Source organism: Chlorocebus sabaeus, chromosome 7 (assembly GCF_047675955.1).
Source record: "Chlorocebus sabaeus isolate Y175 chromosome 7, mChlSab1.0.hap1, whole genome shotgun sequence".
Lineage (NCBI taxonomy): Eukaryota > Metazoa > Chordata > Mammalia > Primates > Cercopithecidae > Chlorocebus > Chlorocebus sabaeus.
In genome coordinates this window covers 22,956,066-23,028,154 of record NC_132910.1, presented here as the reverse complement: position 1 = coordinate 23,028,154, position 72,089 = coordinate 22,956,066, and the positions used below count along the sequence as shown (strand labels likewise).

Here is a 72,089-nt window from a genome sequence, read left to right as displayed (position 1 = left end):
CTCACAGCAGCTCAAGGAAACCTGCCTGTCTCTGTAGACTCCACCTCTGGGGACAGGGCACAGTAAACAAAAGCAGCAGAAACCTCTGCAGACGCAAACGACTCTGTCTGACAGCTTTGAAGAGAGCAGTGGATCTCCCAACACGGAGGTTGAGATCTGAGAAGGGACAGATTGCCTGCTCAAGTGGGTCCCTGACCCCTGAGTAGCCTAACTGGGAGACATCCCCCACTAGGGGCAGTCTGACACCCCACACCTCACAGGGTGGAGTACACTCCTGAGAGGAAGCCTCCAAAGCAAGAATCAGACAGGTACACTTGCAGTTCAGCAATATTCTATCTTCTGCAGCCTCTGCTGCTGACACCCAGGCAAACAGGGTCTGGAGTGGACCTCAAGCAATCTCTAACAGACCTACAGCTGAGGGTCCTGACTGTTAGAAGGAAAACTATCAAACAGGAAGGACACCTACACCAAAACCCCATCAGTACGTCACCATCATCATCAAAGACCAGAGACAGATAAAACCACAAAGATGGGGAAAAGCAGGGCAGAAAAGCTGGAAATTCAAAAAATAAGAGCACATCTCCCCCGGTAAAGGAGCGCAGCTCATCGCCAGCAACGGATCAAGCTGGACAGAGAATGATTTTGACAAGATGAGAGAAGAAGGCTTCAGTCCATCAAACTTCTCAGAGCTAAAGGAGGAATTATGTACCCAGCGCAAAGAAACTAAAAATCTTGAAAAAAAAAGTGGAAGAATTGATGACTAGAGTAATTAATGCAGAGAAGGTCATAAACGAAATGAAAGAGATGAAAACCATGACACGAGAAAAACGTGACAAATGCACAAGCTTCAGTAACTGACTCGATCAACTGGAAGAAAGAGTATCAGCGATTGAGGATCAAGTGAACGAAATGAAGCAAGAAGAGAAACCAAAAGAAAAAAGAAGAAAAAGAAATGAACAAAGCCTGCAAGAAGCATGGGATTATGTAAAAAGACCAAATCTACGTCTGATTGGGGTGCCCAAAAGTGAGGGGGAAAATGGAACCAAGTTGGAAAACACTCTTCAGGATATCATCCAGGAGAACTTTCCCAACCTAGTAGGGCAGGCCAACATTCAAATCCAGGAAATACAGAGAACGCCACAAAGATACTCCTCGAGAAGAGCAACTCCAAGACACATAATTGCCAGATTCACCAAAGTTGAAATGAAGGAAAAAATCTTAAGGGCAGCCAGAGAGAAAGGTTGGGTTACCCACAAAGGGAAGCCCATCAGACTAACAGCAGATCTCTTGGCAGAAACTCTACAAGCCAGGAGAGAGTGGGGGCCAATATTCAACATTCTTAAAGAAAAGAATTTTCAACCCAGAATTTCATATCCAGCCAAACTAAGTTTCATAAGTGAAGGAGAAATAAAATCCTTTACAGATAAGCAAATGCTGAGAGATTTTGTCACCACTAGGCCTGCCTTACAAGAGACCCTGAAGGAAGCACTAAACATGGAAAAGAACACCGGTACCAGCCATTGCAAAAACATGCCAAAATGTAAAGACCATCGAGGCTAGGAAGAAACTGCATCAACTAACGTGCAAAATAACCAGTTAATATCATAATGACAGGATCAAGTTCACACATAACAATATTAACCTTAAATGTAAATGGACTAAATGCTCCAATTAAAAGACACAGACTGGCAAACTGGATAAAGAGTCAAAACCCATCAGTCTGCTGTATTCAGGAGACCCATCTCACACGCAGAGACATACATAGGCTCAAAATAAAGGGATGGAGGAAGATTTACCAAGCAAATGGAGAACAAAAAAAAGCAGGGGTTGCAATCCTAGTCTCTGATAAAACAGACTTTAAACCATCAAAGATCAAAAGAGACAAAGAAGGCCATTACATAATGGTAAAAGGATCAATGCAAGAGGAAGAGCTAAATATCCTAAATATATATGCACCCAATACAGGGGCACCCAGATTCATAAAGCAAGTCCTTAGAGATTTATAAAGAGACTTAGACTCCCATACAATAATAATGGGAGACTTCAACACTCCACTGTCAACATTAGACAGATCAACGGGACAGAAAGTTAACAAGGATATCCAGGAATTGAACTCATCTCTGCAGCAAGCAGACCTAATAGACATCTACAGAACTCTCCACCCCAAATCAACAGAATATACATTCTTCTCAGCACCACGTTGCACTTATTCCAAAATTGATCACATAATTGGAAGTAAAGCACTCCTCCGCAAATGTACAAGAACAGAAATTATAACAAACTGTCTCTCTGACCACAGTGCCATCAAACTAGAACTCAGGACTAAGAAACTCAATCAAAACCGCTCAACTACATGGAAACTGAACAACCTGCTCCTGAATGACTACTGGGTACATAACGAAATGAAGGCAGAAATAAAGATGTTCTTTGAAACCAATGAGAACAAAGATACAACATACCAGAATCTCTGGGACACATTTAAAGCAGTGTGTAGAGGGAAATTTATAGCACTAAATGCCCACAAGAGAAAGCAGGAAAGATCTAAAATTGACACTCTAGCATCACAATTGAAAGAACTAGAGAAGCAAGAGCAAACGCATTCAAAAGCTAGCAGAAGGCAAGAAATAACTAAGATCAGAGCAGAACTGAAGGAGATACAGACACAAAAAACCCTGCAAAAAATCAATGAATCCAGGAGTTGGTTTTTTGAAAAGATCAACAAAATTGACAGATCGCTAGCAAGACTAATAAAGAAGAAAAGAGAGAAGAATCAAATAGATGCAATAAAAAATGATAAAGGGGACATCACCACTGACCCCACAGAAATACAAACTACCATCAGAGAATACTATAAACACCTCTATGCAAATAAACTAGAAAATCTAGAAGAAATGGATAATTTCCTGGACACTTACACTCTTCCAAGACTAAACCAGGAAGAAGTTGAATCCCTGAATAGACCAATAGCAGGCTCTGAAATTGAGGCAATTATTAATAGCTTACCAACCAAAAAAAGTCCAGGACCAGATGGATTCACAGCTGAATTCTACCAGAGGTACAAGAAGGAGCTGGTACTATTCCTTCTGAAACTATTCCAATCAATAGAAAAAGAGGAAATCCTCCCTAACTCATTTTATGAGGCCAACATCATCCTGATACCAAAGCCTGGCAGAGACACAACAAAAAAAGAGAATTTTAGACCAATATCCCTGATGAACATCGATGCAAAAATCCTCAATAAAATACTGGCAAACCGGATTCAGCAGCACATAAAAAGCTTATCCACCATGATCAAGTGGGCTTCATCCCTGGGATGCAAGGCTGGTTCAACATTCACAAGTCAATAAACATAATCCAGCATATAAACAGAACCAAAGACAAGAACCACATGATTATCTCAATAGATGCAGAAAAGGCTTTTGACAAAATTCAACAGCAGTTCATGCTAAAAACGCTCAATAAATTCGGTATGGATGGAACGTACCTCAAAATAATAAGAGCTATTTATGACAAACCCACAGCCAATATCATACTGAATGGGCAAAAACTGGAAAAATTCCCTCTGAAAACTGGCACAAGACAGGGATGCTCTCTCTCACCACTCCTATTCAACATAGTGTTGGAAGTTCTGGCTAGGGCAATCAGGCAAGAGAAAGAAATCAAGGGGATTCAGTTAGGAAAAGAAGAAGTCAAATTGTCCCTCTTTGCAGATGACATGATTTTATATTTAGAAAATCCCATTGTCTCAGCCCAAAATCTCCTTAAGCTGATAAGCAACTTCAGCAAATTCTCAGGATACAAAATTAATGTGCAAAAATCACAAGCATTCGTATACACCAGTAACAGACAAACAGAGAGTCAAATCAGGAATGAACTTCCATTCACAGTTGCTTCAAAGAGAATAAAATACCTAGGAATCCAACTTACAAGGGATGTAAAGGACCTCTTCAAGGAGAACTACAAACCACTGCTCAGTGAAATAAAAGAGGACACAAACAAATGGAAGAACATACCATGCTCATAGATAGGAAGAATCAATATCGTGAAAATGGCCATGCTGTCCAAGGTTATTTATAGATTCAATGCCATCCCCATCAAGCTACCAACCACTTTCTTCACAGAATTGGAAAAAACTGCTTTAAAGTTCATATGGAACCAAAAAAAGCCCGCATCTCCAAGACAATCCTAAGTCCAAAGAACAAAGCTGGAGGCATTATGCTACCTGACTTCAAACTATACTACAAGGCTACAGTAACCAAAACAGCATGGTACTGGTACCAAAACAGAGATATAGACCAATGGAACAGAACAGAGTCCTCAGAAATAATACCACACATCTACAGCCATCTGATCTTTGACAAACCTGAGAGAAACAAGAAATGGGGAAAGGATTCCCTATTTAATAAATGGTGCTGGGAAAATTGGCTAGCCATAAGTAGAAAGCTGAAACTGGATCCTTTCCTTACTCCTTATACGAAAATTAATTCAAGATGGATTAGAGACTTAAATGTTAGACCTAATACCATAAAAACCCTAGAGGAAAACCTAGGTAGTACCATTCAGGACATAGGCATGGGCAAAGACTTCATGTCTAAAACACCAAAAGCAATGGCAGCAAAAGCCATAATTGACAAATGGGATCTCATTAAACTAAAGAGCTTCTGCACAGCAAAAGAAACTACCCTCAGAGTGAACAGACAACCTACAGAATGGGAGAAAATTTTTGCAATCTACTCATCTGACAAAGGGCTAATATCCAGAACCTACAAAGAACTCAAACAAATTTACAAGAAAAAAACAAACAACCCCATCAAAAAGTGGGCAAAGGATATGAACAGACATTTCTCAAAAGAAGACATTCATACAGCCAACAGACACATGAAAAAATGCTCATCATCACTGGCCATCAGAGAAATGCAAATCAAAACCACAATGAGATACCATCTCATACCAGTTAGAATGGCAATCATTAAAAAGTCAGGAAACAACAGGTGCTAGAGAGGATGTGGAGTAATAGGAACACTTTTACACTGTTGGTGGGATTGTAAACTAGTTCAACCATTATGGAAAACAGTATGGCGATTCCTCAAGGATCTAGAACTTGATGTACCATATGACCCAGCCATCCCATTACTGGGTATATACCCAAAGGATTATAAATCATGCTGCTATAAAGACACATGCACACGTATGTTCATTGCAGCACTATTCACAACAGCAAAGACTTGGAATCAACCCAAATGTCCATCAGTGACAGACTGGATGAAGAAAATGTGGCACATATACACCATGGAATACTATGCAGCCATAAAAAAGGATGAGTTTGTGTCCTTTGTAGGGACATGGATGCAGCTGGAAACCATCATTCTTAGCAAACTATCACAAGAACAGAAAACCAAACACCGCATGTTCTCACTCATAGGTGGGAACTGAACAATGAGATCACCTGGACTCAGGAAGGGGAACATCACACACCGGGGCCTATCATGGGGAGGGGGGAGGGGGGAGGGATTGCATTGGGAGTTATACCTGATGTAAATGACGAGTTGATGGGTGCTGACGAGTTGATGGGTGCAGCACAGCAAGATGGTACAAGTATACATATGTAACAAACCTGCATGTTATGTACATGTACCCTAGAACTTAAAGTATAATAATAATAATAATAATAATAAATTAAAAAAATAAATAAATGAATGAATAAATAAACTTCTCTTGGAAACCTATTGTAATACCCTAATCCTTTCATTGTCTAGATGTTCTCTCTTGATTAAACAACCTTTCATCACTTCAAAAAAAAAAAAAAAATGGGGTTTTAAAGGCTACAGTAAAGTCAGTTACTTCAAACAATTCAATATTTTGTTCACTTCCACAAAATTAGATAACAATTAACCTGGCATTTTCAAACACTTAGTCTTTCCAGTACTAATACTAATTTTTAATCTAAGCATTGTAATTGACTTCCAGGGCAGTCAATAAAAAAAAAAGAAGAAAGAAATGGGAAAAATAGGAAGGAAGGAAAGAAAGAAAAAAATTACCATGAAGTTTAGAGAAGTTAAGTAGAAATATTTAAAAAGTGAAGTCCAGTTATTTTTCAATTTTAGAATAAAATATGCGAGTTAAATTTACTCTTAGATAATTGCCTCATTATTATTATTCATTTTTATAGGCAAAGTTTAGATATATTTTAGGTATTTTAAAATTGTGTGTATGTGGAGTACTTCCTCTTTTAAGTATGTGCCATACTAGAGTTTCTTCCATAATAAACCATTAAGGCGGTACCTGTTTTCATGTATTGGACAGCAGGTGATGTAAGTTTGAGATTTCTGTGAGCAAGGAACTTCATAAAGTGAGTCCTAAAGTTGCCCTGGCTCTCTATTTGTCAAAATTGTCCTGACTCAGTGTACCAAGCTGAATCCAAGCATAGCACAATGGTCCCACTGAGCTGAGGAGGCAGAGGAGTTTACAGCAGCAAAACCAGTGGAATTTTCAGGGCAGAGTATTAGAGACGTCTGCATGGGAGCAGGAAATGTGCTCAGAAGACTATGGAAGACTTAATTTATGACTTTGAGACTGTAGTCATTCTAGCAGGTGTAAAGCGATATCTCATTTTGGTTTTGCTTTGCATTTCTTTACCTCTAATGAGGTCAGACTCTTCCATGTGCCTATTGGATTTGTGTATCTTCCCTAGAGAAATATCTATTCGGATCCTTTGCACATTTAAAAATTTGGATTATTTGTCTTTTTTATTGTTGGGTTATAAGAGTTCTCTTCTCTGGATATGAGGTGCTTATCATATATATGATTTGCAAATATTTTCTCTCAATCCATCGGTTGTCATTTCACTTTCTTGATAGTATCCTATGAAGCATAAAGTTTTAATTTTGATGAAGGCCATTTTTCTATTTTATTTGCTGTTCATTCTTTTGGTATCATATTTAAAAATCCATTGCCAAATTTGAGGTCATGAGGAGTACCCCTAATCTTCTAGAATTTAGTTTTCTTAATTTGTTCTAAAAATTTAATAGTGAAATAGAAAGTTTAAAGTGTCTGATCATTAGAGGAATGCAAATCAAAATCACAATGAGATACCGTCTCATACCAGTCAGATGGCAATTATTAAAAAGTCAAGAAACAACAGATGCTGGCAAGGCTGTGGAGAAATAGGAACACTTTTACACTGTTGGTAGAAATGTAAATTAGTTCAATCACTATTGAAGACAGTGTGATGATTCCTCAATGATCTAGAACCAGAAATATGATTTGACCCAGCAATCCCATTACTGGGTATATACCCAAAGTAATATAAATCATTCTATTATAAAGATATATGCACACATATATTTACTGCAGCACTATTTACGATAGTAAAGACATGGAACCAACCCAAATACCCATCGGTGATAGACTGTATGAAGAAAAGGTGGTACATTTACACCATGGGATACTATGCAACCATAGAAAGGAATGAGATCATATCCTTTGCAGGGACATGTATGATGCTGGAAGCCATCATCCTCAGAAAACTAACATAGGAACAGAAAACCAAACACTGCATGTTCTCACTGGTAAGTGGGAGCTGAAAAATGAGGACACATGGACGCAGGGAGGGGAACAACACACATCGGGGCCTGCTAGAGAGGGTGAGGGGAGGGAGAGCATCAGGACAAATGGCTAAAGCATGCAGGGCTTAATACCTAGATGACGTGTTGATAGGTGCAGCAAACCACCATGACACACATTTACCTATATAACAAACCTGCATGTTCTGTACATGTATCCCAGACATTAAAGTAAAATTAAAAAAAAGAAAAAAGAAAAAAAGAAAGTGTGGTGTGTCAGCTACAAATCTCCACTAATTGTGTGTTGATTGTTCTATTGTTTTCATCAGTGTCCTGTGACATAAATTGCTTCACACACTGACATAATCAAATTTGGCCTCCTTGGTAGTGATAGCTCCTGAGGCCAGTATCTGAGATTTGTTCTGATCCCAGGAGGGCTCCTCACAGCTGTATCTATCCCTATTCATTTCCAGCGATCTAGCTACACTACACACTATGGCTTAGACTATATCTCCTATGAATCTATCAGCACTCCTCCCCAGTTGGCTTTCACCAAAACCTTCACTGCTTTTTTGTTGTAAATAAGTCAGTTTCTTTGGGGAGAGATTCAGAGCTCTCTATGCTAGAGTATGCTTCTCCTCTCAGGTAAAATCTTCGAGACGTTGGTCTGTTGCTGTCTGCTGTTGGGCATAATGTCATGCTCTCTCTAAGAGACTCCCTCACTTTAGAGCTGAGTACTCAGTAGAGGGAGGAAGCCATCAGCCCCAGGTCCCCTGGGCTTACCTCTCTTGACCTAGGACTCCTGCCCACAAGCCAAAGCAAGAGCAATCAGGATTTAAATATTCTCAGCAGTGTCATGCCCAAAGTTGAACCTACATCCTGTGAGCTAGGGCTGGACAAAAAAAAAAAGAGCACTGACTTCTTGGCCACACTCACCAGGAACTTAGCCTCACCAAAAGTAGGTGAGGGCAGGAGAATAAAGGCTGTCATCCTGCCCATCTTGGGAAGATAGCCCTCCACTGAGGGATGGGGATAAACAGAGTCCTGTTCTCTCAGTTGTATCTGTCTTGCTGAGTTGGGAGGCAAGAAGGGAATGAGTGGATCTTGGTTCAAATATTACAGATTTACTTTTCTTACCAAGCATGGTAGATTTTCTTGAGTAAACTCTTCTTCATTTGCTATATGCCCCTAGAACCATTTCCAGAGACTTGAAGTGATTCTTTCTAAGATAATTTTCACCCATTTCACTATAGAACAAGTCCACGAAGCTCCTCACACTGTCATGCTGAAAGGGGGAACTATGGGGCTTCTTTCTGGGGGTAACGAAAATGTTCTAAAATTAGACATAGTAATGGTTCCCAAATCTGCAAATACACCAAAAGCCATTGAATTTCGTACTTTAAACAAGTGAATGTTTTTGTATTTAAATTATATCTCAGTAATTCTGATTCAAAAAAAAAAAAAAAGATAAATGAGACTTGCCTAAAAGTGGCTACTAAGGTGTTGAGAATAAAAAAAGAGAGACTAGAAGTTAAGTGGTGCTAAAAGACATTGACACTCCCTTCCATCTATAGTGGAAAGACCTCATTATGAGCTTTCTTACACCCAAGTATCCAGCTAAGACGCCGGAGAGACTCGACCTTGGAAGACTATACCTTAATACACTAATAGGGAAAGATTTTGTGTAGACTCACTCTTACAAAATCTAAAATCCAAGTCCTTACAAGAGCCATAGGAGATTGGGTTTGGAGGATGAGTTCCCCCACTTACAGGTGCTTGGGAAACATTTTGTGCCCTCCACACATCCACCCTAAGAAAAGACAAATCTAGCTCACACAGGTTCAGGATGATTAACCAGTAACTGAAGTGCCAATAGAAACAAAAGTCAAAGTTTTACAGTAAAATAACAGAACACAGGAATCTTTGTAATATATCTTTAACAATGTTTATTGTATAGTAAACAAAATTACTGCACTTGTAAAGAAACAAACAAAAAAATGTCACTCATAGTTCAGATAAAAATCAGTCAACAGAAACCAACTCTGAGATGGTACAAACACAGTATGTAGTAGACAAAGATTTAAAGCAGCTTTTATTAATAAAATGAAAAGTTTAAAAGATAATATGTTGGAAGAATTAAAAGCAAATATAGTGTTAAGTGAATACATAGGGAATATCAGCAGCAAAATAGGAACTACAAATTAAAATCAAAAGGGAATTCTGAAACAAAAAATGCTAAAATAGTCTAATGAAATTGGATATATCAGAATAGCAATGAACTTGACACTAATGAATAAGAACTATCCCAACTGAAGAACAGAGACAACAAATGTTGAAGAACCTAAGCAGGCACACATGGGATAACATCAAGCAGTCTAACAAAATATTGCGAATATGTGTAACTGAAATCTTAAAGAGAAGAAAGTGAGAACAGGGCAGGAAAGTCATCTAGAAATAATGGTTGGACATTACATGAATTTGATTTTTAAAAAAACATTGACTTAGGAGAAGCTCAATGAACCCTTATCAAGACAGATACAAAAAGAATCATACGATCTTCGTTCAAGATGGCCAAATAGGAACAGCTCTGGTCTGCAGCTCCCAGCACAATAGATGCAGAAGACAGGTTATTTCTGCATTTCCAGCTGACGTACCTGGTTCATCTCATTGGGACTGGTTGGACAGTGGGTGAAGCCCACAGAGGGCAAGCCAAAGCAGGGAAGGGCATTGTCTCAGCTGAGAAGTGCAAAGGGTCAGGGGATTTCCCTTTCCTAGCCAAAGAAAGCCGTGAAAGAATGTACCTGGAAAAAAGGCATACTTCCACCCAGATACTGCACTTTTCCCACAGTCTTAGCAACCAGCCGACCAGAAGATTCTCTCCCCTGCTTGACTCGGCAGGTCCTATGCCCACAGAGCCTTGCTCACTGCTAGCACAGCAGTCTGAGATCAAATTGCGAGGCTACAGCCGAGCAGGAGGAGGGGCATCTGCCATTGCTGGGGCTTGAGTAGGTAAACAAAGTGGCCGGGAAGACACTAAACTGGGTGGAGCCCACCACAGTTCAGCAAGGCCTACTGCCTCTACAGATGCCACCTCTGTGGGCAGGACATAGCTGAACAAATGGCAGCAGAAACTTCTGCAGACTTAATGTCCCTGTCTGACAGCCCTGAAGACAGTAGTGGTTCTGCCAGCATGGCATTTGAGCTCTGAGAATGGACAAACTGCCTCCTCAAGTGGGTCCCTGACCCCCATGTAGCCTAACTGGGAGACATCTCACAGTAGTGGCTGACAGACACCTCATACAGGCAGGTACCCCTCTGGGACAAAGCTTCCAGAGGAAGGATTACACAGCAATATTTGCTGCTCTGCAGCCTCCACTGGTGACACCCAGGCAAACAGGGTCTGGAGTGGACCTCCAGCAAACTCAAACACACCTGCAGCTGAGGGACCTGACTGTTAGAAGGAAAACTAACAAAAAAGAAAGGAATAGCATCAACATCAACAAAAAGGACATTCACACCAAAACCCCATCTGTAGGTTACCAATATGAAAGAACAAAGGAAGATAAAACCACAAAGATGGGGAGAAACCAGAGCAGAAAAGCTGAAAATTCTAAAAGCCAGAGCACCTCTTCTCCTTCAAAGGAGTGCAGCTCCTCTCCAGCAATGGAAAAAAGTTGGACAGAAAATGACTTTGACAAACTGACAGAAGTAGGCTTCATAAGATCGGTAATAACAAACTTCTCCAAACTAAAAGAGCATGATCTAACCCATCGCAAGGAAGTTAAAACCTTGAAAAAAGATTAGACGAATGGCTAACTAGAAAAAAAAACAGTGTAAAGAAGACCATAAATGACCTGATGGAGCTGAAAACCACAGCAAGAGAACTTCGTGACTCATACACAAGTTTCAATGGCTGATTCGATCAAGAGGAAGAAAGGATATCAGTGAATGAGGATCAAATTAATGAAATAGAGTGAAAAGACAAGTTAAGAGAAAAAAGAGTAAAAAGAAACAAACAAAGCCTCCAAGAAATATGGGACTATGTGAAAAGACCAAATCTATATTTGATTGCTGTACCTGAAAGTGATGGGGAGAATGGAATCAAGCGGGTAAACACTCTTAAAGATATTTCCCGGGAGGACTTACCCAAACCAGCAAGGCAGGCCAACATTCAAATTCAGGAAATACAGAGAATACCACAAAGATACTCCTTGAGAAGAGCAACCCCATGACGCATAATTGTCAGATCCACCAAGGTTGAAATAAAGGAAAAAGTGTTAAGGGCAGCCAGAGGGAAAGGTTGGGTTATCCATAAATGGAAGACCATCACACTAACAGCGGATCTCTCAGAAGAAACCCTACAAGCCAGAAGACAGTGGGGGCCAATATTCGACATGCTTAAAGTAAAGAATTTTCAACACAGCATTTCATATCCAGCCAAACTAAGCTTCATAAGTGAAGGAGAAATAAAATCCCTTATGGACAAGCAAATGCTGAGAGATTTAGGCCTGCCTTACAAGAGCTCCTGAAGGAAGCACTAAACATGGAAAGGAACAACCAGTGCCAGTCACTGCAAAAACATGCCATATTGTAGAGACCATCGATGCTATAAAGAAACTGTATCAACTAACAGGCACAATAACTAGCTAAAATCATAATGACAGGATCAAATTCACACATAACAATATTAACCTAAAATGTAAATGGGCTAAATGCCCTAATTAAAAGACACAGACTGGCAAATTGGATAAATAGTCAAGAGCCATCAGTGTGCTGTATTCAGGAGACCCATCTCACATGCAGAGACACACATGGGCTCAAAATAAAGGGATGGAGGAAGGTCTACAAAGCTAATGGAAAGCAAAAAAAAATGCAGGGGTTGCAATCCTAGTCTCTAATAAAACAGACTTTAAACCAACAAAGATCAAAGAGACAAAGAAGGACACTACATAATGGTAAAGGGATCAACTCAACAAGAAGAGCTAACTATTATATGTATGTATGAACCCAATACAGGAGCACCGAAATTCATAAAGCAAGTCCTTACAGACCTACAAAGAGACTTAGAATCCCACACAGTAATAATGGGAGAATTTAACATGCCACTGTCAATATTTGATAGATCAAAGAGACAGAACATTAGAAAAGATATCCAAGACTTCAACTCAGCTCTGCACCAAGAAGACCTAATAGACATCTACGGAACTCTCCACCCCAAATCAACAGAATATACATTCTTCTCAGCACCACATCACACTTATTCCAAAATTGACCACATCATTGGAAGAAAAGCACTCCTCAGCAAATGTAAAAGAACAGAAATCACAACAAACCATCTTTCAGACCACAGTACAATCAAATTAGAACTAAGGATGAATAAACTCACTCAACATTGCACGACTACATGGAAACTGAACAACCTTCTCCTGAATGACTACTGGGTAAATAACGAAATGAAAGCAGAAATAAAGATGTTCTTTGAAAACAATGAGAACAAAGACACAACGTACCAGAATCTCTGGGACACATTTAAAGCAGGGTGTAGAGGGAAATTTATAGCACTAAATACCCACAAGAGAAAGCAGGAAAGATAAAAAATCGACACCCTAACATCACAGTTGAAAGAACTAGAGAAGTAAGAGCAAACAAATTTAAAAGCTAGCAGAAGGCAAGAAATAACTAAGATCAGAGTAGAACTCAAGGAGATGAAGACACAAAAAATTTATTCAAAAAATCAATGGATCCCAAAGCTAGTGTTTTGAAAAAATCAACAAAATTGATAGACCACTAGCAAGACTAATAAAGAAGAAAAGAGAGAAGAATCAAATATATGCAATAAAATATGATAAAGGGGATATCATCACCAATCCCACAGAAATACAAACTACCTTCAGAGAATACTATAAACCCCTCTACACAAATAAACTAGAAAACCTAGTAGAAATGGATAAATTCATGGACACACACTCTCCCAAGAATAAACCAGGAAGAAATTCAATCCCTGAATAGACCAATAACAGGCTCTGAAATTGAGGCAATAATTAATAGCCTACCACCCAAAAAAAGTCCAGGAACAGACGGATTCACAGCCGAATTCTACCAGATGTACAAAGAGGAGCTGATACCATTCCTTCTGAAACTATTCCAATGAATAGAAAAAGAGGGAATCCTCCCTAACTCATTCTATAAGGCCAGCATCATCCTGATACCAAAGCCTGGCATAGACATAACAAAAAAAAAGAGAATTTTAAACCAATATCTGTGATGAACAATGATGCAAAAATCCTCAATAAAATACTAGCAAACCAAATCCAGAAGCATATCAAAAAGCTTATCCACCATGATCAAGCCAGTTTCATCCCTGGCATGCAAGGCTAGTTCAACATAGGCAAATCAATAAATGTAATCCATCACATAAATAGATCCAATGACAAAGACCACATGATTATCTCAATAGATGCAGAAAAGGCCTTTGACAAAATTCAGCAGCCCTTCATGCTAAAAACTCTCAATAAACTAGGTATTGATGGAACTTATCTCATAATAATAAGATCTATTTATGACAAACCCACAGCCAATATCATACTGAATGGGCAAAAACTGGAAGCATTCCCTTTGAAAACCAGCATAAGAAAAGGATACCCTCTCTCACCACTCCTATTCAACATAGTTTTGGAAGTTCTGGCTGGGGCAATCAGGCAAGAGAAAGACATAAAGGGTATTCAATTAGGAAAAGAGGAAGTCATATTGCCCCTGTTTGCAGACAACATGATTGTATATTTAGAAAACCCCATTGTCTCAGCCCTAAACCTCCTTAAGCTGATAAGCAATTTCAGCAAAGTCTCAGGATACAAAATCAAAGTGCAAAAATCACAAGCATTCCTATACACCAGTAATAAACAGAGAGCCAAATCATGAGTGAACTCCCATTCACAACTGCTACAAAGAGAATAAAATACCTATGAATACAACTGACAAGGGATGCGAAGGACCTCTTCAACGAGAGATACAAACCACTGTTGAACAAAATAAGAGGACACAAACAAATGGAAGAATATTCTATGCTCATGGATAGGAAGAATCAATATTGTGAAAATGGCCATACTGCCCAAGGTAATTTATAGATAGATTCAACGCCATCCTCATCAAGTTACCAATGACTTTCTTCACAGAACTGGAAAAAAAAAACACTTTAAAGTTCATTTGGAACCAAAAAAGAGCCCACATTGCCAAGACAGTCCTAAACCAAAAGAACAAAGCTGGAGGTATCATCCTACCTGACTTCAAACTATACTACAAGGCTACAGTAATCAAAACAGCATAGTACTGGTGCCACAAGAGAGATACACACCAATGGAACAGAACAGAGCCCTCAGAAATAACACCACTCATCTACAACCATCAGATCTTTGAAAAACCTGACAAAAACAAGAAATAGGGAAAGGATTCCCTAGTTAATAAATGGTACTTGGAAACTGGCTAGACATGTGCAGAAAGCTGAAACTGCATCCCTTCCTTACACCTTATACAAAAATTAATTCAAGATGAATTAAAGACTTAAATGTTAGACATAAAACCATAAAATCCCTCGAAGAAAACCTAGACAATATCATTCAGAACATAGGCATGGGCAAGGACTTCATGACTAAAACACCAAAAGCTATGGCAACAGAAGTCAAAATAGACAAATGGGATCTAATTAAACTAAAGAGCTTCTGCACAGCAAAAGAAACTACCATCAGAGTGAACAGACAACCTACAGAATGGGAGAAAATTTTTGTAATCTACCCATCTGACAAAGGGCTAATATCCAGAATCTACAAAGAACTTAAACAAATTTACAAGAAATAAAACAAACAACCCCATCAAAAAGTGGGCAAAGGATATGAACAGACACTTCTCAAAAGAAGACATTTATGCAGCCAACACACAAAAAAATGCTCATCATCACTGGTCATCAGAGAAATGCAAATCAACACTACAATGAGATACCATCTTACACCAGTTTGAATGGCAATCATTAAAAAGTCAGACAACAAAAGATGCTGGAGAGGATATGCAGAAATAGGAATGCTTTTACACTGTTGGTGGGAGTGTAAATTAGTTCAACCATTGTGGAAGACAGTGTGACGATTCCTCTAGGATCTAGACCTAGAAAGACCATTTGACCCAGCAATCCCATTACTGGGTATATACTGAAAAGATTATAAATCATGCTACTATAGAGACACATGCACACATATGTTTATTGCGGCACTATTCACAATAGCAAAGACTTGGAACCATCTCAAATGTCCATCAGTGATAGACTAGTTTAAGAAAATGTGGCACATATACACCATGGAATACTATGTAACCATAAAAAAGGATGAGTTCATGTCCTTTGCAGGGACATGGATGAAGCTGGAAACCATAATTCTGAGCAAACTATCACAAGAACAGAAAACCAAACACCACATGTTCTCACTCATGGGTGGGAAATGAACAATGAGAACACTTGGACACAGGGCAGGGAACATCACACACCGGGGCCTGTCGGGAGTAGGGGTTGGGGAAGGGATAGCATTAGGAGAAACACCTAATGACGAGTTGATGGGTGCAGCAAACCAATATGGCACACATATACCTATGTAACAAACCTGCACGTTGTGCACATGTACCCTAGAACTTAAGGTATTAAAAGAAAAAAGAAATACTTAGTTATAAATCCAATGAAATACATACAAGATCTATGTGAGGGATACTACAACCTCTGATGAAACAAATCAAAGAAGAACTAAAAAAATGGAGAGATATTTTAAGTTCATGGATAGGAAGATTCAGTACTGTCAAGGTTTGCATTCTTTCCAATTTGCTCTATAGATTTAATGCAATCCCTATAAAAATCCCAGCAATTAAAACAAGAGAATCATATGATGCATATCCTAGGATAATCACTGAAAAACAAAGGTAATCATCTTAAAAGCAACCAGAGGAAAAAAAAATACTACATACATGACAGCAATGAAAAGAATGACTGCCAACCCCTTATCAAAAGATAATGAAAAATCATGTTTATAGTGCTAAAAAACTTTTAAGCAAAAAGAATAGCTTTGAAAGAAAAGTTTATGAAGCCTGAACAAACAAAAAGTATTTTAAAAATAGTACAAGCAATGGGATTGGTAAATGATACACTGTTGTAAGCTTTTTAAATGTAGGAAATGTGATATAAAAATATGACATATGAGGTGTGAAAATGTGAAGAAAAAACTGTCAGGTATAAAATAGAAAGTGAAAAGTGTAGGATGAAAAACCAATAAACTTGGACATATTAAAGACAAATTATTAGCCTATTATTAGCCCTAGAGAAACCATTACAATTTAACAAAATTAATAGCTTAAAATCACAAATATTAAAATAATAAAATATTCAACTGAGACAAAAGAGTCAGAAAATGAACAAAAAGGGAACAAAATACAGAAGAAAAAAGTGGAAAGCAAACATGAAAAAATAATAAGAATGTACATTCAAACCCAATCATAGCAATAAGAACATTAAACATAAATGAACTAAACACTCCAAGATTATGTCTTGATAAAACAAGCAAGATGTTTGAATGGTTCTTTTCAAGAGATTCACTTTAAACACAAAGACACAACTAGATTGAAAGTAAAAATATATAAAAAGATGTACCATTTCATTACTAAGCATAAGGAAGTTGTCATGGCTATATTATTACGTTGGTGCAAAAGTTTTTGGTTGGTGAAAAATGGTTTTTACCATTAAAAGTAAAAGTAGAGACAACTACTAAATAAGAACATGACTTTTAATTGCAAAAACCACAATTACTTTTGCACCCACCTAATAATATTAGACAAAATAGATTTCAAGACAAGGTATTATCATAGATAAAGAAGGACATACTGTTAAAAGGAATAACTTATCAGAAAGATAATCATTATAATTCTATATGTGTATAATAACAGAGCTTCAAATTTCAAGAAGCAAAAACACAATAGACTAAAAACTATAAGGGGAAATCCTAAAACTCTCAATGGGAATTGGAGACTTTAACACTCCTTTCCATTTTCTTGCCCTTTCCAGCTTCTAGGGGCTGCCTGCATTTCTCGGCTCACAGATCCCTTCCAGCTTCAAAGTCAGCAATCCCATCCCTCCAACCTCTGTTTTCCTTCTCACATCTCTTTCATTCTGACATTCTGCCTCATTCTTCTACACTTAAAAGACCTTTGCAATAACATTGAGCCTATCCTAATAAGCCAAGAAAGTATTTTAAATTAAACTGATTAATTTTATATGCAACCACAATTCCCCCTTGCCAGGTAACATAACAGAATTACAGGTTGCAGGGATTAGGGTGTGGGCACCTTTGGTCGGCCATTATTCTGCCTTTTCCTGACTTTCTAGATGGCTCTAAAGAGAAACTCCTGAAAACTGAGAAAATTTGTTTCTCCTTCAGTAAAAAAGAATCTATTAGATCATCTAATATTTTAACTTATTTTGCAATATGATCCTGAAAACTTTTTTAAACTCACTCATATAACCCAATTTAATGGTCAGCTTTAATTATTCAAATTGCCAGTCCTTTTCCTCTTTAGAGTCCTGTTCATTACAGAATGTATAGAAAACACTATTATTAGAAACTCTTAACGAAGATTAGCCAGGCTATGAAAATTAACATTTGTTCTATTTTTGAGGACTCCATTCTATTCCTGAAAATATATATATTTAAACTCTAAATGTATATATGTACATTTGGGGATATCTATCAGGGTGGTTCACATATGGATGTTTTAGTGTATATTGGCTTATTTTCTCATTCTATCACATTTTATATTTTATCTTTTCTTCTCTTCTTTTCTCTATTCTTTCATTTTCTCTTTATCACCTTCTGCTTCTCTTTCTCTATATACATAATGTAAAAATATACTACAATTGTCAATACTTGTAAAAGTAATTACATAGTTTTAATATTCAGACCTGTTTCTATGAATTACCTGGCTTCACTGTTGAAACATAGTTCAGTAAAAAATTATTATAAAGCCATTTCTTTTTAATTAACGGAACCTAAATATTTTTCCTTAAAAATACTAAGAATCTAAATATTTAACTTAAGGATACTTGGCGGACAGTTAACTAGTTATGACTATATATTTAACAGTGATTATTATGCCATTCCTCATTCCATTGAACAATAGAGGTGGAAAGAGGTGTAGCTGCCTGTCTGTGATTATCAGCTAAGTCTCATATAAACCTTGCTCCTAGACTATTTTTTAAATTCTATTTTCAACTTCTTTTTTCTTTCTTTCTCTTTCTTTCTTTCTTTCTTTCTTTCTTTCTTTCTTTCTTTCTTTCTTTCTTTCTTTCTTTCTTTCTTTTCTTTCTTTCTTTCCTTTCTTCTTTCTTTCTTTCTTTTTTACCCTCTCTCTGTTTTTTTTCAAGCAGAAGATAAAATCATTTGCATCTAGTCTGAACCATCATTTCTCTTAAATATCTATGTTTCTCCTCAGAGACGTATATTTCTTAATGAAAGTGTTTTTGGGAAAGTTATGGCTATTTGGCAGCTTGGTGTTGTTTTGTTTTGTTTTGTTTTGAGATGAAGTCTCACTCTTGTCCCCCTGCTGGAGTGCAATAGTGTAATCTTGGCTCACTGCAACCTCCACCTCATGGGTTCAAGCGATTCTCCTGCCTCTGCCTCCCAAGTAGCTGGGATTACAGGCACCTGCCACCACGCCCAGCTAATTTTTGTATTTTTAGTAGAGACAGGGTTTCACCATGTTGGCCAGGCTGGTCTCAAACTCCTGACCTCAGTTGATCTATCTGCCTCGGCCTTCCACAGTGCTGGGATTACAGGTGTGAGCCACCACTCCCGACCTATTTGGCAATTTGTTATACAAGACCTCATAAACTACTACAGCCTTAGTAAAGAGAGTCATGGCAGAAGTCAATTTATCTCTAATTGTTCCTCAAATTGTTATTTTAAAATAAATGAAACCATTTGGTGAATAAACTCATTTATATTTAAACTATAAATATAAGTTTATATATAAACTCGTATATATTCAGAATTTTCTGAACTCCTGCACTCTGTGGAATATATTTCTATAACAGCCTCTATTGTTTTAAAATACAAATAAATCATTTGCAGATTTGCATGAAAATCCAAGTAAAATTAAAAATGAATTGACTTGTTTGTGAAAACCATGATTACTCAAATTACACCTGGATTTCAATGAGCATAAACAAATTACAGAATTCCAGCATAGTCTTTAATTTTTAAATCCAGGGTTGATAAATTTCTCTAGGCATTTAAATTCCTTCATTAAACTGATTATGACTGAGGGTTTACCACATTCAGTTTCTATCTGTGCTAGCTGTGCTAACTGTTGGGAATACCAAAATGAAGGTGTCTTAGCTATAGTAGGAGCACTGTGGAAGACCAAAGCACAGAGGAGGTGGATTCAGCACAACCTGGAAATTTGGGGTGTCTTCAAAGCTCCAGAGTCATGGACCCACCTGCCTACTCAAAATTCCACCTGAACACATCTTCCTTGTGTGTCTTCTTCAGTGTCTTCTGTTTCAGAGATTGGCATTAATATCCAACCACTTGCACAAGCTAGAAACCTCGACATAACTTCTGACTCTTCCCCCGACAGCCGAAGTCTAGTCAATTACCACTCCCTGATGAATCTGTCTCTTAAACCATCTCACGCCTCTGCCAGCACCACGGGCCACACTTCTATCATCCCTTACTTGGACTTCTAAAGCAGTCTTCACACTGCTCTCACTGTGTCTGCTCTTACCCCTTCTATTCTCTGCACCCTCACAACTCAGCACACTTGTCATTTAGTCTTCAACATCTGTCTTCCTAGTTAGACTAAGAAGGTCCATGAGGGGAAGAGCCATGTAGATCTTTTGACATGGTAGTACCAACAGCTTGAATGTTACTTGGTACAAAGTGGTATGAATTAAATATATGTTAAATGAATAAATGAAAGGCCAACAGACAAGGGACAACAAACACACAAAATAGAGTACGAGAAAAAAGAAGAATGTGAACAAAGACTGTTCAAAGCTCAATAGCACAATGTGTTCAGTGAACCACAAGCAGTTCAGCTGTACTTAATTTTAATATACATACATGGCAAAGAATCCTTTTTAGAGGTAAGTCGGATGAATTTGTGAACTTTAAGCACAGGCATTGATCTAAATCATTTTAAATAGGGAGGCAGTAACACAGTCTTATTTGCATTTTTGAACAATAATGACAGCAACAGAGGGGAGAATGATTTAAAGGTAGGATAGTTAGAATGCTTTTAATTGCAAATTCAGCTAGAATAAGCTTAAGTAAAAAGACATTTATTACAAGGATACTGGAATTTTTTGTGGAAGTCAATCATAGCTAAATGTCTGGGCTATAAGAATTTTCTGAAACCTGGATTGTGTTCTGTTCCTCTCTGTACATCAACTTTAAGGGTGTTGCTTCGAACCACTGATATCAATTTCACCAGTTCATTTATCAGGAAAAGATACTGATAATGCATTTTAATAGTATAAAGAGAATCTGAATGAAGAGAACACTTGGACAAAATCATTCTGAAGAAGATCATTTCTACACGAGTACAGTAAGAGTTTTTAAGAAGCCTGTTGCAGCATTAAAATGTTAAAGATACTGTTCTGATAAAGAGAAGTATCAGTGTTATCTTTTAGTAACTAAGCCTTACTAAAAGAAGGGACATGGGATAGAGAAAAGAATTAAAGATAGGCTTTATCTACCTCACAATTTTGCCTGGAACTAGCCCTAGTTAGGGAGAGATCTGCGTTTCCTCTGAAGCCAATGGCGAGATGGAAACAGAGGAAAGAGGGAAAGAGGTTACTTCAAATCAGTTTTATACAGGAAAAACAGCTCCTGCAAAATTCTACTGCTTACATAGTCAATAAATCTTGTTAAATATATATTTCAGTAATACATTTCTGAGTTGCTATAACTGCTGCTGTCATGGACAATGTGAGGAGGTTTGATTTGATCTTTTTCACCCATTTTTTCACCATCTGACTTACGAGAGTAATCATTGTCACTTGAGGCCTCTCATTTAGGCCAATTATGATTATTTCTTCCCAGTTTTAGAATCACAGTAAGCAATCAACATTGGAAAGATTAAGAAAAGTTACATAAATAAGACTGAAAAAAAAGGCTCATATATTTAGCTACTAGCCTGTTTTTCCCAATTTCGTTTAGAAAAAATCAGTCAAGAGAATACATTTGGCAGCTTGTATAGAGATTTCTCAAGAGGGCATCTAAATGAGATGTTGCAATTCTTGCTACATGTAGTTTATTATTAAGCAAACATGATAAATGTTATTGCAAAAGCAGAGATAAAGTTTAATTTTTTAAAAAATGAAAGAATGAGCAGATCTTAAACTCTGTATCAAAATTCATGGAAAATAATCTGAGTGTGTCTTTAATGGAACTAATCAGATGACTGAAATACAGTTGAATAAAAGGGATACAGAAGTATAAATACAGTATATTATCTTAAAGAAAAAAGAAAACTGTAGCAATATGGTAATGTGTTACTACCTCTCTGAGTTTTTGGGTTCTGAATACTTTTTAAACTTTTTCACACTCATTTGGAGTTTCATTTCCAAATAATTTGCCATAGGACTAAAATACACTTTGAAATTAACTTGCACAGTAAACTAAGAATTCAGCCAAAGGGAACGGAAAATTTAGATTTACAGTAATCAGGAAGTTGATCCTCGAAGGGATAGAGTTGGCTCTTGGACAAGAAAGCTATCTCCTTGACCATATGGATTTCCACTGGCCTTACAGAGATCCTTGTGCTTTGATCTGGCATAGGTATCTTTTTCCAACTAGCTGCACTCTATTTTCTGAATATAACACCCAAGGATTTTCAATATAGATAGAAACTCTGACTAAACCTGTAACCACCTAAATTGGTTTACTGAAATTTTGACAGACTCTGCCCATGTAGATAATTCTTGGTTACTGAGTTGATAATGAAATTTTAAATCACTTGTCTGTGAGACCCTGGACACAGGACTGGCTATAAACTCTTCCACTGAGTTCCAGTGGCCTCATTAGTTCCATTGACCTTCTCAGATATTACTAATTTGGAATGCCAGGGGGAGACAGTGGCAAGAACTAGAATAAGAGTAATAGGTGACATTAATCCATGTCACTATGTGATGGATGTTACCATGTACCCTGCACCCAGATTACCTTAATTAACCTCATAGCAATGTTGTGTCAAATGTACTGACTTATCACCACGTTGCCTATGAGGAAAATGAAACTTAGAGGGGCAAAATAAATTTCCCAAGGTTACACAGCTATGAAAGCTCAGTAGGGATTTGATTTTAGAGCCTGTGTAACAACCTAAACCTGACCATTTCCTGGAAAGAGGGCTACTGCAAAATCCAGGAGTGGAACTCATCTAATTCCAGTGAATGGTCTACCTGTGACTCTCTAGACAAGTCACAGAATTTACCCAGTGCTCAGTTCACTCTTCTGGAAAATGAAGATATTGGATTTCATGTCTTACAGGGCCTCTCTGAGCTCTCAAATTCCATGCCCATAAAATACACTAGTTGTGAACTATTAGTAGAAGGAGCTTTAAAATCACTGTAGGGAGTCCAAGATTTGCCACTAACTTTTCATAATTGGCAGTGGTGAGCCATTTAACCTCTCCAGTTATTTGCCTCACTTCAAAGGTTATTTTTAATATATATGTCTGTGCTTCAGAAAGTGTAACAGAGCATAGAAATACAAAGTACTATGCCATCATCTCAAATAAAATTACTTCATAGCATCAGAATTATGGATTTAAAACATTATGTTGAATTGGCTTTAACTCTTTTTTCCCCTTATTGCTTAGAACATCTGATCTGCAATATTTTAAGGTAATGCTTATTTGTAGTGGATTTAAACAAAGAGAAGAAGAGAGGTAAAGAGAGAGTTTCCAATTTTCTACTTACATATGAGAAAGATGGGGTGTCCAAAGAAGACACATAGCCCTATACGGGGGGAGAAGGTGTCCATTACTAACATATTAAGTAAACTTTAGTGAGGAACAGCAGTGGAAAATAATCTATATACCTTGGCTCTTTTGCAGTTTGACAAAGTTAATGATTAAAATCTCCTAGATTTTCCACTACAGTATCCCCAAGGTGTCTATTTACCTTGATTGATATTATTTTATCTCTTTTGAGCCAAAGATAACAGCCCCTTACTTCTGTGTAGAGATTAATAATTGATTAATTCACAGTCAGGAATCTTCGTAAAAAGGAAACCAATTACTTTTGGCTGCCACCATTTACACGGTCACCTACAGGAGACAGGAGGTGCTGCAAGATTCTCTGGTAGAAAAATGAAGAGGGTCCTGGTATTACTGCTTGCTGTGGCCTTTGGACATGCTTTAGAGAGAGGTAAGATTTCTTTTGTTGTGACCATTTACAGGAACTCTTACTAGTTTAATTTTATATTATCACTTTAAAAATGAAATAAAATGTAAGAAACAGAAGAACTGGTGAATATGTTGGGGAGAGGGATAAGGACCAGAGAGGCATTAATCAGAGCTCCACAATGCCATGTAATGGTGAACTGGAATCGACAAAAAAATCAACACAAGAATCTTGTCAAAGAAAGTAAATGTAGTTATATAATTTGTCAATTATCCATCCCTCCTTTGTTGATAAGCAAGACCTAAAGAGATTGATTTAAAATTAGACATTTGCTAATTGTTATAAGATAATGCAAATAAAGACTGTGATCCACCATTAAGCATTTACTAAGACTTCAAATATTTATTACCATTGAGAGTGTAATATGCCATGCCAATGATGCATGATGTCAACTTAGAGATTCCTTTGATCCCCTTAAACGAATCCTATACATGCAATATTTGAAAATGCACGGTATTTTTTTAAAATACCCCTCACATAAAATTTTTCTATAGCTATGAAACACAACCACAAATAATATAATTGAGATACATTTTTCATTAAAAGTATTCTTCAGATGGTGTCTTCATCTTTGGGCAATGTTTAAAAACTTTTTTACATGATAGAAACTAAGATTACATGAAGTATACAACTTTATGAATTCTACAGCTGGGAAACTTTTCATAATTAGTTCAATTTACTTTTCTGGCTGATTCTTTAATGTTCACAAGGGAAATTGGCATTTATCCTGCTTTGTAAAATTAAGTTTTTCATTTAGTGCTGTCGGTTAACAGCCTCACCTAATTGATACACTATTATTCATATTAGTAATGTATTTTACCAGTGGAATAAAGTGTGTGTTCTCAGGAATTATCAGTTATTAACTGTGACATGCATAACCTTGCTCTTGACTTTTTATTATTCTTCTTACATTTACTTTTCCTTGATCTTACTTTGATCATTCACATTATTTTAACTCTTGTCTTACCCATCAATTCTTAAGTAAGCTATGCGTCCTTAGGTAAGACTACAAAGTCTTTCCCAGACAGTGTAGGGTATAAAAAAGCAACATAAATTGTGTCCCTTATAAGACCTCTGAATAGGCCATGTTCCAAGAAATCCCTTTAAGTCTTATTCTTTTGGCCAAGGATTTGCTGGGGCAGATCTGATCCTGAAAAATCCTACTGAAGCAGGTTCAGATCAGGATCTTCAAACACAGAAGGTCCAATAATGGCTAAGAATTGGAATTATATATGGAGGCCATAACCAGGAGCATGAATCACGATCTTAGACTGCTGACTCAATAGGTGTGCACTGGCTTCACCTCAAAGAATGATACTGTCCTTTGGAGAATAACAGAGCATTCTGCAATCTCTATTTCAACATTCTCAGCAGTGCTCAGATTCTGATGAAATGGATGCTAAAAACCCAATCAGTCCCCTTGAAGATCTAAGCTTCATTCTTATAACCAATGTGCCATATTCCAGATGATATCTTGAGACATACATAATACACTTGTAAGCATTAACATTCAATATTTGGGGGGAGTAGTCCTGATCTATCAATTCTCTATTCTCTAATACCTGAGCATGACCCAAAGACCAAGTCAGCAGTTTACTGAGAAGCTAGCTGTGTTCTCTCCTGGCAGGAAGTTACAAAGTGTACAGATTAAGGGAGTTTTGAGAACTCTTAGGTTCTGAATATCCTTGTTTTGTGGAGGATTGGTTTGGATTGCAGTTTTCTCTAGCTATTATAGTTCTAGAGAGTTGACCACCCACAGCATTTATTTAAGCACCTGTTTAAAAATACATTACATTCAAGACTTATCTTGAAAAGAAGTTTCTGTGGCCAAAAATATTTAAGAAATGAGCCATACTTTATTCCTCCTTACTGGTTTCACGATCAATGCCTTTGTTTTCCTGAAAGTTCTGAGAAACACTACAGGAAAGAAATGTTATCTAACTCTGAGTGTCTCAACATATTGACTTTTTTCTACAATGTCTATACCTATGGAACTATTCTTTGGAAACCTTGGGTCTAACATAGACACTGTTACGGATGAACCTTTACTGGACAGGCTCCAGTTAAGCCAGCCCTCTCCTATCAAACAGCATTGGGAATCATGTTCCCAAGCCACTGGGTACATCTTGGAGAAAAGAGCTTACCAAATCTGCTAAATCTGGATAGTGTCATAAGAAAATGTCCACTTTTGCTACCCTATGAGAAGCAACAAGGCAGTCTTTGCCAGTTGCCTACAAGAGGCTTCTTCCCCTAGGACTGAAGTGGATGGAATATTAATATACAATATATCTTTCCCTCTTCCCTTCCAAAGGAACCAAGTAACAAAGACTGGTGACACAGCTACAAAATTGTTTTTTTTAAACTTGTAGATAGAGAAGTTACCTTTAATGATCAGGAAACATTTATAAAAATTGATTTTTAAAATTATACTACACCAAAAAAAATCTGTTTTCAGTTACACTCTGTTAACAGAGCACTAAAAATAATTTTTTTTTTTTTTGCATTTTCTTCTTTTCCTTTTTTTTCATTCAAGTTTTCTTTTTATTTTTTATTATACTTTAAGTTCTAGGGTACATGTGCACAATGTGCAGGTTTGATACATAGGTATACATGTGCCATGTTGGTTTGCTGCATCCATTAACTTCACATTTACATTAGTTATTTCTCCTAATGCTATCCCTCCCCCTGCCCCCCACCCCATGACAGGCCCAGGCCAGGATGTTCCCCACCCTGTGTCCAAGTGTTCTCATTGTTCAACTCCCACCTATGAGTGAGAACTTGTGGTGTTTGGTTTTCTGTCCTTGTGATAGTTTGCTCAGAATTATGGTTTCCAGCTGCATCCATGTCCCTGCAAAGGACATGAACTCATCCTTTTTTATGACTGCATAGTATTCCATGGTGTATATATGCCACATTTTCTTAATCCAGTCTATCATTGATGGACATTTGGGTTGGTTCCAAGTCCTTGCTATTGTGAATAGTGTCACAATAAACATATGTATGCTTGTGTCTTTATAATAGCATGATTTATAATCCTTTGGGTATATCCGCAGTAATGGGATAGCTGGGTCAATTGGTATTTCTAGTTCTAGATCCTCGAGGAATCGCCACACTGTCTTCCACAATGGTTGAACTAGTTTATACTACCACTAACAGTGTAAAAGTGTTCCTATTTCTGCATATCCTCTCCAGCATCTGTTGTTTCCTGACTTTTTAATAATTGCCATCCCAACTGGTATGAGATAGTATCTCACTGTGGTTTTGACTTGCATTTCTCTGATGGTCAGTGATGATGAGCATTTTTTCATGTGTCTGTTTGCTGCATAAATGTGTTCTTTTGAGAAGTGTCTGTTCATATTCTTTGCCCACTTTTTGATGGGGTTGTTTTTCTTTCTTGTAAAATTGTTTAAGTTCTTTGTAGATTCTGGATATTAGGCCTTTGTCAGATGGGTAGATTACAAAAATTTTCTCCCATTCTGTAGGTTGCCTGTTCACTCTGATGGTAGTTTCTTTTGCTGTGCAGAAGTTCTTTAGTTTAATTAGATCCCATTTGTCTGTTTTGTCTTTTGTTGCCATTGCTTTTGGTGTTTTGGTCATGAAGTCTTTGACCACGCCTATGTCCTGAACGATAATGCCTGGCTTTTCTTCTGTGGTTTTTATGGTTTTAGGTCTAACATTTAAGTCTTTAATCCACCTTGAATTAATTTTTTGTATAAAGTGTAAGGAAGGGATCCAGTTTCAGCTTTCTACATACGACTAGCCAGTTTTCCCAGCACCATTTATTAAATAGGGAATCCTTTCCCCATTTCTTGTTTTTGTCAGGTTTGTCAAAGATCAGATGCTTGTGACATAGCTAGAAAATTATTAAGGTAATCATGCCAACAGGAAATAAACCACTGCAGTTGATAAGAACTGTTGACAAAAACAGGTTTCTATTATGAACATTTTCCTTTTTGCTTTAAGCATTTCATTCACAGCATTTTTTTTATTAAATATGATATAAAACTGCAAGAAGAAAGTTCCCTTTGGGCTAGTGGGTGAGCTACACTTTTCCTTCTCTTCCTTCCCTGTCAAAACAGCCCTACACAAGGGCTGAAGTCATACAGCTCTCATTGAGAGCAATGTTAACCTCCCTGAAAATCAATAGCAATGTTTCATCTTATTGATATCAGGTGCAATGCCACATATGCAGTCACCATTATGTATTATAAGGATAAGTGTGTGCACTCTCTAAAATGTCATCAGCTTAACCTATTTAGGAGAAGAGAAGATGAAGAAACCTCTAAAAGGAATTGATGATGCCCTTCCCCAATATTTTTGGTCACCTAACTTCTTCATTCTACCCATTGCTTCCTCTCTCTCTCTCTCTCTGTCTCTCTCTCTCACTCTCTCTCACTCTCTTTCCTATTTTTCTCATTCATTCTGATCTGACCACACTGGCCTCCACGTTATCTCACACTCTAAGTCCTTTGTACCCCAGGGCTTTGCATTACCTCTTCTCTATTCCTGGAACATTAATTGTCCAGATATTCTCATAGCTCCCTTCCTCACCTTCTTGAGGCATCTACTCCAAGTCTATTTACATAGGGGGCTTCCCTAGCCAACCTACCACAAATAACACCTACCACTCCATTATCTTCTATCCCCTTACTTGGTTTTATTTTTTCTTCTTAGCACCTAGTACCTTACCTTATCCCTGGTTGTTCATTTGCTTATTGTAACAAATGTAGAATGTAAGCTTTGTGAAATTAAGAATTTTTGTTATTTCCTGTACTTCCCAGTTATAGAACACTACTTGGCATTTAGTAGGTGTTCAATAAATTTTTGTGTAATATTACAAAATTGGGATTTCGTATACTTAGGTCTACCATCAGACTCAAGTTCCTTAAAGATTGGTGACTTTAGAGTTTTCTTTCACATGATGCCACGTTCCCAGTAGGTAACTGATGTGTCGGTGTGTGTTTGTGTGTGTGTGTGTGTGTGTGTGTGTGTAGATAGCTATGTACATATATATACACACATATATTACACTCATGTGTATAACAATGATCACAAACGAACTGGATTTAGCTAATAATAATAATAATAACTAACAGCAATATTCTGTTTCCTGAGGATACGATCATCTTCATTTTACAAATGAAAAAACTGAGGAAGAACAGAGAGGATAAGCAACTTGCCAGTGGTCTCATATTACCCAGGGAAGAAGGAATTCAAATCCAAGTGGTCTGTATCCAAAGTCTCTATCTTAAATCATGATAAAATACAGACTCCTATGGATGTTTTCTTTTGCCCTCATGGTTTGGGCCAACAAAGTTTATCTAAGTCTGTCTTTAAAGTCTCATTTAACTTGTCAACATTTTAAAACCTGGAGATTCCACATAAAAATCTAGATTTCTAGCTTCTCTGGAAACACAGGAATATGTGGTAATAAGGGTCGAATTTTCACATGGCAATGATGAAATGGAGCTGAATTGCCACTCCTCCTTTTGGACTAAACACTCAGTTCTCACCATTGGGCATTTAATGCTTTCTTCCCTTGGATCAAATGTAACTTGTATGGTTCCTAGATCCTACAAGCATTTGGACTTGCTAACCTGGGTGTCATGTTCAAATAGTACCTTGAGGTGTAACACTACCTAAAGAAAATAATATTAACAAATGATTGTATCTTTACATTTAAAATAGGCAAAATAATTAGTTACTGGCCATTTTTATTCTCTGTAAATGAAATCACATATGAATTATTTAAATGTGTTTACATTTAACCAATTGTGTTTTTCATCCTAGAGAAGTGAAACTTACATAACTTTTTTCTGAAAGCTGATTTAGAAAGATTTATTGGAATATACAAGGAGTGTTACATAGTTACACATGTCCTTCACATTCATATCTGCTGATGCAGCTGCATTCCTGCGTGAGTTACATATATGTGTGTGTGTGTGTATATATAAAGTATGCATATACATATATATACTTTAAGTTCTGGGATATATGTGCAGAACCTGCAGGTTTGTTACATAGGTACACACGTGTCATGGTGGTTTGCTGCACCCATCAGCCTGTCATCTACAGTAGGTATTTCTCCTAATGCTATCCCTCCCCTAACCCCCAACCCCCCGATAGGCTCCACTGTGTGATGTTCCCCTCCTTGTGTCCATGTGTTCTCATTGTTCAACTCCCACTTATGAGTGAGAATATTTTTATATGAAAATAACTGTGATTTTTTTATATATTAAAAAATACAATAGCAAGAGCACAATCTTAGAATAACACATTTCAGTCTTCAAATTTGACTGCATATGAAAGTAAATTTGTTATTTTGATATTTTTCAGTTCTGCTGCAAATGTTAGGTAATAATTGGTTTTAAAATGAGCATACGTTTATTTGACAAACTCATACTAGATTTTTAAAAATATAAATAACAAAATACATGGTTGGATTGTTGACTAGGCTAACATTGAAGTGAGTACTCCTTTTAAGTTTTCTTAGCAAGTATGTCTAAGGAATTATATCCTGTTGACAACTGGAATGTAATATCTAGAATTAATATCCTGTAGAAAACATTGGCATTCCATTTTCCATCTACATGATACTGCAAAGCTCATTATTAATTCCTTTGTTTAAAAGGTTCTCTTTAGCCTTACTAAGACAAATGAAGTGCTATAAAGCACTTAAAGCAATGTATATCACAATAGGTAACACAAAATAGTATTGAGTACTTGATAGTAAAATTTCCCATTTAAATTATAGCTCTTACAACTGTCCAATAATAAGCCTTCAGTTTCTCACTGAGATTTAATAAGAAAATTAGAAAATTACATTCCATTCATAAAAAGAAATCTTGCTAACACAACACTGTAGCAGACAAGCACTATAAAACTGTTTTGGCCATACTAAAAATTAATATACAAATACCTACTTCTTATAATTTTAAAAAGATAAATTACTAATCTTTGAAATAGAAATTTTCCTATACAAGATAATGCTATCTGTTGGACTTAACATGCATTTAAATGGCTCAGGGGATCTGTTTGACAAAAACATGTGTGATGACAGAGACATAAATAATGATACATGTACAATATATCCTCTCCATTAGATTGCATAATTTGATTTCAGTTTATACAGTTATAACTTCAGTAGTCATTGAGATGTGTATATTGATAGAAACAGTGAAAGGAAATCACCCATGTACAGTGTTTTCTGGTTTAAAATGTATTGTTTTTTAATTGGCAAATTATAATTATATACGTTTCTGGGGCACAATGGAATAGTTTGATATCTATATGTAATAGGGAATGATAAAATCATCAATGAACTCCTCTATCATCTCACTGCTTATCATTTTTTGTGAGGCATTTGAAATTTACTCAGGTTATTTTGAAATATAAAGTACATGATTAACTATAGTCACCCTGATGCACAATCGATCTCAAAACACTCCTCCTGTCTAACTGAAATTTTGTACTATTTTCCCCGCAGTTCCTCATTCCCTCCCTCCTCTTCTCCCTGCAGTCGCTAGTAACCATCAATTCACTCTTCTGTGAGTTCAACTTTTTCAGATTCCACATATAATGTAATGCAGTGTTTTTCTTTTTGTACCTGGCTTATTTTACTTAACATAATGTTCTCTAGGATCATCCTTGTTGTCACAAATGACACGATTCCCTTCCTTCTCTTTTTAAGGCTGAATAGTATTCAATTGTGTAAATACATCACATTTTCTTTATCCATTAATCTGTTGATGGACACTTAGGTTGTTTCAGTATCTTTTTAGCTGTGAATAATGCTATAGTATACATGGGAGAGCAGACATTCCTTCAACCCATTAATACCCAGAAGTGGTATTGCTAAATCCTATGGTAATTCTATTTTTAGTTTCTTGAGAAACATCCATACTGTTTTCCATAATGGCTATACTAATGTATATTTCCACCAACAGTGGAAAAGAGTTCCCTTTTCTCCACATACTTGCCAATGCTTATCTTTCAATCTTTCTGGCAATAGCCATTCTAACAGGTGTGAGGTGATACCTCATTGTGGTTTTAATTTGCATCTCTTTAATGATTCCTGATGCTGAACATTTTTTATAAACCTGTTGGCCATTTGTATGTTTTCTTCTGAGAAATGTCTGTTTGGGTTTTTTGCCAATGTTTTAAATGGGTTATTCATTTTCTTGTTATTGAGTTGTTTGAGTTCCTTACATATTTTGTATATTAACCTGTTATCAGACATGTGGTTTGCAAATATTATCTCCCACTCTGTGGGTTGTCTCTTCACTTTGTTAATTTTTCCTTTGCTGTGCAGTAGCCTTTTAGTATGATGCAACCCCATTTGCCTATTTTTGCTTTTGTTGACTGTGATTTCAGGGTCATGTCCAAAAAACTCATTGCCTAGACCAACATCATGAAGTTTTTCCCTTATGTTTTCTTGTATTCATTTAACAGTGTCAGGTCTTACATTTAAGCCTTTAATCCATTTTGAGTTGATGTTTTCTCAAGTTTTAATTGAGATATATCATATGCAGCTAGCCAGGGAGGCAGAATCACCACCACTTACTGTTTATATCACCTTATCAAAGGAGTGCCATGTGGAACTATGACTGTGCCATCCCTTGATGAATGATACTTTCTTCAGATTTTATAATACTTGCTTAATGAAGTGACTTTTATGGGAATGTCCAGAATTGTGCCAAGCATCCAGGACCTAAAAATTTAGACATGAGCTTTTCCCTGAAAGAACTTTCATGGAAAATAAGGACAATTTTGCTTAAAGGAAATATTAGTGTATGCCTCCTTTGTAAGATCTATCAGCAAACGTCTAGTGAGTATTACTTCAAGTCTCTGTCACTACTAAGACCAAAGCGCCTGAGTCTTTCAACCAACCTGCTTACCTTTCTGTTTTCCTCTGCCAAACCCTGCACACTTTTTTTTTTTTTAAAGAGAGAAAATGAAGAATAAGAATGACTTCCAGGACTGATAGTCTGAGATTAAGATTTTAGACAGGCATGAATAACAATGAATCTTTCGATACCATAAAAAGAAGAGCACTAAATTTCAATAGAGTAATTATCTAACTCACAGACAAAATGTGCTCAAAAAGTTATATGTTATTTAGAAGTTAAAGTACAATTTTCATAGAAATAATTTAAATACAGAAATGAAGTTCTTAAAATGATGCATAAAAATAGGTAGTAAACATGGGATGTAAACTGTGATAACCACAAACCTCGTAGAATTTTTGTGAGGATTAAAGCATGTAATATATGTCAAATATTTAAAACCGTACCACCAAATTGTTGGCACTCAAATTTTAATTGTTATCATGATGTTATTATTATGTATTCCGATATTGCTTTAGAACTTAAGTGCTTCAATGTATTCTAAGTTTCCAAGTTAAATGCAGGGGATATCATCTTTATCCATCCCAAAAGTGGAAAAGGGAAACCTCCTCCTCTATCTTTACTCTTACAAAACCAATTATAGATGAGGAGGTAACCAACCCACAAAAGGGAAGAGAGGTGGGATAAGATGCATGGGGAAAAAAAAAAAAAAAATACTCCCTCTGGGACTTTGGTGAGTGTCACAAAGAACAGGCAACCACCCGAGGTGAACCCAAGGACATTACTTTGAGTGAGTCTGTGATGCTGCCTCCTATTGCAGTTGCAGTTTCTGAGTAATTAACCCGATGATTATATATCTTTTGCTGTTTTCATTTGTGTTTGAATTTTCAAAGTCTGAAAGGATGCTCAGTTTGTTACACTGATATCATCCTACGAGGTGCCATTAACTTCTAGATTAGTTTATCTATTGATGTCATGTGGGTCTCTGGGTTTAGTATTAAAAGGGTTGAATTTCTTTCCATTGACTCAAGCTCACACTTTTTCATTGGCAATATTTCTAGTGATATAGAAATCTCTTATAACCAGATCAGCTTCCTAAACCAACTCAATAATGTTTACTATTTAAGTAAATTCACTACTGTGAAATCAACAATATCATGCCTGACTAGTTTGAATAAACACTGCAAACCATATTCTTAAAAGGTAAATTTATTTTAAAAAATACTAACAAATACACTGAGCTTTTGTGTCAGTACAGAATAGAAATAAAAATGTCAAAGAAATGAAATTGTGAAAATATAAAATGCCCAACAGAGCTGTTAAAGCCCATGATTCTCCAGAACACAATAGGAAAACAGCAACTTGAGACAGTTCCTAGCATCCTATATGAGCACTTATTTATGTCATTGTTATTTAGGATCCATTTATGTTCCTGGTATACAAATAACTGTTCTAGGGAACCAAATTAGGTTTTAGTGAAAGACTAGTAATAGTGAAGGCATGCAAATACCTACTATAATAAACTTTGTAACAAGACAGTATCTTATTAGCTATCCCCATTGGAACGAAAGTTACATGAGGGCAAGGATGTGTCTATTTTGGGCTCCACTGTATGTTCAGATTCAATATTGAACCCAATGCCTGGCACAAAGTAAGCCTCACAAAATATCTGTTACATGTATGAATGAATATTGTCAACTCTGTTGGCAGAGGTAAGGTGCCTGAAGCAGCAAAGATTTCCTGAAAATAAATCACACTGGCTTTCAAAAGTTCAGAATTAAACAAGACTTACCAGAATGTTTCACAATATAGATAAAAAGTGGTACATGCTATCACAAAAGGCAAAAATTCTGTTGGTGAAATTAGTAAACACTTAGTACTGTGGGGGTCACTTGATGTGAAAGTGATTTCATCAGAGTCACTAAGATTATGCCAATATTTACTAGGGCCATATCAAAGTCCAAATCACTTTCTTTATAACCAAATGGTACATTTGAAAACAGAGCATATAATTTACAGTTCATTTGAGACAGGATTGAACTGTATGAATTGGAGTGGGCTCAACTGGTTTTACACTAAAAACATTTATTAAGCAGTATTCCATGGAATGGAGAATCAATTTGTAGTAATCACATTGCAAATTAACTTTAGTATTTATTTGCTGTATTTGCAAATTGAGACAATGATTAACATACATTGGCTTTCTCTTGTAAGCTAGATATCTTCTCTTTGGACAAATACATTTATAAAATTATTTTATCAGAAGTACATTTTGGGTAGTTCACCTGAAAGATCATGGTGCAACGGCTTCCTCTACAGGTTATTTTTATATTCTAATTCTGAGCTTTCTCAATATCCCTCTTGAGCTTCCTCCATTGCTTCCTGTTATGCCCAAGGCTGAATGTTCCAGCAAAAATAGTTTCAAAACCACTTTAAGCTTTATGCAGTCCATCTAGTTTCCAACTTTTCTCTCATCAGTTTGTATTCTAACTAAAGCAGTATATAATGCCCATGAATTCTAAAGTGCTGTGTGCAAACACAAATAGTTAATTCAATTCAAATAATTTAATGAGATAACATGCAATGCCCATTTACACTACCTTCACATGCACACTCACATTCCCATAATATATGAAATGAAATGTTACATTTTTAGTGAAATGAGAAATCGGAATCTGGAAGGTTAGAAACAAAATATTTCTCAAAATGTTCATTGGGGGTACCCCATATTCAAATATACAGGATTTCACTTTGCATGTTATTGAATGGTCACAAGAGAAGTACTAATAAAAATAACCTCTTTCATTTTGTAGGGTGAATTTAAACAAACTTAGCTCCTATTTATTATAAGGAAAAGAAGTTCTTATTAGAGCTATTTTGTGTGTGTCTTAAAACACAGTAAGCTATGGGAAAAAATATTCCTTATAATCTCTCACTATTTTTAAAAGAGACGAGTTTATAATCCCCAGCAAGTGATCTTATAGATGATGAGGATACATTGTACTAAATTCAGGGATCTTTACAATATGTGGTTGTTTAAATCTATTTTGATATTTACAATGATAAAACAAACTCACCTCTTCAAAAGGCTGCTTTCATTTCAGTTATAAAATAGCCACAGTTGGAATAAAGATTCAAAAGGCTGCTTTCATTTCAGTTATAAAATAGCCACAGTTGGAATAAAGATTGCTTACACTGAACTAAAATCTACTGCCATATAACTGCCAGCCATTTTTCCTAGCTCTGCTTTAGGAGCAAACTAAAACAACTATTGACCTCGTAAGTAGTCATCACCACATGAGGACAGTTCCAGCCCCAATTCTTTTTGTCTGTGTTCTAGTCTTCAATTCCATAGAATACCATTAATGAATAATGGAAGTTTTCTGCCTTGCTTAACCTTTGGAACATGTCACAATATCCAACCTTGTAAACTAATCAATACATTTCAGAAAATGTACTTGATGTGAAGGTTCTCAGACAAAACAGAGGTTTGTTGCAAGTGGCTGTTTTGGTTCCACTGACAATTAGCTTTATCAACCCTACGGCCTTGTCCCAGTTGCCAGAATAACATCAGACTCAGGATTCAGGTATGCATGTTCTTTTCCACCTTCCAGGTGGTTTTGAGGGTGATTGAGTAAGTCTCTTGTTAAAAAGTGCTACTGAAGAATATCTTTTTCTCACAATTATCAAATCTGACTTTTCTAACCTCAAAAATATTTTGGGGGACATCCATCCAAAAAAATACATGCTGCAACTGCTTCCTTTACAGGCAATCTGACATTAAACGGGTGACATTAATCTGAAGAGTCTTAAAGAGAATCTTAAAAAAAAAAAAAAAAAAAATTCAACCCTTTTAAGTCTGTATACAATCACCATCACCTCTGCTGCAAGCCATCAAATAGAAATTTCTACCCAGGCATATGTTTACACAGTCTTCCATAGAATTGTAACTGTTAGAGAGGAGAGGACATCTTTGGGATTAACGCCTGACAGCAGTTACCATCATGTCACCTGAGATAGCTTTCCCAACATTTAAAGTGAGAAGAACAAACCACTAAAAGTTAAAGCCACTTAAAACAGAGAGTAGGCCATTTATATACTTCCTACATTTTTCCAGAAGATATAACATCACAGAAGGGAAATTTCCTGGGCTTATTTGCATAAATGATGAGTCAGGTTAGGAGAACACTGACTGATGCGTTCTCACATATGTGATGGACATGCTGAACAAGAAGGTCTCATGATTAGTGAAGAACTCATCTCCCTCTGCAGTAACTAGCTCTTCCCCATAGCGTGAATGATCTCAAGAGTAGGTCCTGTGATTTTTCTGTTCCCTCTCAAATACCAATGTCATTTCATCGTGAGAGTGCCTAGTTGTATTTAATAGTCAAAAATGTTTTAATTCATTGAAAGTTGAAGTTACTCCCGCATTCAGGACTCTTTCAGTCCTGTTGCCTGTGGTGGGAAAGGGGGACACAGATACCTGCCTCTCGTCTTCTTTGCCTATTCTCTTTTCCTGCTTCCTCCTACTCTCTAGGTTGCTTCTAGCTCCTCAAGGGATAACACAGGAAAAGAGAAGCTAGTAAGAGAGATAGCAGCAGGAAAAACTCAATTCAATGGACAAAAATTTCAGTGGGCAGCATGGTGAGCCAAGGTTGTCTCCTCTGGTTATGAAGGTGTGTGAAGCTACCATTTTCTCTTACTGTGTTCTTTGGTGATCTCTCTCCCTCGTTATTCCTGGAGATCTTGAATATGCAGCTGGCACCTTAAGCCTCTCCTCTGGGCCCCTGGTTTTCAGATTGTCTACCTCCATACAGAGACCCAACTGTTGGCAGTCCACTGCTCTGTAGATAGCACTTTTTGGGGGATGGAGCTGGGACTGGGGGAAATACATTTAAGACAACTCCTGGCCAGCTCACTCTCCTGCTTGAGCTACATCAGATCTGCAGGTCACACGACAGCTTCCCACCCAGTCCTCTGCCTTGTTCTCCAGGCCACTTAGCAAGCCCATCGCCCTCTAGAATTCTCCAGCCTGAATCAGACATCTGTCCATTACACCCCAAACTCCAAGAGTCCCCTGTCAAGCGCTGAGTGGTGTCTTGAAGCCCTTGTCACTACATGAAAGTGAAAGGAAACACTCCCCACCATCCCCCAGACTCACCACACTAACTTTGTCCAAAATATTCTTTACCTGATTTCTACCTTGTCCCCAGCTGAATTTCTAGCTTTCCCTTAGACAGCCAGGAGCCGAGTCGCAGAGCACAGGTGGCAGCACTAACTCTCTTGTACCTCCTTTAAAGTCCTGCATTAGTGGCGCCAGCCCCTCACCTTGGAGTGGAGACACTCTCCACTTATTTGTTGTTCTTTTTTTCTTTTCAGGACTTAGGTAAAACTGAGACAATAAAAGAAAGAAGGGAGGAAGCAGGGTGGGAAGGAGGGAGGCAAGGAAAAAAATTCTCATTTAGGTATCATTATAAAGATAGGACCTAACAGTTGCCATATCAATAGCTTACGACTCACTAGTTGACATGTATCATTTGACTCACCTACGTTCAGTATTAGTTTACTCTCTCCTTTGGTTCTGCTGGTGACTAAAATATAACAGAATGCCATAACATTGTGGCCCAATGTGAGAGAAGAGCTAGAAAGACCCCCAAAATATGAAATTGCATATTAACATTGAGAAAATGAGACTTTCACCGTAGGCCACGTGGAAGATCACTTTATACAAGTACATGTAACATAATAGTCATCAAAAGGGGAAACACAAATTTTTCTATTTCTGCCTCCTAGGCCGGGATTATGAAAAGAATAAAGTCTGCAAGGAATTCACCCATCTGGGAAAGGAGGACTTCACATCTTTGTAAGTGTGCAGTAGCCACTCCCTCTCTTGGTGATTTGATCTTGGACAAAACTGAGTGTGAGGTAACTTTGACTCAGCATGGAGGTTAATCCTTAATCCTTGCCAAGAGTAAGAGGACAGAGCCCCAGGCCCAATGTAGGCACAGGAGTCAAGCAAATTAAGGACAGCCAGAGATTGCAGTTGACCTTTTGTTACCACGGTCTAAGAATTTGTCACCAGTAAGTTTATGAATGAGTTCAAAGATAATACGTAAAGCATAGCTTTCTAATTTCAATTAAAATGCAAGAGTACATTCCAGGAATCTGGGAAACCAAGGCAATGAGGTGCAGAGCAAGTACATTTGGGGAGGCTTAAGAAGGACAACACCAGACCAGTTTGATGGAAGCCCTAAGTTCAATTTCTACTACTTTCCAAGATAAATTTGCCTAGAACAAAAACTGCTTTTTAAATTAAACCTCATTTTTTTCAGTAGTCAAACAAAGAAGTAAATGTGTACAATATTTCATTTAAACATTGAACAGGTTTCGTATTTATGTGCCAAAATGTAAAAAAAAGTTTCAGTTCTGGCGGGGCACAGTGGCTCACGCCTGTAATCCCAGCAGTTTGGGAGGCCGAGGAGGGCAGATCACGAGGTCAAGAGATGTAGACCATCCTGGCCAACATGGTGAAACCCTGTCTCTACTAAAAATACAAAAATTAGCCAGGTGTGGTGGTGCGCACTTGTTGTCTCAGCTACTCGGGAGGCTGAGGCAGGTGAAACGCTTGAACCCAGGAGGCGGAGATTGCAACGAGCTGAGATCACACCACTGTTCTCCACCCTGGGCAACAGAGTAAGACTCTGTCTCAAAAAAAAAAAAGTTTCAGTTCTAATTGATATATTGTCTTATTTCCCCCTCAGGTCACTAGTTCTGTACAGTAGAAAATTTCCCAGTGGCACGTTTGAACAGGTCAGCCAGCTTGTGAAGGAAGTTGTCTCCTTGACCGAAGCCTGCTGTGCGGAAGGGGCTGACCCTGACTGCTATGACACCAGGGTAGGTTTCTGTGGTTGGCCGTCTCTGTGGCAGCCCAGAGAAGTAAGCCAAAATAGGCCTTTATACCATGTGTTGAAAAAATTTTAGACAGCAATTCCACTTACTCCTAGTTTGGGGGAAATATGAAGCCTGTTGTCTTTAGAGCCCAGTTTATTCTAACATAAAGAGTCAATATTACCCATTATTCCTACAAGGTTCAAATGAGAAAACTGGGTCATAGAGTAATTTAGTAATTTATTAAATATACATTGCTAGCAAGAAGCAGTTACAAAATATAAATTCAGATATGACTCTAAAACCTAAGGTTTTATCACCATACATTTGATGTTCTCAAATATCAGCCCATGGATCATTATTCTAAGTGAAGTAACTCAGGAATGAAAACCCAAATAGCGTATGTTGTCACTTATAAGTGGGAGCTAAGCTATGAGTATGCAAAGGCATAAGAAGGCTACAATGGACTTTGGGAACTTGCAGGGAAGGGTGAAGGGGGCAAGGGATAAAAAACTATACATTGGGTACAGTGTATACTGCATTCACAATAGGTGCACCAAAATCTCAGAAATCACCCTGAAAGAGCTTAGCCATATACCCAAAAACAAAATAGTTCTGTTCCCTCAAAACTATTGAAATTAAATATATATGTGTATACATATTTTTAAATATATTGTTAGATAATTAAATATATGCATATTATATATATCAGTTCATGAACCTCTTGAAATAATCCTAAAATATTATGTATAGCTTAAAAACCTGATCATAGCTTTATCCTCTTTTATTATCATGCCAGGACTAGTATCAAGTGCTCCAGAATAATTTAGTGTTGGTTTCACATTTGGGAGCAGGATTCAAAAGTTGCCCTGTATGCACAAAACTAAATACTAAGTTTCTCCCCTATAGCACTTATGCAAAAGTTAAAATGCTGAAATGAAAAGGATTAAATCTAAGGAGCTTCAGCAATTTATTAATGCAGTCATCAGGCCTGATGCAAATGACATTTAGATGCATTTTGATAAAGGTTTTTACAGACAGATTTGTCTCACTGTTCAAGCCTTCAGCAGATATCATACAGAAACAATGCTCCAAAGATCTGATTAGAATAGATTCTACACAATGAATATTCTTACTCATTAATTGCTTTGCCTGTCCCTTATTATTTTTTTCAGAATTTTATAATCCTTTTCTTCCACCAACAAGTTCATATATATTTTTTATTTCAACCTGAGCTTCTGTACCACCTTAAACTACAAAAGCATCAAATCATCAACCATGGTCAACATAACAGAGCACATTTTTATCTTATGTATTTCCTAATGCATATTTGCTAATGTATTTGCTAATACATCCCTTGATCAGAGATATGATCTGTCTCTACAATCCTAGAGTGTAAGAGAACAGATATGACATTGATATTTTTTGCATGATATTTTTCTCTTTCTCCTGCTTGTTCAAAACATTTTTGAAAAGTGTTTTGAAATTTTGTCAGCCTTTTTTTACTTGAAAGAAGATAACTTTAAAAAGGCAAAAAGAAGGGTTGCCAGGGAAGTGAATGGAAAGGAAAAAGATGGAATGAAAAGAGAGGATGAAAACAAGAGAAAGAGTCTAATTTTTAACTTCTCCAAATCTGATGAAAGGATGGTATGGAAGATGGTGAGAAGTTAGTTTACACAAGCAATTTATCACGTTGCCATCCTTCACTGGTAGAAAAGATTTTTTGAAATTTTACCTTCAAAAGATGACTAACTTATAAATTAAGTATAAGAATGTCAAAGTACTGTTTCCCATATAAATCCCAAAGTAATTTTTTCCATGATGACTATTTCTATTCTTTTTTCCTCTATGGTGACTCTATTTTAGATTTTAATTTCAAATATGAAATTCTTTCCAAAAAGAACATTTTGATGCTACGATTGCTTTGATGGTGCTTAGTCTGCTCACAGGGATCAGTGTAGCATTGCTGAAGCAGTAAATGCAGGTGCATCAGTGGTTTTCAACCTACACTGCACCCGCACGTGAATCTTGGAGCTTTGGGAAAAACAGATTTTCCGGCCCTATTTTTGACCTACTGAAAGAGAATTTTTGTGTTGTGCAACCAAAGCATTTTTTATTTTATGCACTCTATGAGTAATTCTGATGCAAAAGCAGGTTCAAGAATCATTAAGTAAGAGAATGCAAATGATGTAGAAAGTTATAGGAGCCAGCAATGAAGAGTCTGCTCATTTCATAAAGGGAGGGGAGGACAGCTCATTTAATAAACAAAGGGAGGTCCTCCTCACTCTTAATGGGGTATTTGCAGCAGAAAGCAGGTGGGAGATGATGACAGAATCACCAGTGGAGCTTTTTCAAATGACCCTCTCACTCTTAGAGATGTTAATATCCCTATGGAGGAACACTGGGCTAGAGAATACAATTCTAATGCCTCTAATCAGATAAACACTGTCCATTTATTATTCAAAGTTATATTTTTGTTCTACTCTGAGGAGTCATTTATTAATATAAATAAGATCCTATATTTGACAATAATCATACAACTTGTCATGTTAAAAAAAATCACCTCATGGAGCCCTTGGCATGAATACATAGTTACAAATGAGAATTTTCTAATTATAGGCTAAGATATTATATTAAATGGAAGTCTAGGAGCCTGGAAATTTACATATATATATGAGTTTCCTTTTTTCTTCTCTTCCAGACCTCAGCACTGTCTGCCAAGTCCTGTGAAAGTAACTCTCCATTCCCTGTTCACCCAGGCACTGCTGAGTGCTGCACCAGAGAGGGCCTGGAACGAAAGCTCTGTATGGCTGCTCTGAAACACCAGCCACAAGAATTCCCTACCTACGTGGAACCCACAAATGATGAAATCTGTGAGGCGTTCAGGAAAGATCCAAAGGAATTTGCTGATAAGTGAGCGCTTTCATCATAAATAGAACTTTAGGGCCTAAAATATCAGACATGACTCTAATCTAACCCCCAACTCTGTGGAAACACCTCTTCTACAGCAATCTGAACAAATTATGGTAACTTGACTGTCATCTAAGGCAGCTCATATTCCCTTTGGTGTTGAGTTTAGAGAATGCCTTTCTCAGAGATAAAATCAATTTTCCCAAACTCTTACTAACCCTAATCCTATTATCTTAATCAGAATCACTTGATTCTCCTGTCCACAGGATATATTTTCAAATATTTGACAGCCCCTGTGGTGATTTTCCTGATGCTAAGGATCATTGCGTATGTCACATGATAGAAGCAATTCTATTGCTGTACACATTTTAAATACTTACTGTCCAGTAAAGCATAAAAAATAAACAGCTTCTCTCTTCACTCCTATACATCCCAGAAACAGGTGACGTGGACATGTGAATATGACACATCTACTACATCAAGTAAACATGTAACCTGGACATTTTTATTGTTTAACATGCATAAAGGACCAGATTATACACTGATTCTTTCTGTTAGTCTTGGAAGATCACAAAAATGAACAAAACTGGGGGAAAATACATTTATTAAAATAAGAAATATATACATATTCAAAAACCAGAAGCAATGTCATTCAAAGTGGTCACAAATTGTAAAAATTAGTAGGATTGCTCATTCCTGTCAATTTTCAAAGAGGACGTTGCCCAGAATTTCCGAGTCCCTTATAGATCTGTAAGGACATCTATTCTCAGAAACAGAAATTATTTATTCCAACAAATAAGTAATCTATGCATAATAATTATCTAAAATAATAAACTGAGATCAATAAGGAAAAATAAATCTAGTAATTACACTCATTTTAATTAATTCAATTAGCAGCTTAATTAACAAGCAGCTACCATGGGTGATTCACCTGACTAGACATGAAGTGAAGAAAGGGACGAATGGCCCCTCCTTTCACACAAACCACATAGAAATTTGTAAATCTATTTTTAATGAATATACTGATTAATAGTGGCCAGTATTACAATCTTTTCTCTAAATTTTTAGTGTTTTTTGATATTAAAACTATAAATTAATGTAACATATATCTTTTCTCCATCAAAATACTTCCTAAAAAGCAGGTTTTTGGGGCCAAGCATGGTGGTTCACATCTGTAATCCTAGCACTTTGAGAGGCTGAAGTGGGAGGATCACTTGAGCCCAGGAGTTCGAGACCATCCTCGGCCAATTAGTGAGACCTAATTTCTACAAGAAATTTAAAAATTAGATGAGCATGGTGGCATACACCTGTAGTCCCAGCTACTCAGGCAGCTGAAGCAGGAGGATCACTTGAGCCCAGGACGTTGAGTGAGCTATGATTATACCAGTGTACTCCAGCCTGGATGACAGGGCAAGACACTGTCTCAAATAACAAAGTAGATTTTGTTTATTCACAAATTTTTTGACCAATTCTATTTTTTCCTCCACAGATTTATGTGGGAATATTCCACTAATTATGGACAAGCTCCTCTGTCGCTTTTAGTCAGTTACACCAAGAATTATCTTTCTATGGTAGGGTCCTGCTGTACCTCTGAAAGCCCAACCGTATGCTTTTTGAAGGAGGTATGTCCCATTTTACTTATTACATGTTTACGTTTTTTTCTTCTAATAGCATTCCTCTTAGATAATGGTAGGAATTGAGATTTTACAATCAGTAAAAGTTCCTAAAATGCCCCCTGCATCTTCTTAATTGGAAAATAAAAGTAATACCTCTGGAAAAGTAATATCAATAAGTTCTTTTCGTCAGTGTTCAGTTTCCTAGTCATTAAAAAATCATGAAATTAATAGTCCCTATTTTTGCCATTTATACAATATTCAATGAATCTTGACCATCTAATGAGATTCTTTCACTTGTTTTCTAGAGACTCCAGCTTAAATATTTATCACTTCTCACCACTCTGTCAAACAGAGTCTGTTCACAATATGCTGCTTATGGGGAGAAGAAATCAAGGCTCAGGTAAAGATTAAGTGCTATTGTCATATTTAGATGTTTGGTTCTGCGCTATCTATCCATAATTTTTGGGTTTTTTAAGATGTCTATATTGAAAGGTATAACATAGACTTTTCAGCTCCAATAATCTTCAAACGTCTGGCCAAATTCTTCTTTTCTTTTCCCTATACAGGTTATGAACAACAAGGAAAAAGTTTATGTCATAAAACATGAGATTTGCTTTTAATCAATCTTTTCCATATAGTTGACCACTAGAAAATATTTTTTCAGTGTTCATATTAGCATATGTTACAAACAAAAAAGCAAAAAAACCAAAAACGAACAAACAAACAAAACCACAACTTTTTTGTTTATTGCCTATTATTTGCCTTGCACAATTTATCTTGGAATGAAACATCTGAATTCTTACTTGTTGTATGAAGACTTGTGCTACACAGTATATATCTCTTGCCCTTCATTAATTTATTCTCATTAGTTATTTACCGTTGTATTAGTCTATTTTCACTCTGCTGATAAAGACACACCTGAAACTGGGAAATTTACAAAAGAAAGAGGTTTAACTGGACTAACAGTTCCACATGGCTGGGGAGGCCACACAATCATGGTGGAAAGCAAGGAGGAGCAAGTCACATCTTACATGGATGGCAGCAGGCAAAGAGGGAGCTTGTGCAGATAAACTCCTGTTTTTAAAACCATCAGATCTCATGAGACTCATTCACTATCATGAGAACAGCACAGGAAAGGCCCATCCCAATAAATCAGTCACCTCCCACTGGATTCCTCCCATGACATGTGGATATTGTGGGAGTTATAATTCAAGATGAGGTTTGTGTGGGGACATAGCCAAACCATATCATCTCACCCCTGTCACCTTCCAAATTTCATGTCCTCACATTTCAAAACCAATCATGCCTTTCCAACAGTCTCCCAAAGTCTTAACTCACTTCAGCATTAACTCAAAAGTCCACAGTACAATGTCTCATCCAAGACAAGGCAAATTCCTTCTGCCTATGAGCCTATAAAATCAAAAGCAAGCTAGCTACTTTCTAGATACAATGGGGGTATAGGCACTGGGTAAATGCAGTCATTACAAATGGGAGAAATTGGCCAAAACAAAGGGGCTACAGACCCCATGCAAGTTCAGAATCCAGTGAGGCAGTCAAATCTTAAAGGTCCAAAATGATCTCCTTTGACTCCATGTCTCATATCCAGGTCATGCTGATGCAACAGGTGGATTCCCATGGTCTTGGGCAGCTCCACCTCTGTGACTTTGTAGGAGACAGCCTCACTCCCAACTGCTTTCAAAGGCTGGCATTGAGCAACTGTGGCTTTTCCAGGTGCATAGTGCAAGCTGTCAGTAGATCTACCATTCTGGGGTCTGGAGAATGGTGGCCCTCTTCTCACAGATCCACAAGGCAGTGCCCCAGTAGGGACTCTATTTGGAGGCTCCACACCCACATTTCCCTTCTGCACTGCCATAGCAGAAGTTCTCCATGAGAACCCTGCCCCTGCAGCAAACCTCTGCCTGGACATCCAAGTGTTTCCATACATCCTCTGAAATCTAGGCGGAAGTTCCCAAACCCTAGCTGTTGACTTCTGTGCACCCGCAGGTTCAACACCACATGGAAGCTGCCAAGGCTTGAGGCTTGCACCCTCTGAAGCCATGGCCTGAGCTCTACATTGGCCCCTTTCAGTCATGGCTGGAGCAGCTGGGACACAGGGCATGAAATCCCTAGATTGCACACAGCATGGGAACCCCGAGCCTGGTCCACAAAACCACTTTTTCCTCCTAGGTCTCCAGGCCTGTGATAGGATCAGCTGCTGTGAAGACTTCTGACATGCCTTGAATACATTTTCCCTATTGTCCTGGGGATTAACATTCAGCTCCTTGTTACTTATGCAAATTTCTGCAGCCAGCTTGAATTTCTCCTCATAAAATGGGCTTTTCTTTTCTATCGCATTGTCTGCCTGCAAGTTTTCCGAACTTGTATGCTCTGCTTACCTTTTGAAACTGAATGCCTTTAACAGCACTCAAATCACCTCTTGAATGTTTTGCTGCTTGGAAATTTCTTCTGCCAGATACCCTAAATCATTTTCCTCAAGTTCAAAGTTCCACAGATCTCTAGGGCAGGAGCAAAATGTCACCAATCTCTTTGCTAATACATAACAAGAGTCACCTTTGCTCCAGTTCCCAAAAAGTTCCTCATTTCCATTGGCGACCACCTTAGCCTGGACCTTATTGTCCATGTTGCTATTAGCATTTTGGGCAAAGTCATTCAACAAGTCTCTAGGAAGTTTCTAACTTTCCCACATCTTCCTGTCTTCTTTTGAACCCTCCAAACTGTTCCAACCTCTTCCTGTTACCCAGTTCCAAAGTCACTTCCACATTTTCCAGTATCTTATCAGCAGCACCCCACTCCTGGTACCAATTTACTGTATTAGTCTGTTTTCATGCTGCTGATAAAGACATACCTGAGACTGGGCAATTTACAAAAGAAAGAGATTTAATTACTCACAGTTTCACATGGCTGGGGAGGCCTCACAATCATGGTGGAAGGCAAGGAGGAGCAAATCATATCTTACATGGATGGTGGCAGCCAAAGAGAGAGTTTGTGCAGAGAAACTGTTTTCAAAACCATCAGATCTTGTGAGACTCATTCACTATCATGAGAACAGCTCAGGAAAGACCGCCCCCATAATTCAATCACCTCCCACCGAGTTTCTCCCACCACATGTGGGAATTGTGGAAGTTACAATTAAAGATGAAATTTGTGTGGGGACACAGTCAAACCATTCCAACCTTATATTTGCAAACTTCACTTTGATTTTTGTATGACTACTGTTAACTCATATTTTAATTTTGATAGTTTTTGTGTTGCACTTCTCTCATACCTTCTCAAACATCTAGATTTACCAACTTTTTTCCCTCAGTACTTACAGTCTCTTTAACTCCTTCTACTATGCCCTAAAAGCTTTTTTCCTCTAATGGTAATCAAAGAACTTCTTGCCAGCAATGCATAATAAGCTTCTGTAATGGGAATAGAAACTACTTTCTTGAGTTCTTCAAATATGAAATTATCTCAGAACTACTTGAATACTCAATGACAGTTTCTCTAGTCCTTTCTTTAACTTTCCTTTTACATAGAGATAGCATGTTTGACAGGTAGAACAGAGGGAATTTATAATATAAAGCCACCATATATATTACTTAGTCATTAAATGATACTTGTCTTTATGTCTAGAAATGTACTTAAAGGAAATAGCATTTGCTATGAACAGATTTAGCTACAAAATGTTACTACCACTTTTTTACATTAAAAAATTAGAGATTTTCTAAATGTTCCAAGTTAATGATGACATATACATATTCTTTTTAAAGGCTACATAATCACTGTATGTGTATACCATATTTTCTTTATTTATTCATCTGTCAATGGACAATTGGATGGCTTCTGTCTCTTGGTTATTACATAATATATTGCTAAAATTATATAATAAAGAAATATTTAATGAAAACTATAAAACATTGCTAAAAGAAATCTAAAAAGAGCCGGGCGTGGTGGCTCATGCCTGTAATCCCAGCACTTTGGGAGGCCGAGGTGGGTGGATCACAAGGGCAGGAGTTCGAGACCAGCCTGGCTAATGTGGTGAAACCCCGTCTCTACTAAAAATACAAAACTAAGCCAGGCGAGTGGTGGCGCCTATAGTCCCAGCTACTCAGGAGGCTGAGGCAGGAGAATCACTGGAACCCAAGAGGCAGAGGTTGTAGTGAGCCGAGATCATGCCATTGCACTCCAGCCTGGGCGACAGAGTGAGATTCCGTCTCAAAAAAAAAAAAAAAAAAAGAAAAAAGAAATCTAAAAAGATGGAAATAAATGGAAAGATATCACATGCTTGTGGTTTGGAAGACCTAACACTGTTTAAATGAGAGCAATCTAGAGACTCGATGCAATCCCTATCAAAATCTTAATGCCATTTTCTGCAGAAATAGAAGAAAACATCCTAAAATACTCAAGAGTTCCCAAGTAGCCAAAATAATCTTGAAAACAGAACAAACTTGAAGGTCTAACACTTTTGATTTTAAAACATTCCACAAAGCAACAGTAATTAAGACAGTGTGATGCTGGCATGAAGACAGATATATAGGCCAGTGGAACAGACTAGAGAGTCCAGAAATAAACTTTTGCATATATGGCCAAATGATTTTCAGCAAGGGTGCCAAGATTACACAATGGGGTTAAAAGATAGTCTCTTCAAAAAATGGTGCTGGGGAAATCACATATCTCCATGCAAAAGAATGAGATTGGAACTTTATATAATGTATAAAAATTAATTCAAAAATGGATTGAAGACCCAAATGTTAAGACCTAAAACTATAAAACTCCTAGAAGAAAACATAGGAGAAAAGCTTTCAGGATTTTGGATTTGGCAATGATTTCTTGAATATGACACCCAAGTACAGGCAACAAAAGCATAAACAAACAAATAGAACTACAACAAACTTTAAAACTTCTACATATCAAATGACACATTTAACAGGGCAAAAAGGCAACCTACAGAATGGAGGAAATATTTGCAAATCATGTATTTGATAAGGGTTTAACATTCGGAATATACAAGAAACTTCTATAACTCAACAACAGAAACCAAGTAACTTAATTAAAATAGGGATAAAAGGCTTGAATAAACAATTATTGAAAGAAAATATACTATTGTCCAATAAACATACGAAAAGATGCTCAACGTCACTAACCTTAAGATACATGCAAATCAAGTCTACCACCATACCACTCTGAAGACACTCAATCTCATCTGATCTCAGATGCTAAATAGGGTCGGGCCTGGTTTGTATAATAATTGGATGGGAGAAATGCAAACCATAACCACAGTGAGGTATCACCTTACACCCATTAGGATAATCACCATCAAAAGAACAGAAATTGGCTAATGTTAGCAAAGATGCATAGAAATTGGATACATAGAAATGCATACAAGCAAAAATGCTTGTACACTGTTGGTAGGAATGTAAAATGGTGCAATCATTATGGAAAACAGTATGGAAGTCCCTCAAAACATTAAAAATAGAATTAACTTGTAAACCATCAATTCCACTTCTGGGTATATATCTTGAAAATTCAAAGCAGGATCTCAAAGAGATTTGCACTTCCCTGTTCACTGCAAAATTATTCACAATAGCCAAGAGGTGGAAGCAACCCATATGTCCATCAATAGATGAATGGATAAAGACAATGTGGTATATACATACAATGGAATATTATGTAGCCTGAAAAAAGAAGAAAATCCTGTCACATGCTACAAGGATGAACCTTGAGGACTTTCATTATGCTAAGTGAAATATGCCAGTCTCAAAAGGATAAATACTCTATAATTCCACTCATATGAAGTATTTAAAGTAATCAAAATCATAAAGACAGAAAATAAAAAGGTGGTTGCCAAGGGACTGGAGGATGATGGAGGGGAAGTGGGAGCACAGCAAATCAGTGTTTAATGAGTATAGTTTTAGTTTTACATGAGCAAAATTTCTAGAGATCTGTTGCAAAGCAATGTAAATATACTTAAACACTGAATGTATACCTTAAAAATGGTTAAGACAGTAAATTTAATGTCATTTTCACCTCAATTTTTAAAAATAATATTTAATCATATTCATGATATATTAGGAATATTAATATAGAAAAAATACTTAATGATATTCCCGGTATATTAAGTGAAAAAGACAAATATGAGAATAGTATAGCGTATCATTCACAAATAAAATATTTAAAGGTTACACATCCAAAATATGAACATTTATTAACTCTGTGGTGTAAAGCTACATGTCTCTATAGTTTCTAAAAGAATTTATAAAACACACTTTTTACAATTCTGTGAGAGGCCACAACAATACAACCTTGGCCTTATGAATAGAGAGAAAGAGACATTTGTGATTTCTTCATTGACGCTTTGGATCTAACATTTTAAAGACGTGCTTTCACTATGTAGATCTGGCAAGAAGGGAAGCTGCAATTGAGAACTGAAAATTTGAAAAGATTCATTAGGGATCTCTTGATCTTGAGTCTGTGGCTTGGGTACATAAGATCTATTGCATAGCAGATGTGCTCCCATGCATCTCTTGAGGTCAAGGAGTTGAAACTGTGATATTATTTCTCCAAATAGTGTGTTCATCATGAAACCAAGAAAACTGAGAATGTTGATAAGCTAACAGATTTACTTTTAACTGTTTAGCAATCTCATAAAGTTAGCCCAAAAAGTGCCTACTGCTGATCTGGAGCATGTTTTGCCACTAGCTGAAGATGTTACTAATATCCTCTCCAAATGCTGTGAGTCTGCCTCTGAAGATTGTATGGCCAAAGAGGTAAGACAATCTTTATTATCATTATCACCATGTGCCAGGTATTGAGTGCCAAGTACTGAGTGGCAGGTACTCTTCTAAGCTCTATTTCATATGCATTATCCTAATGGATGCTCACATGTATCCTGTGAAATATAAATAATTCTTCACATCACTGTACAGGTGAGAAAACAGAAGATTAGCAACGGTCAATAATTTGAGACCACACAACTAGTAAGTGGCAAAGTCCATATGCAAAGATAAGATTATCTGATTCTCAAGACCTTATACTACTTGCACTGTATGGTATTCATTACCACATATGGTCATTTAAATTTAATTGTAATTAAAGTTAAACATATATATTTAAGTTGAATATGATTTAAAATTCAATTCTTCAGTTATACTAACTGCATTTCAAATGGACAATGGTAGAAGCTACTACTGTTTTTATTATACTTTTTATAATTTGATGCCCATCTCAAATTTTTTTTTACCATTTTTCATTTTCATAATCCTTTAAAATGATTTATATTTGAATAATTGCTTTACCTGAAGATCAGTCTCCAAGGTCTTGTCAATCTCTGTAGTAATATATACATTGTGTCACCTTGTCTTTTTCCATTAAAAACGCATGTCTGTGTTAATAGATGTTTTTCTATAAGGATTTATAACAGCTAAATAGAATTCTGTTGCCTATGTCCATGTCATGTATTACATCTATCTACCTAGACATACCATATTTTTATTTTACTAATCCTCTATTGTATTTAGGTTGTGTTGATTTTTTTAAACATTTTAATAAAATGCAATGTTGCACTTAATAGCCTTATAGTTGTTGTCCTTTTATCCATAATTATTTTCTAAGTATAAATTCTTAAAAATAGAATTGTACATTTTTAAGACTTTTAGTACATACTGACAAATTACCTTTCCAAATATTGTACCAATTTTCTTTCCGAGAGTATTCATGCCGACTTTCATAAATGTGATGCCAAAGCTTGTAAGCCTACGTAATTCTTATTTTTAATTAGACTATCAGGAAACTAACAATGCACAAACTAACCATTCGTTTTGTAGCTGCCTGAACACACAGTAAAACTCTGTGACAATTTATCCAAAAAGAATTCTAAGTTTGAAGAGTGTTGTCAAGAAAAAACAGCCATGGACATTTTTGTGTGCACTTACTTCATGCCAGCTGCACAACCCCCCGAGCTTCCAGAGGTGGAGCTGCCCACAAACAAAGATGTGTGTGATCAAGGAAGCACCAAAGTCATGGATAAGTAAGTAGAGGTGATGTGAAAACATGTTCCCATTTTAAGTTCATCTGGACAAAAAGTGGGGGCCAGCCAGACGGAGGGAAGGTATGCTATCACTCATTTCAAACACAGGCAAAGTACTACTTTTATGCTTTTCATGGACTTTAAGTATTTGTTAATTGATTGTAAATAACTAAAATTTGTAAAACACCATAATCAATTGAGTGTGATAGAAAGATTTTGGGTAGGGAGAAAGAAGCTTAGAGTTCCTAATTCTGCCTTCTCTGATTCTTGTGCACGGCCAAAAGAAGTGACTTGACAATTCTGAACTTCAGCCTATTGTTAATTAATTTGAAAATGTTAATACTTGCCTTATTTAGCACACAGATTGCTAATGAGAAATGCATGTAGAAATGTCAGTGAAAGTAAATGTGAAAACACATATTTGTATACAATGCTGAACACATGTAAAATATATCACTCAACCAGAAATGTTTTTAATATTATTAACTAGTTTTATCATATTACTTCTGGCTCAAAATCACAAATCAAAAGCCTAAAGTACATTAAACTTTTGGACAGTAAGCATTTGATACAAATAAAAGAGATAGCAAGCACAGAATATTTTTTTCTTAGCATTATCGATATTCATTTTCATTAAATTTAAAAAGAGATTTAATGCAAAGAAATGGTAAACTTTTATCTTGTTTCATCCAACTAAAAAAAGAAGTAAGACAAATATACCATGGTTTGAATAGATGTGTATGCATCATCATGGCATAAAAATATTTCACAAATAGTTGGAAGCCACAGGTTGAAATATCAATTAGCAATATCAGATGGCAGAAGTTATATAGGACTGAAACTTTAATTTACATTTTTCTAAACGTTTATTGTTTTTATAAGTGCATAGACAGCAGTGGGATAAGACATAATGAAATAATTTACACAAACCTATTCTCACAGAAAAGACTTTTGAAGTACCCACTTGATGTTTTATATGGGGTCAAATGTATTATGCTTGCACAAAGACAGTTCCATATGCATTTGAAGTAAATATGTTTACATATAATAAATTTAAATGTATATTATAAGCAAAGCTTTAGTTCAATATTGACTAGTCATGATAGCAAGTATTAATAGCTTGTATCTCAATGAAAGTATTTTATAATCCAAAGCCTGTTGATTTAGAGTCAGTCTGAGCTAAATCTCTTCTTTTTAATTAAGATGCAGAAACCAAGTGCTCTGCCTTTATGACAGATATTTCACATTTTAAAATGTAGGCCGGGCATGGTGGCTCATCCCCACAATCCCAGCACTTTGGGAAGCTGACTCAGGCAGATCACTTGAGGTCAAAAGTTCCAGACCACCCTGGCCAACATGGTGAAACCCCATCTCCACTGAAAATACAAAAATTAGTTGAGCATGGTGGCAGGCACCTATAATCCCAGCTACTTGGGAGGCTGAGGCATGAGAATCACTTGAACCCGGGAGGCAGAGGTTGCAGTGAGCCAAGATGGTGCCACTTCACTCCAAACTGGGTGACAGAGGGAGACTCCGCCACAAAATAAATAAATAAATAAATAAATAAATAAATAAATAAATAAATTGTAAATATATAACACATATCTCCTTTTCTCGCGCATGCTAGGTATACATTTGAACTAAGCAGAAGAACTCATCTTCCAGAAGTATTCCTCGTTAAAGTACTTGAGCCAACCCTAAAAAGTCTTGGTGAATGCTGTGATGTTGAAGACTCAACTACCTGTTTTAATACTAAGGTATATTTGCTAGATTTTCTTTATCAAGCACATAGATCAAGGGTTGGAAAATTATAGTTCATGAACCAAAACTTGCTCACTGCCTACTTTTATATGGCCTACAAACTAAGAATAGAAGAATGGTTTTACATTTTTACATTGCTGGGAAAAAAGCAAGGGAACATCAGTATCTCATGACCCATGAAAATTATACAAAGTTCAAATTTCAGTGTTCATACATTAACTTCCACTGGGACACAGTCATCCTCATTGTTTCTGCAAAGCTTACAACTGCTTCTGTAGAGAGTTGAGTAGTTGCAACAAAGACCATATATGGCCTGCAAACCCTAAAATATTTATTATCCTGCCTTCTGTAGAAAATGTTTGCCAATGCTTAATGTATATAATACTCATACTGATACAATATTTGGAATTTTGATTTAATAGCCAGATGGGACAACATTTCAAGACAAATAATTTTGTTATGCAATTATTGTTTTCTTACAGGGCCCGCTACTAAAGAAGGAACTATCTTCTTTCATTGACAAGGGACAAAAACTATGTGCAGATTATTCAGAAAATACATTTACTGAGTACAAGAAAAAGTAAGAAACTTGTTCTGGCTGTATCCTCCAAATTTATCAGTAATATTTTCTTAGTACTATGAATTGAAAGCATAGCTGAACACTTAAGCTTGTCTTCAGTGAACAACAAAAAATAGGAGGTTCAATTAGGAGTTTTTTAAAGTAGTCAGAATCTCATAGAGTGGAATAATAGACATTGGAGACCCCAAAAGGTGGGAGGGTAGGAGAGGGGTGAAGGATAAGGAACTCCCTATTGGATACAGTGTACATTATTTGGGTGATGGTTACACTAAAAACCTAGACTTCACTATGCAATACATCCATGTAACAAAAATGCCCTTGTACCCCCTAAATCGTTTTATTTTTTAAAAAGTAGTTCAAATCTAACATCTGTATAGGAATAAGCTAAGTTTTTCTGGGGGAAAAATGTCATGTTTATCAAGTGAGCCGCCGGTTAAAACAGCCACAAAAATATAGATTACAAAATCTATCTGCAGGAACTTGATTCAAAATGGCAAAATGAGCACATAGCTTAGCAATATTCTTACCCCAGAAATTTTTGTAGATATTGCTGTACAAAATTGAGGACCTATAAAACTGCTAAAAGTATTATCTAACTTCATGGCATATTGCCTGGCAAGAAGACCCAAACTTTCAAACAAGCATACTGTCAGCCATCAACAACATATATACCCTATAAATTAGAAATAGAAATGTTAACTACCAATAATGTTATATGATAGTCATTTTTCTCAATTAAGACAAGGAAAAAGCATTTTCTATAAATAGGCATTAACCGTAAAATAATAGGCCATAATAAGGAAAGAAGTAGTACTGGGTTCTTGGGGAAAGTCTCCATTGAGAAGACCATGTCATTTTTCCTAACTTTAGTAAATTTCTCAGATACTATTCCCTACCCCTAAACCTTTTTTTTTTTTTTTTTTTTTTTTTTTTGCATCCTCTGAGTCTCTTCTAGCCTCATTTGCACCCCCCCAGCAGCTCAAACCTACTTGTTTCAACAATGCCTTTATGAACTAACTGGTCACCCTTACCCTTTTGTCCCTTCTCAGCATCCATTCTTGCCAAGCCTAACTCTAGATTAGCTTGGGTCTCCTTATCTCCAATTACCCAACGCTGGGCTGGCGAGCATTTCCTGAAGAAAGTCATAAAACCAAGCTGAGTTGTTCACTGTGGGAGTGGAGAGATGCCGAGATCTTCGATTGTTCAAACTGAAAGAATCAGGACATATCAAGTCCTATCACCATCCTGAGAGATGGAGAGTTCATTTCTAGGAGAGCTAAAAATAAGAGCCAAAGTTTCCTTACTCCCATATCAGTGTTTTCCAATATAGTGAGTTGAGAAGTAGGTAAATTGAGGGTGAAATTATATAAATTATGAGAGAAAAAGAGGCATTAAGGTGGTATGAGGTCTTGTAAAAGAAATATTCTATAAGGAATTTGAAATCTAAAACTGAAGAGAAGGTGAAAGGTTAGGAAAAAATAGAAAAGGGACTCTTCTATGTTGAAATAATGAGGAAATGAAAGAAGACTGGAATTCCAATTCAGCAGCGATTTGTATGTTTACTTTTATGACCTCGAAGAGGCATATGTTTCACTTTCTGATCTCAAATTGACTATTCTATACCACAGGTATAGAATTTTCTTCAGACAGGCAAGTATTTCATCTGAAATGGCTATTATTTTGCATTAGAAATTTGTATAAAATAAATACATGTAGTAAGACCTTACATTTAAATGGTTTTTTCAGACTGGCAGAGCAACTAAGAGCAAAATTGCCCGATGCCACACCCACAGAACTGGCAGAGCTGGTTAACAAGCGCTCAAAATTTGCCTCCAACTGCTGTTTCACAAACTCACCTCCTCTTTACTGTGATTCAGAGGTAGGAAAATGTAACCCTCTACCTAATACGGCAGAATCTTTTAAGAACATATGCACTCAGATCTACTCATTTCTTTCCTGTTATTGAGATGTCATTATGTGACAGGCTTTTCCTGGTGTTATTATAACTTGGCTGTCTTTGCAATGAAAGTAAAAAACGTAACTGCTTTCATGTTATGCTCATTTAAAAGCAAGTTGAGGCAGTTGTAAAACTTAGGAAATTTCGTACTTTTTTTAAGAAACAAAAAAGTCTGTGAATACAGGCAACAAAATATGTGTAGTGTTTTATGATTTGTGAGTTGGAACCTAATAACAGCCTTTTTAAATGAAAAAGAGACGAATAAGAATACAGTGAAAACATCAGAGTTCATTACCTTCACATAGTGAAGGTAAACTGCATTTCATATATCTGTATGTGTGTTTATATGGATATATACATATGCATATATAGGTAGGTACATTGATAAAAAGAAATACTTTAGAAAAATGGGGTCACATCATACTTTCTATTAATATGTCAATTATAAAAATATTGCATTTAATTTTGTTTTAATATGACAGAAAAATGCAACTGAAGAATTTCTAAAGGTCACAAATGTTTCATTACTATAAGAGTTATTTTCTAAAAACTAAAAATGATTTTAAAGAATACTAAAATTTTAGTCATTTTTTTATTACAAATTTCTTTTTTAGACACTATCAGTTGGCTCCAAACTCTGAAAGCTAAAGGTATTAGAAGTCCTATATATCTTCCAGTTTCCCTCCCTACTCCCCCCAATTTTGGATAGTTCTTGGATTAATCTTTCCTTAAGTGTCCCTTCCCCTCATCCCTGTCTCCCCTTTTTCTTCCTTCCCCTCCCGCTTCCTGGTTCAGGTCCAATATTGTTAACAGTAAAATAACCCCTTCCCCAATCCCCTCCTCTTTTCTCTCTTTCCCCTTCTCTCCCGTAAATGTATTTCCATAGTTGCCAGATCATTTATTTTTTAATTTGTGCAAAACACGGGCAGTTCTGGCCAGACCTTTTTGTTTTCTCTGATAGTATTAATAGATGAATTAGTGTTTATTTAATCACCGCATCTGAGGCCTATTGGTTTTCTCCTATAAACCACAGTCATCCTCCATTTTACCTGTTACTCTCCAGCAAGCATTTCATTTTTTTAGAAGAGTCAAAAGACAAAAACAATACTTCATTTCACTTTACTGCTTATTTGGAGACATTAGTAATAACTCCAAGAATTGTGTTGTCTTGCCCACCCTATTTCTCAAATATAGAGGCAGGGTTAGGAATAATTGTATGCCATACCAAATGCTACTTAGGTTAAATGATTTCATGCCAATTAGAAGCCCTTAAACCCTTGTTTTGCTTGCTTGCTTGTGTGTTTGCTTGTTTGTTTGTTTGTTTGTTTGTTTGTTTGTTTTGAGATGAAGTTTCATTCTGTAACTCAGGCTGGAGTGCAGTGGTGAGATCTCGGCTCACTGCTCTCCACCTCCTGGGCTCAAATGATTCTCCTGCCTCAGCCTCCTGAGTAGCTGGGATTATAGGTGTGCACCACCACGCCCAGCTAATTTTTGTATTTTTAGTAGAGATGAGGTTTCACCATGTTGGCCAGGCTGGTCTGGAACTCCTGCCCTCAAGTGATCCACCCACCTAGGCCTCCCAAAGTGCTAGGATTACAGGAGTGAGCCACCCACCGTGCCCGGCCAGAAGCCCCTTTCTATAAATTAATTTAAGAATTTACCTGAAGTTTTGTTCATCTATCAGCCGCGAAAGCAATAAAGTCTAGCATCTGTTAGACTGAATTTAAAAATATCCAAGAACTTAATTTTTAAAAAAGCAGGTCACAGAAGTATAAATGCTCAAAGAAGACTATAAAGATCATCTAGAGTAATTTCTCACTCAGTTAATACCTTCCAGAGGTGCATTCAGCCTCCATTTAGATATAGTCAATTTATCTACTCCTAGGAGTCAAAACAGAAATGACCGATTTCATTGCCAGATAGCTGCATTATGAGAACATTCTTCTGTAAATTAAGCGGTGATATTCCCTTTGTAATTTCTCCTGCAATCACCCTGGCTTTCTCTATCAACTAGAAAATGTCTATTCTCTCTTCGCAATAGCAACTTTTTTATACTTGAAGTGGCTTTTTAAAAATTAAGCTGTGTAAAGTATTTTTTTAAAGTATTGGGCTATGCATTCCAAATTTCTTAATATTCATATTGTAGTAAAGTTTTATTTGTTTTGTTATGTTTTGTTTTGTTTTATTTTATTGTGCAGTGCCTAAGAAAAAAGTCTTAGTTTGACAAATGGAGCTACATCTTTTTCTAATGTCCTCCTTATAGCCTTAGGGATTCTGGTTTCTTTTCTAATTTCCATATTTACACTCTGGTCCGAAACCTATCTGCTAATCTTGTTTGTATCAATTTATAAAGTCAGAATTCCAGATGGCGAGAGTACAGTAGAATAAAAGTCTTTTCTTTATATTCTACTGACAAATATGCCATCTTAATTGTTCATTAAAATTCAAACTAAGATTCTCAACATAAAAACAGAAGCAGCTAGATTGTCAGAATATTTTGGTCATTGTGGGCATTAAAACATTTTTAGCATAAAATAATTAATTAATCTGAACAGTTCCTTCCTTTCATACCAAGTTGCTTTTGGTAACTTAAATATAGTATCAATTTAGGTGGCCTTAACCTAGAAAAATAAAATCACCTTACATAGAAGTTGTTTGCTACCAGAAAAATTTGCTCTGAGAGTCTGTTATTATGACAGAAGAAGAAAACAGTCTAAATGTCTTTTAGATTCTATAAGAAATGTCACTTTTGAAACCCTTCCCTGTGCCTTTGTTATCTGTCTATACAGATATGCACTCTCCTGCCTGACATCATACAAGACAAACTGAACTTTAAGCGCAAATTCATGCTTCCTAAAAGCCCCTGGTTTTTCATTTCTTTGAGTTGGTTTTCAATATATTTTTCATGATAACATATTGCCATTCAAATCACTACAATGATGAGAAGGCAGGTTTATAGCTCTCTCTCTTCTTGCTTTATCGCTAGTAAATTTATAGCAGCTGAGTAGCCTATCTTTCAGTAATTGCTAAAGTAGGGTGAGATGAATGGAGTTGTTGAGATACTTGTGCACATTTGATTATTCAGAGCACTCAGAGATTAAATCCTCTAGTATTTCCATTAGCCTTCTAATTGCCTTTGTAAATTCATCTCGTAGCTAGGTAGGCAAGTTCACCCCTCCTTTCTGACTTCACGTTAGTGCAACATCCATTTGAACAGCATTCTCTTTAATTTCCAATGCCTAATGTGAATGTCCCACTTGTCCTATAATATTTGGATCCTAATTTGTGAGATCTCTTTGTCATATATTCGCTTGAAAAAGTTTTCCTTAAAAGAAATATCCATCTACTCCTTTCACTCCAAGTCACTTATATCCAGGGATCAGTCTCTACTTGTCATTCCAAATACACTTGGCACAACTACTGGAAGACTGGCAAAAGGGGCTTCTGAACCATACTAATTTAGTGTTTCGTTACATGGAAATTTAATGTTTCCTCACCCCAATCTTGAAATGACCAGGACATAGAACAACCAATGTCATTTTCTTTTGGCTTTGGTACTCGTAGAGCTGGTTCATTTGTTTATGCCAAAAAAGGCCCATTTGCCTGCAGAAAAACCCTATAGTTACAAAATTAGACTTACAATCTTTTTTTCTCGTTCTACCATCATTCAGGCAGAGCATTATTTCCTTTAAAATGTTTCAACAGACTGCTAGTGAGCATCAGATATGATTTCCCAAAATATTCCAAAAGTCTTTGTAATATTCTGGAAATGATCACTAAAATTTTGAAAACATAGAGACAAATACAAATAGGCAAGTGGAAGCCGGGCAAAGAGGAGACCGACAAGTAGAGTGATATACTGTCTACCCCCATGCTCCCCTCTGTCTTTCTTATATCAGGAAAAACTAGTATATTCACTGTAGTTTGTTTTATCTCTCGGTATAACTCTATTTTATAATCCTCAGTGTCATAACTATCGTTGATTAAGCCACTGCTGTATGTTAAGCAGAAATATTAATAGCCTGGCATATATGTATTTATAGAATAACCCAAAACAATTCTAGATATTATTATTTTAATTCCCCCTTTTACAGATGGGTTGAATAAAACTTACAGAGGTTATATGATGTTAGGAAAATCTAAGTTTATTCTGTATTAGTCTGTTACTCCTCCTCAATGTCCTTGTCATAGACTTCAGCCCTAACTTAGCTAATCATGACAAAAGCAAAGTATTGATAGAAGACTATTGACTGAAAATCCAAAATTATTGTTAAGTAGCAAAAATGATACTGGGTTGGTAATATCACCCTGAATTCTATCCATCTCACTTCCTTGGACTCTTCCTCCATTAGATATACTCTCTTCTTTTGCATCAACATTTTTACCAGCTCTGTCCAATTTGTATTAAAGTTACTCTTCTTATCTCAAAAAATAATAAATAAGGCACTTTAGATGCCTCCCTAGCTATATTTCTTTCTCCTCCCTTACAACCAGGATTCTTGCAAGAATACCATATACTCCAGCTCCTCACACTTATTAACTCCTAAACCCTTTGCAGTCTGGCTTTTGATGGTACCATATGACTATCAACAAAGGCATGCCAACAGTATCCTTCCTGCTAAATCTAATAAACATTTTTCAGTTCTTACCAGGTTTCTCCTTAAAACACTTGATACCCATAAGTATTCCTTTCTTCTTGAGCTAATTTACTTAGCATCTGTATTATTATTTTCTACTTTTTGTCTTTCTATGATTCCTGTCTTCTTGTTCTATTTCATATTGTCCTCTTCCTTTACCTATCTCTTAAATTTGTTTACAGAGTTTTTTCCTTGCTCTTCATTTCCATAGTACTACATTTTCTCAACTGTTTTCATCAGTGCTTATGCTTTTAATCTCCAAATCTCTACCTCCAACCAAGATCTCTCCTTCAGCCTCAGGCTTTTTATCCAACTGCCTATAGGACTCTCTTCTCCCCCAGTATCTTGTCCCATAAGAAATTTAAAATCAACACAGCCAAAATATTTTTCCTATAACCTGCTCTATGGTTTTTGCGTTTATGAATACTATCATCATTTACCCATTGTCCCACGATGAAAATTTAGTGAGTCCTTTTATTTCTCCTTCTCTTTTTCCACACGCACCAAATAAAATTCCAAATCTCATCAATTCTAACTCTGCAGCATCTCTCAATCTCCCACCCACATTCTTCTACATTCTTGGTATTTAGTTTCAGGCAATCTTTCACCTGAATTACAGCCTGTCCATTGGTCTCCCACCTCCAGTCTGCCCACAGTGCCACACATCCAATCCCATCTCTATACTGAGGTCAAATCAACTTTTTAAAACACAAAAATGGTTAATACTCTTCTCTAATAGTTCTCATTGCTTCCAAATTAAAGTACTTTTTTAAAAAAACCAAAATACAGATATTTTTGACCTTGATTTCTTCTCCAAGTAGTGACTTGCTGTCATCACTTCTTGTGCCTCCTACTCGGGTTCTCCTGAGCTACTTGCAGTTTTCCAAACACGTGAAACTTGCTCTTACCTCAAGGCCTTTGCATGTAATGACTCCACCCACTTGCCCTATTTCTCATCAGACTTGCCTTGGCTGAATCGTTCATCAGGCTTTAGGGTTCAAGTTAGAAGACATCTCCTCCTCTGAGAATTCTTCCCTGGCACTCAGACTTCTCTGTTGTCTAATAACATTCTGTGTGCACCCAATAATTAGCACTTATTAAACTCTACTGCCATTTTTTCTTGTCTACTTTTCCCAGCAGACTGTAAGCCCTTCAACGGCAGAAATGATGTAAAGCTAAATAAATGTGAAGGGTGGCTAATAAAAACTGCATTGAAACATTGCATCTTGGCAAGAATCCTTTCCTCTAACCAAAGTTTCAAGATTTTGTATACCTTCTGCATAATCTAGTAGGCTACAAATGAAATACTTCATAAGTTATATAACATTCTTTTTTCATTATCAGATTGATGCTGAATTGAAGGATATCCTGTAGTCCTGAAGCATGTGTACTAACTTTGGTAAGTATATTTTTTAAATGCAGGACCAAAGAATCCAGCATTGTATGATATATTTTAAATATCAAAGAATTGGAAGGAGACTTTAATAAATTTATTCTTATCTGCTCAAACTCATTTTACAGATGAGAACATTAAGCACTGAGAAAAGTTAAAGAGCTTACACTTTCACAAGAGCAGTCAACTTCTGATATATTTAAGACTAGAATCCAGGTTTACTGGTCCCCTGCCTTGTGCTTCATCCATCATAATCTCACATGTAACATAATGACAGCATAAAGAACATTTAAAGGATTCTGCCCATCTCTACTAAAAAATACAAAAAAAAACTAGCCGGGCGAGGTGACGGGCGCCTGTAGTCCCAGCTACTCGGGAGGCTGAGGCAGGAGAATGGCATAAACCAGGGAGGTGGAGCTTGCAGTGAGCTGAGAATCCGGCCACTGCACTCCAGCCTGGGTGACAGAGCGAGACTCCATCTCAAAAAAAAAAAAAAAAAAAAAAGACAAAAGTTTCCGATGTACTTCAATAGGAAGAACTCTGAGTTTAAAGACAGGGCTCATCAAGTCTTAAAAATGACACAGCAAGGACCTTAGGAGGAAAGGGACATTCTTATTCAAATTAAAACACTACTGTTGAAATAGTGTTACTTGCTTTTTTCAGTTACTATATTTTCAACTATTAAAAAATGCCAGATGTAAATATTAAGAACATAAAAGAGTTTATTCCTACATAAGTTTACATCTTAAACTGAAGTTGACCTGAACTCTGCACATTTCAACAAAAATATTTTCTCTCCAGATTCAACTGTATTTATGCTAAAGATATTATGCCTAAGACTTTTGATGCAAACTTGTTTGGATCTCAGTTCTTAGCTGAACTGAGGCTTTTTAATAATGTCAATTTTTATTTTGCTGACTTACTGACAACCCTGCCCAAAATAATGTGGAAACAAAAGCCTTCCAATCCATTGACTAATAACATTAAATCATTTCGCCATGTTCAGCTTTTCAACTATTATTTAAGTCTTCTGAAGCAGTAAAAAAGAAAATTAACACTCTGAGAAACCAGTGCAAGGGGGATGGTCAAGAAAACTCGTATTTGAAATCACCCAACCTGGATTAGAATCCCCACTGTATCTGTGAATTTGAGCAAGTTATCTAACCTGTCTAAAGATGAGTTTCCTTTCATGTACAATGAAATTTTCAATATCTCCCTCACAGTGTCATTATAATGATTGAGATGGTGTATATAAAATATCTAAAAAGTAGTAAAAATGAATATTAGCAGTAATACTAGCAAAGTTGTTGCACTGATGCTCCTACTACTACTGATATGAATCTAAACTAAAAAGTTTTCCTGCCCATATATTTTTGTGCTTTGGTATACAAATATCATATCCTAAAGATAAAGTAAGTTCTCTAAATAATTTTCCAAGGAATAAAAATCAAAATGCAAGTTACTTGAAGTGTAAATATTCTAGAGTTAAAATAATTTCTGATCTCTGTTGCTGCTAAATTATTACATCTTCCCACCATTTCAATGAATCTACTTTCTCTTTATCTCAATCCACATGTAATAATCTCCAAAGTTAAAATTGCAATATGCAACAGTGACCTCATCTCTCATCCTTCAAGATTTGTTAAGCTTTGATTAAAAGTCAGGGTTATTTGGAAAGCTATATAACTTTGATTTTGAATATGTTTTTCACTGGACTATGTTATTATTCAGAACTCAGAGTGCATTTCCTTAGTGTTGTATGTTTTCAGGCTTTGGGAAAACTAATTAAAATAGGAGAAGATATCCTAAAATAAGTAAGGAGGAAGTAATAATTTGATGGATTTCAAGAGATTTCTTTTCAGAACAAATTTCAGAAGTATGTTTAATGCTAACAAAATCAAGAGATAAACTCAGTTTGTCAGTGATAAATTAATGAAGATTCTAATATACTGATTCTTCTGGTTCATGGTCATTATCTTCATCTGATAAGATGAAGAAATGAAATTTCTTATTCCTCCTGTATTAGTCTACATTTTTCTCTGGCCTTTAATTAATTCTTTGATTTCTATGCTACTCAATTGTTTGGCTACCCAAATACATTTTGATCATCAGGATGGATTATTCACATATTCACATATTCCTTCCTAAAATTATTCACATATTCCTTCCATGGATTTTGGTAACATGCATCGACTGTTTTGAGCTCAATTTTATCCACTGCTTGTTTATCACCATTGCATTCTGCAATGATGAAGGCCTACCAAAGTTCAATTATTTCAGGAATAGTTACATGGCTTTGAAAATGCAAATTATAGCTTGTTCATAAGGTTATAGGTCTGAGGTACTTGATATCCAGAAATAATGGGACCACAACTTTACCACTTATCTTAGGTTTCCAGAACACAACCAACTCATTGCAGTTCCTGGGTTCCAGGGGGAATTTTGTAGCTGTATTGGACAACTGTGAAGTCATTCAACTATCAGTAGCATTACCCCCAAAATAACACAATCCTAGTCATGAGCTGCTCTAAATCCATGTCTTAACGTAATGACTTCAGAGTAAGTGCTGAGTACTTTCCCTCAGATAGATCAGTCTTTTCATCATATATTAAACTATTCAAGTAGAAAATATCCATTTTCTTCAATGATTTTTCCCTTTTCTATAACAGGTGATCCGCATAAGTGGCACATTGTTTAGAGTGAAGCAGTTCCTAAAACCATTAAGCCAACTTCGGTTGACCATGTGTTTCATTTCCATTTAAGCCTACCCATCTCTAGTTAGGGATTTGAATCACTCATAGAAATTGAAGCCTTTTGTCTCAAGGTATTCCGATCCCTAGTAATACCTCTGATTCATGTCTTCCGGTCAACAGTTTCACACTATTTCACTCTCAATTAGAGTCTTATTAAAAACTTCAAATTCTCATCTTGACAGTTACTGGTCTCCTTGATCAATCTTTTTCTTCAAGCCTTCAAGCTCCAAATTGATTGTGGCCACACTTGCATGCACTTTTGGAGACAGAATCTCTGTCTCTCTTTCCCCTCACTCCCGCCCCCGAGACGGAGTCTCACTCTGTTGCCCAGTCTGGAGTGCAGTGGCATGATCTCAGCTCACTGCAAGCTACCCGTCCTGGGTTCACGCCATTCTCCTGCCTCAGTCTCCCGAGTAGCTGGGACTATAGGCACCCGCCACCACACCCGGCTAATTTTTTATATTTTTAATAGAGACGGAGTTTCACTGCGTTAGCCAGGATGGTCTTGATCTCCTGACCTCATGATTCGCCCACCTTGGCCTCCCAAAGTGCTAGGATTACACGCGTGAGCTACCATGCCCGGCAAATCTCTGTCTCTTAATAAATCTCACAAAGCCTAATATTTTTTGTTGTTAGCTTTGGAAGCAAGTAGTAGTCCCACTGGGTTGCCAAAAACATAAATGAGTTGGTACACAATGTAGAATCAAATTGGGTGAAAATATTTTAGATACCAGAATCACACCCAGCACAGAGAGTCGCTCACACTATGAGAGAAACATAGGAACTGAGGCTGTGAGGGAACAGATTTGTGTCTCTCATTGCATCCTCACTCCAAAGTATAAACTCGTTGAAGACAATGAAATATGGAATTTTTTATACGGTGCAGATAGAACTATGACATAACTATATGATATTGTCTTGGAAGGGGGGAAAAATTAAGGGAGACTATTTGGCCCTAATACAAAGTAGAAGACAATTTGATAAAAATTCATGCTCAGTGTTTTGCTAAAATTAAAATTACTGAACTATTGTCTCAATTCCATGATTGGGGGACTCATTATGCCACTGGATGACAGCTTTGCCCTGTCCATAATTGTTATTACCATAGAGCAGAAAGTTGCATTCATCACCAGTTAAAAATGTAATTAAAAAACACTGCACAGGCCAGGCACGGTGGCTCATGCCTGTAATCCCAGCACTTTGGGAGGCCGAGGAGGGTGGATCACAAGGTCAGGAGTTCGAGACCAGCCTGGCCAATGTGGTGAAACCCTGTCTCTACTAAAAACACAAAACGAAGCCAGGCGGGTGCTGGCGCCTGTGGTCCCAGCTACTCGGGAGGCTGAGGCAGGAGAATGGCGTGAACCCGAGAGGCAGAGCTTGTAGTGAGCTGAGATCATGCCACTGCACTCCAGCCTGGGGGACAGGGCAAGACTCTGTCTCAAAAAAAAAAAAAAAGAAAAAAAAAAAGAAACACTGCACAATATGCAATGTGCCCTGGTGTATGACATATAAAACCATCACTACCGGTACTGGGACTGTCTTACATTTTGTTCTTATTCTGGACCTGTGAGATGGGCCATAGTGGATATATGGGTCATCCTAGACAGAGTCATTTTTGGTATAAATATTAAAATAGCATGAGGTTATATGTGTCTATTGAGCAGTATTATGGTTGTTGCCCATTAGCTCTGTTTTTCTAACATAAAATTCATTTCATTATTCTCATAGACCTAGAGTTGGAGCCACCCAGGGGAATGACCTCTGATGACCTAACCTAAGCAAAACCACTGAGCTTCTGGGAAGACAACTAGGATACTTTCTACTTTTTCTAGCTACAATGTCTTCATACAATGATAAGGATGATGATTTGCTATCAAAATAAATTGAAATATAATGCAAACCATAAATATGGCTGAGAATTATGTGGCTCTGCACAATGTTGATCTTCAGAACTATTCCTGTGTCTTTCACAAAAATGCTGCAGTAGGCTGTCTCATAAGGCCTGTTTTTGTCTAGATCTCTGCTGTTTCCTTCTAAAAGACTCAACATTAAGCATGCACTTTACAATTCCCAATACACTAAACTCCATTCCTTGATTGATTCTCAGGCTTAGTAGGCACCATTAAGAAAAAGGTAGACTGGGCACAGAGACTCATGCCTGTAATCCCAGCACTTTGGAAGGCCAAGGCGGGCAGATCACAAGATCAGGAGTTCGAGAGCAGCCTGGCCAATATGGTGAAATCCTGTCTCTACTAAAATTACAAAAATTATCCGGATGTGGTGGCATGAGCCTGTAGTCCCAGCTACTCGGGAGGCTGAAGCAGGATAATTGCTTGAACCTGGGAGGTAGAGGTTATAGTGAGGGAGATGATGCTACTGCACTCCAGCCTAGGCAACAGAGCAAGACTCTGTCTGAAAAAAAGAAAAGAAAAAGTTACACAGTCTTCCACCATAAAGCCTAGAATGTCTCACTTTTTAAAAACTAACAGCCGAAAACCAACAATAGTAACAAAAATACTCCTGAAACTACCTTCTTGCTTCCAGCTACAAGTTGCTTGAAATTAATTAAGTAGTATCTGTCTTGCAAAAAGAAAATCTTTATAGCTTGAACAAGCTTACTTTTACCAAAAACTGAGAGAAATTTATAGAGACAAAGTTCTAAAAACATGATTTTTCTGCTTAATTCAATATGTCACATATAAAAATATATACAACATTCTATGTGCCCTCTTTGCCCAGGGAAAATGAAAGCGTTCTCTCTATTCTGCTTTAAAGGAAAGTTCATATTTTCAGAATAAATACCTCTTGGAAACTACTAAAAACCATGCAGCCTTCCATATGTAGAGTTAATTGCATCAGGGAATTTGAATTCATCTCATGTTAGATGTAGAGTTATACAATAGATGAAGCAATTTTATGGCATATATAATTTGAGTGAAATTAACTAATATACCTGTCACTCCTCAAAATGCTAAGTCCCATGAAGGAGGATTTCATTAAGTGAGCCAAAGTCAAGTGACCATGCCTGTAGCTGCCAGGAACTGGGAAATAAAATGCCTGCCCCTTGCAGCTTCTACGTAGAAGGTGCAGCCCTACCTTTCACAAAGATTTCAAAATGAGAAATAAACCTCAAACAGAAGTTCTTTGGATGACAGAAAGTCAAAAAGCAACAAACTACCTGCTAATATTTAGGTAGCATTTTAGGTTTTTAAAAAAATTCTCTTTCGAATATGACCTTACTGAAGCTTCAAACAACTCTGAGAAGTAGGTATCATTGCACTGATAAGACACAAGGAGACTGAGACTCCAAAAATATGAATCAGTGGCTCTAGGTCACAGAGTTAGCAAAGAACAAAACAAGGCCTTAGTTTTCCATTGCAGTATTCCATGGAAGGCAAATGGACATACCTGATGAAAGTGTTCCCTGATCAAATTAGTTTTACCATCAGTATAGCATATCTCTCCTTTGAAGAGTCACAGAGTCACTGTATATAATTCAGTGCTTCCAGATTTATTTGCTAACCCCTTTTCCTTTGACTATTTCCCAGAATTATTCTCTATAAAATTAATTTTGGAAAATTCTTTTCTTATTTGAGAAGTTACATTTATAAATCATTCATTAACTGCTGCAAACTGGTCCATTTTGGTAAAGTATTTTCATGCTTGACATGATAGAACTGGGTGTTTTTTTGTCACAAAGTAGTCAATAAATATACAATTCACTGAAGTAGGGTTTTCATAGTTCCTATGGATATATTTTCCAGCACACTCTAAACACATTTCACAATTTTTTCTTATATTAAGAATCGCTGACAGAAATATTGTAATTTTAGTAAAAGAGTTTTAATGTTAGATCTTATATGCATAATGATGTCATTTGTTCCATTTCCTAGGAAACAGAGCTCTGTTGATAATATATTGCCAAATTTTATGCCTGCTTCCTAAGTGCTGCTTAGCATTAAACAGATGCTTTTGAATTTCCATCTACTGTCAACCGTAGCTGATCTCACTAGCTAATTTCTCTTATATAAGAAGTCCTCAATTTTTTACACCTTACATATCACCTTCATGCAAACACCTGGGTCCTCACCATGATTGAAAACAAACAAACACACACGCTGTAATTTTGTATTAGTCCGTTTTCACACTGCTGAATAAGACATACCCAAGATGGGGCAAATTACAAAGGAAAGAGGTTTAATGGAGAACTCAGTTCCACGTGGCTGGGGAGGCCTCACAATCATGGCAGAAGGCAAACAGGAGCAACTCACATCTTATGTGGATGGCAGCAGGCAAAGAGAGCTTGTGCAGGAAAATTGTCCTGTATAATAACCATCACATCTCATGAGAAAGAGAGCTTGTGCAGGAAAATTCTCCTGTATGATAACCATCACATCTCGTGAGACGTACCCACTATCATGAGAACAGCACAGGAAAGACTTGCCCCCAAGATTCAATTACCTCCCACTGGGTCCCTCCCACAACATGTGGGAATTCAAGATGAGATTTGAGTGGGGACACAGAGCTGAACCAGATCATTCCACCCCTGGGCTCTCCCAAAACTCATGTCCTCACATTTCAAAAGGGATCATGCCTTCCCAACAGTCCCCCAAATGTTAACTCATTTAGCATTAACTCAAAAGTCCACAGTCCAAATTCTCATCCAAGACAAGGTAAGTCTCTTCTGCCTGTGAGCCTTTAAAATCAAAAGCAAGTTAGTTACTTTCTAGAAACAATGCAGGTTCAGGCATTGAATAAATACAGCCATTCTAAATGGGAGACATTGGCCAAAACAAACAGGCTGCAGTAATCCAAAATCCAATGGGGCCGTCAAATCTTAAAGCTCCAAAATGATCTCCTTTGACTCCATGTCTCACATCTAGGTCATGCTGATACAAGAGGTGGTTTCCCATGGTCTTGAGCAGCTTCAGCCCTGTGGCTTGGCAGGGTATGGCCTCCCTCTTGACTGCTTTCATAGGCTGGTGTTCAGTGTCTGTGGCTTTTCCAGGCACATGGTGCAAGCTGTCGGTGGATCTAGCATTCTGGGGTCTGGTGAACCATGGCCCTCTTCTCACAGCTCCACCAGGCAGTGCCCCAGTAGGGACTCAGTGTGGGGCCTCCAACCCCACATTTCCCTTCCACGCTGCCCTAGCAAAGGTTCTTCATGAGGGCCCTGCCCCTGCATCAAACTTTTGCCTTGGCATCCAGGTGTTTCCATTCATCTTCTGAAATCTAGGCAGAGGTTTCCAAATCTCAATTTTTGATGCCAGTGTACCTACAGGCTCAACACCATGTGGAAGCTGCCAAGGCTTGGGGCTTCCACCCTCTGAAGCAACATCCTGAGCTGTACCTTGGCCCCTTTTAGTCATGGCTAGAGTGGCTGGGATGCAGGGCACCAAGTCCCTAGACTGAACACACAGCACGTGGAGCCTCGGCCTGGCTCACAAAACCATTTTCTCCTAGACCCTTGGGCCTGTGATGGGAAGGGCTGCCATGAAGACCTCTGAAGTGCCCTGGAGATATTTTCCCCATTGTCTTGCAGAGATTAACATTTGGCTCCTCATTACTTATGCAAATTTTATGCAGCCAGCTTCAATTTCTCCTCAGAAAAACGGGCTTTTCTTTTCTATCACATTGTCAGGCTGCAAATTGCCTGAACTTTTATACTTTCTTCCCTTATAAAACTGAATGCCTTTAGCAGCACCCAAGTCACCTCTTGAATGCTTTACTGCTTAGAAATTTCTTCCTCCAGATACCCTAAATCATCTCTCTCAAGTTCAAAGTTCCACAGATCTCTAGGGCAGGGGCAAAATGCCACCATTCTCTTGCTGAAACATAACAAGTCATCTTTGCTCCAGTTCCCAAGAAGTTCCTCATCTCCATCTGAGACCACCTCAGCCTGGACCTTATTGTCCATATGGCTGTCAGGCTTCTGGTCAAAGCCATTCAGCAAGTCTCTAGGAAGTTTCAAACTTTCCCACATTTTCCTGTCTTCTGAGCCCTCCAAACTTTCAACCCTTGCCTGTTACCCAGTTCCAAACTTGCTTCCACATTTTCAGGTACCTTTTCAGCAGTACCCCACTGTACTTGTACCAATGTACTGGATTAGTCTATTTTCATGCTGCTGATCAATGCATACCCAAGACTGGGCAACTTACAAAGGAAAGAGGTTTAATGGAGAATTCACAGTTCCATGTGGCTGGGAAAGCCTCACAATAATGACAGAAGGAAACGAGGAGCAAGTCACATCTTACGTGGATGGTGGCAGGCAAAGAGAGCTTGTGTGGGAAAACTCTCTCTTATAATAATCTTCAGATATCATGAGACTTACTCGCTATCATGAGAACAGCATGGGAAAGACCTGGCCTCATGATTCAGTTACCTCCCACTGGGTGCCTCCCACAACACATGGGAAGTCAAGATGAGATGTGGGTGGGGACACAGCCAAACCATATCAAATTTGTTTCTAAGAATGATGTTTACAAGTTCTATCAGTTAGGATTCTCCAAGGAAACAGAAACAACAGGAGATAGATAAAGAGAGTTATTTTAAGAAATTGCTTATGCAGTTGTGAAGCTGGCAAGTCTGAAATAGTCTAGAAACACAGGCAGAATTTCTTTTTTTTTTTTAATGGAATCTTGCTCTGTCACCAGGGCTGGAGTGCAGTGGCACAA

The 72,089-nt window shown here is 37.0% G+C and overlaps 1 protein-coding gene across 1 annotated transcript; it reads left to right on the top strand.

Annotated features, from left to right (window-relative positions):
• Positions 1–23,918: 23,918 nt before the first annotated feature.
• Positions 23,919–67,322, top strand: GC (GC vitamin D binding protein). Its single transcript, XM_007998843.3, has 13 exons — positions 23,919–24,009; positions 38,685–38,754; positions 39,653–39,785; positions 42,481–42,692; positions 44,179–44,311; positions 44,611–44,705; positions 50,946–51,075; positions 52,132–52,334; positions 53,962–54,091; positions 54,578–54,675; positions 56,422–56,554; positions 62,614–62,668; positions 67,144–67,322. The coding sequence occupies exons 1-12, from the start codon at positions 23,952–23,954 to the stop codon at positions 62,641–62,643; spliced, it is 1,425 nt and encodes a 474-aa protein (XP_007997034.1). The 5' UTR covers positions 23,919–23,951; the 3' UTR covers positions 62,644–62,668; positions 67,144–67,322.
• Positions 67,323–72,089: the final 4,767 nt, after the last annotated feature.

Bases quoted from the DNA above. Each gene is read 5' to 3' on its own strand.
- GC (XM_007998843.3), top strand. From the start codon at position 23,952: ATGAAGAGGGTCCTGGTATTACTGCTTGCTGTGGCCTTTGGACATGCT. The intron at 24,010-38,684 runs GTAAGATTTCTT...TCTGCCTCCTAG, and splicing joins TGGACATGCTTTAGAGAGAG to GCCGGGATTATGAAAAGAAT. The intron at 56,555-62,613 runs GTAGGAAAATGT...TTTCATTATCAG, and splicing joins CTCTTTACTGTGATTCAGAG to ATTGATGCTGAATTGAAGGA.